Source organism: Mustelus asterias, chromosome 8 (genome assembly GCF_964213995.1).
Source record: "Mustelus asterias chromosome 8, sMusAst1.hap1.1, whole genome shotgun sequence".
NCBI lineage: Eukaryota > Metazoa > Chordata > Chondrichthyes > Carcharhiniformes > Triakidae > Mustelus > Mustelus asterias.
This window is the reverse complement of record NC_135808.1, coordinates 12,447,525-12,519,613: the sequence shown is the minus strand read 5'-3', so window position 1 is coordinate 12,519,613 and position 72,089 is coordinate 12,447,525. Positions and strand designations below refer to the sequence as shown.

Genomic DNA, 72,089 nt, shown 5'->3' with positions numbered 1-72,089 from the left:
AAATCCCCGAGTTGTCACACTCTGGCACCTGTTGGTACATGTATGAGGAACGGTTGAGGACTCTGGGCCTGTACTCGTTGGAGTTTAGAAGGATGAAGGGGGATCTTATTGAAACTTACAGGATACTGCAAGGCCTGGATAGAGTGGATGTGGAGAGGATGTTTCCACTAGGAGGAAAAACTAGAACCAGAGGGCACAACCTCAGGCTCAAGGGACGATCCTTTAAAACAGAGATGAGGAGGAATTTCTTCAGCCAGAGAGTGGTGAATCTGTGGAACTCTTTGCCGCAGAAGGCCGTGGAGGCCGGGTCATTGAGTGTCTTTAAGACAGAGATAGATAGGTTCTTGATTAATAAGGGGAAAAGGTAGGAGAATGGGGATGAGAAAAATATCATCCATGATTGAATGGCAGAGCAGACTCGATGGGCCGAGTGGCCTAATTCTGCTCCTAAGTCTTGTGGTCTTATGGGTACATAAAAGGAGAATTTAGCATGGCCAATGCACCGAACCAGCACATCTTTCGGACTGTGGGAGGAAATCGGAGCACCTGGAGGGAACCCACGCAGACATGGGGACAACGTGCAAACTCCACACAGAAGTGACCCAAGCCAGGAATCGAACCCGAGTCCCTGGCGCTGTGAGGCAGCAGTGCTAACCACTGTGATACCGGCTTTTTGGGCATGAACCTGATTACATCACCGGTGGGGGCGGGTGGGGGGAAGGGGAAGGTCATGTTCCGAAGTCTCGCCGGCGCTAATACTGTTTTGGGCAAGGTACTAACATGGATTGACGATTGGCTGTCAGACAGAAGGCAGAGAGTTGGGATAAAAGGTTCTTTCTCAGAATGGCAACCGGTGACAAGTGGTGTCCCGCAGGGTTCAGTGTTGGGGCCACAGCTGTTCTCTTTATATATTAACGATCTAGATGACGGGACTGGGAGCATTCTGGCCAAGTTTGCCGATGATACAAAGATAGGTGGAGGGGCAGGTAGTATTGAGGAGGTGGGGAGGCTGCAGAAAGATTTAGACAGTTTAGGAGAGTGGTCCAAGAAGTGGCTGATGAAATTCAACGTGGGCAAGTGCGAGGTTGTACACTTTGGAAAAAAGAATAGAGGCATGGACTATTTTCTAAACGGTGACAAAATTCATAATGCTAAAGTGCAAAGGGACTTGGGAGTCCTAGTCCAGGATTCTCTAAAGGTAAACTTGCAGGTTGAGTCCGTAATTAAGAAAGCAAATGTAATGTTGTCATTTATCTCAAGAGGCTTGGAATACAAAAGCAGGGATGTACTTCTGAGGCTTTATAAAGCACTGGTTAGGCCCCATTTGGAGTACTGTGAGCAATTTTGGGCCCCACACCTCAGGAAGGACATACTGGCACTGGAGCGGGTCCAGCGGAGATTCACACGGATGATCCCAGGAATGGTAGGCCTGACATACGATGAACGTCTGAGGATCGTGGGATTATATTCATTGGAGTTTAGGAGGTTGAGGGGAGATCTGATAGAAACTTACAAGATAATGAACGGCTTAGATAGGATGGACGTAGGGAAGTTGTTTCCATTAACAGGGGAGACTAGGACGCGGGGGCACAGCCTTAGAATAAAAGGGAGTCACTTTAGAACAGAGATGAGGAGAAATTTCTTCAGCCAGAGAGTGGTGGGTCTGTGGAATTCATTGCCACAGAGGGCTGTGGAGGCCGAGACGTTGAGCGTCTTCAAGACAGAAATTGATAAATTCTTGATTTCTCGAGGAATTAAGGGCTATGGGGAGAGAGCGGGTAAATGGAGTTGAAATCAACCATGATTGAATGGTGGAGTGGACTCGATGGGCCGAATGGCCTTACTTCCGCTCCTATGTCTTATGGTCTTATGGTCTTATGGGCTTCTCGCTAGATTTTGTGACCATAACAGGATTCGGGCCCACTGAAAGCGGACTAAACTCCCCCTGTTGGATGTGCAACTTTACCTCCACACTATTTCAACTTAAAAAATACACTTATTCGGATACGTGGCTATTGACCTAACCTGTATATTCTAAGAACAGCAATTCATTCATATTTTTCTCATATTCAAAGAAATATATTTTTTCGCTTAGGTTGCAAGCGAACTCAGAAACAGACAGAAAAGGAAAATGCGACTCGGGATGGTCGGGTAAGTGGAATATTTAGTGGAAAGATTTATCTACTTGATAAAAATTAATTGTCAGATGACAATTCCCAATCCGACAGCTTTTCCAGCTGATGGGAATTCTTCAGTGACTTGGAGGTGCCTTTGGTGGGTAACTCAAGTCTCACTGCCATTTAGAAGGTTGGCGACAAAAACATTTAGGACGGCACGGTGGCACAGTGGTTCGCACTGCTGCCTCACAGCGCCATGGACCCGGGTTCAATTCTGGCCTCGGGTGACTGTCTGTGTGGAGTCTGCACATTCTCCCCGTGTCTGCGTGGGTTTCCTCCGGATGCTCCGGTTTCCTCCCACAGTCTAAAGATGTGTGGGTTAGGTTGATTGGCCGTGCTAAATTGCCCCTTAGTGTCAGAGGGATTAGTAGGGTGAATTTGTGGGGTTACGGGAATAGAGCCTGTGTGGGATGGTGTGCAGACTCGATGGGCCGAATGGCCTCCTACGGCACTGTCGGGATTCTAGGATTCTATGATTCTTATGGAGGTCAGGGTGTTGAGGACCCACCTCCTATACGTCAGCAATGACGGGGGTGGGCGGGGGGTAGAGGGGGTCATTCTCCCAGCCCGTTGCACTGCTCTAGCAGCATAACTGGCCAGGAGACATCAGCAGAGGCTGTTTAGCGGGTTCCCCGCTGGGCACCATGGCCTCCACGCATTTTCAGGAACAGGATTTTTGGTGCCGGCAGCTCCCCTCTGGGGAGCCCATTTAAATATTAAAATTCACATTTAAATCCCATTAGGTCTGGGAGGCCATTGATCGGGGAGTGGCATGTTGGAGTGGCAGTGTTGTGGGATTGCGGGACTGGCCAGTGATTGAGCTGGTCAGCGATCGGGAGGCCGGCAGTATGGGGCTCCTACGCGTGCGCCGATCTCCGCTGTGACAGATCGACGCATGCGCAGTGACCCGCTCAGCGCTATGGTGCCGGCCTCTCCAGCGGGAATGGGCCCCGTGCCCAGATTTTCAGCGTGGATCTCTCTGAGGCACCCTGTGATGTACAGAGTGCGGGAGATTCATTTTTTAAAAAAGTAGCGGGAGTTACTCCAGTTTTTACACAAATTCGGCACTTAGAAATTGTTTGGGAGAATCGCCCCTGACATTCTTCCAGACTGTTTCTGACCATCCGGGGGACCACAGACATGGGGCGGAATTATTCCATTTTGTGTCTGTGCAGTGGTGGGCACCTGTCCTGCTAACTGGTGTGGATTCAGCATTTAGAACCCCATTCATTATGCACAGGGGAGTTCCCCTCCGTCTCTCCTGCAGGCCGGCAGCTGATTTGTCCGCCTGCACTCAGCTGATGGGTTCGAAGGTCATGGCACCATATTTAAACACCAGTCCAGCGCACTCATAGCTCGCTCTTCAGCCTCGCCTGTCTTCACCCAGCAGGATGTCAGCAGCCTGGGGGGAAACAGGGCTGACAACCTCAAGAAGGAGTTTATTCTTTGATTCAACCACCTGCCCAATGCCCCCCGCTCTCTCCTAACGAGCCCATCACCTACGAGACGCCCATGCCCCACTTGGACCTCTAACTGCTGCCTCTGAAATGTTCAGTGATCCGCTCCCGGTAAATGATGTGACGATATCCCCTTGACTCCCGTGCTTGCGAGCTTTTCATGCAGCCTTGCATCCAGCATCCCTCCCCTCAGTCTTCCCTCTGCCTTCCATCGTTTGTCTTCATCCATCTCCTTGCCCCTCTGCCTGCCACCGTCAGCCCTTGTCCTACCCCCTTCCTTGCATAGCCCTCCTTCCATATTGCCCCCCCCCCACATGGTATTTGTCAGGTTATTAAGCTCCCCCCACCCCACCACCCCTTCCCCCCTCACGGGTGGAACTTCAGACCATTGCTGTGGTGGCTATATGAGTCTTGCAGGTAGACACTGCTGTGTGACACCAGGGGCAAGGAGACCCCCTGAACTCCCAGCCCCACGTGCCGCACTGACCCAAGATGGCGTCACAGTAGGGTCATAGAATCCTACAGTGCAGAAGGAAGCCATTCGGCCCATCGAGTCTGCACCAACCACAATCCCATCCAGGCCCTATCCCCATAACCCCATGCATTTACCCTAGCTAGTCCCCCGGACACTAAGGGGCAATTTTAGCATGGCCAATCCAGGTAACCCGCACATCTTTGGAGTGTGAGAGGAAGCTGGAGCACCCGGAGGAAACTGATGCAGACACGGAGGGAATGTGCAAACTCCACACAGACAGTGACCCAAGCCAGGAATAGAACCCGGGTCCCTGACGCTGTGAGGCAGCAGTGCTAACCACTGTGCCACCGTGCTGCCCAAAGGTCCATGGGCCCAGCAGCAGGGTGCAGTCCATGAAGACCAGCCCATCACGGGGATCAAGGACAGGAACCGGTCTGCCCTGGCAGAGTGATGAACAGCGTGTCAGGAGAAGGCCAGCAGGGGAGCCCTCCCTCAGGGGAGGTGATGGCCTCATGATATTTTCGCTAGATTATTAATCCAGAAACTCAACTAATGTTCTGGGGACCTGGGTTTGAATCTCGCAACAGCAGGATGGTAGAATTTGAATTCAATAAAAAATGTCTGGAATCTACTGATGACCATGAAACCATTGTCGATTGTCAGAAAAACCCATCTGGTTTACTAACATCCTTTAGGGAAGGAAATCCGCCGTCCTTATCCGGTCTGGCCTACATGTGACTCCAGAACTACAGCAAAGTGGTTGATTCTCAACTGCCCTCTGAAATGCCACTCAGTTTCAAGGGTAACTAGGGATGGGCAATAAATGCTGGCCCAGCCAGCGACACTCATGCTCCACGAATGAATTTTCAATCGTATTGGGTGGCGCGATGGCACAGTGGTTAGCACTGCTGCCTCACAGGACCAGGGACCCGGGTTCAATTCCTGCCTTGGGTGACTCCGGTTTCCTCCCACACTCCAAGAATGCGCAGGTTGGGTGGATTGACCATGGTAAATTGTCTCTTAGTGTCCAGGGATGTGCAGGTTAGGGGATTAGCAGGGTAAATACGTGGAGTTACGGAGATAAGGCCTGGGTGCGATGCTGTGTTGGAGAGTCGGTGCAGACTGAATGGGCCAAATAGCCTCCTTCTGTACCTAGGAATTCTACAATTCTATGATATTAAAATACAATTGCCTTTTTACCTGCCTCATACATCTGAAAAATCCTTCTGACTGTGATGAACTGTCCAAAAACAGAACTTTTATTTCAAATGAACTTTGAATTTCTGATCAATGCCTGTGGACAAATAATTTCTTAGGCCTTCCTGCCAGAGTGTTAGAGATTTAATTCTTCAATGCTTATGTGACTCCAAATGTTCCATTTGCCACCTCGTTGAGGTGGCGTCAGATTTCAATCTCTATTTCTCTTTGATCTTGACTCAAAGTTTGTGCAATATGTCGATATCAACCGGCCTCAAAAGATAAAAATAACTGGGTGGAAACGCGGCTGACCACAATATGCACAGAATGTGAACATTAAGAAAAATGCATCCTGTTCAAAGCTGGTCTCCACCCTACAACACAATGGCTGACAATTATCAGATCTTAAATCTCTCTCTCTCTTTCTCATTCATTGAAATTTACAATTCAGGAACAAATCCTTATCATCTTCAGGACAGATTAAAGCTGGAAATAGAGTTAAAGTCCTTAACTCAATGGCAGCTGGAACATATATCTTTACTTAAACATTGAAGAAAGATGTACAGGTTAGGTGGATTGGCCATGCTGAATTGCCCCTTAGTGTCCCAAGATGTGTAGATTCGGGGGGATTAGCCATGCTAATTTGCCCCTTGGTGTCCCAAAATGTGTATGTTAGGGGGAATTAGTGGGGGTGAAATGTGGGGTTCATAGAATCCCCACAGTGCAGGAGGAGGCCATTCGGCCCATCGAGCCTGCACCGATCACAATCCCACCCAGGCCCTATCCCCATAAGCCAACGTATGTTCCCTACGAGCCCCCTAACACTAAGTGGTAATTTAGCACGGCCAATCAAACTAACCCGCACATCTTAGGACAGTGGGAGGAAACCAGAGCACCCGGAGGAAACCCACGCAGACACGAGGAGAATGTGCAAACTCCACGCAGACAAGCCAGGAATCGAACCTGGGTCCTTGGCGCTGTGAGGCAGCAAGTGCTAACCACTGTGCCACCGTGCCTCCTGTGTGGATAGGGTGGGGTGGGGGGCCTGAATAAGATGCTCTATCAGAGAGTCGGTGCAGACTCGATGGGCAGAATGGCCTCCTTCTGCACTGTAGGATTCTATGAACGATCATACATTCTGCACAGGAAAAGCTAAGAAATTAGGCTGATGACATTTATTCAGGCCATTGCATGAAATTGACATCTCCTATAATCCACTTCTCATTGTATCGAGTTTGAATGGTTGACGGAGTTTTGTCCACTTCTCTGAAACACATCTAACTTCCCCCTGACGTTGCCGACAGCCAGTTGCAGAATGAGAGGTAACCTGAGATTTGGGGCAGAGGTTTCAAAAACTTTCTCAAGTGGAATTGTCTCCTACGTCGTCACAGGCGAAGGTTCACACACGGAATTTCCAGAGTGGAATGTTCAAGTGAGCAATACAAGTTAAGTTGTTTTAAAATTTAAAATTTTATTTATTAGTGTCACGAGTAGGCTTACATTAACTCTGCAATGAAGTTACTGTGAAAATGCCCCAGTCGCCACACTCCGGCGACTGTTCGGGTACACTGAGGGAGAATTTAGGATATCCCATATCCCTTGATCCCTTAGCCCCAAGCACTATATCTACTTTCTTCTTGAAATCACACAACATTTTGGCCTCAACTACTTTCTGTGGCAGTGAATTCCACACATTCACCACCCTCTGGGTGAAGAAATTTCTCCTCACCTCAGTTCCAAAAGGTTTATCCCTTATCCTCAAACTATGACCCCTCGTTCTGGACTTGCCCACCAGCGGGAACATTCTTTCTGCATCTACCCAGTCTAATTCTGTTAGAATTTAATAAGTTTCTATGAGATCCCATTAGCATTAGCCAACGCATCTAAACCAGCACTTCATTCGGAGTGAGGGAGGAAACCGGAGCACCCGGAGGAAACCAACGCAGACATGGGGAGAAGTGTAGACTCTGCACAGACGGTGACCCAAGATGGGAATCGAACCCAGGTCCTGGCGCTGTGAGGCAGCAGTGCTAACCACTGTGCCACCGTGAAATAAAAGTGTGACCAAGCATTGTGCCAGTAGTAAGGGTGGGGTATAGAATAACATCAAGCTGACCCTCAGGATCAAGCTGATGGTTTTTAAGGTCCTTGCTACAGCCAACAAGAAAAGAAGGTTAACTATTTGATTCTTCACTGTCTGTAGTACTTTATGGCCATTTCCGAGCTGAACAAATTACAAATGTGGCAGCCCTCTCAAAGGCCGAGCTCCTATTCATCAAACAAAGATGGCTCCGGTGCTTCAGGCACACTCAGATGGAAGACGGTCACATACTCGAGGACTTTCAGTCTGGTGAGGTAGGTGGAGCCAGACAACCGAAAGGACGGCCAAATCTCTGCATCAAGACATCTGATAAACATGACGTGCAGTCCCAAAACATCAAGTATTGCACCTGGCAGTCACTAGCCAATGACAGGAAAATGGCGACACTTTCTGTGGGTTGACATACATCACATCGATGGCTAACGGCTACAGCGACTTGACAACAGTTTCCAATCTTAAAACCAACAAGTCCCAATGATATTTAGTTGCTTCCTATTTGGAACCTGCCACTCTAAGATTGGCCTCTTTAACCACCAGCAATGGTGCCTCAGATGAAGACTCTCCATCTGAAATGGATTGTTTCCTTAATCTTTCGTAGATGGAAGAACATGAACAAGAAAGGAAATACATAAATATATCTCAATGGTAATATCTGGAAGATAACTCGAAAGAATTGTTGTTTCTATTAATTGTGACATAGATTAATATTCTAATTTTTCAGTTTCTGTTCTAAAAAGAACAAAGAACAAAAAACAAAGAAAAGTACAGCACAGGAACAGGTCCTTCGGCCCTCCAAGCCTGCACCGACTATGATGCCCTAACTAAACTGAAAAAAACCCTCTCCCCTTACTCGGTCCATATCCCTCTATTCTCTCCCTATTCATGTACCCATCCAGATGTCTCTTAAATGTTGCTCATGTGCCTGCTTCCACCACCTCCTTTGGCAGCGCGTTCCAGGCACCCAGCACTCTCTGAGTGAAAAACTTCCCCCGCGCATCTCCCTTAAACTTTCCCCCTCTCACCTTGAACCTGTGCCCCGTTGTAATTGACACTTCCACCCTTGGAAAAAGCCTCTGACTATTCACCCTGTCTCTGCCTCTCATAATTTTGTAGACCTTTATCAGGTCGCCCCTCAGCCTCCCTCTTTCCAGTGAAAACAATCCTAGTTTATCCAACCTCTCCTCATAGCCAACACCCTTGAGACCAGGCAACATCTTGGTGAACATTCTTTGCATTCTCTCCAAAGCTTCCACATCCTTCTGGTAGTGTAGTGGCCAGAACTGCACGCAATATCCCAAATGCGGCCTTACCAAGGTTTAATATAGCTGCAACATGATTTCCCAACTCTTGAACTCAATGCCCCGGCTGATGAAGGCAAGCCTGCCATATGCCTTCTTAATCTTATACTTATTTTCTTATAATCATCTTGGCCACCTGTGTTGCCACTTTTAGGGAACTGTGGACCTGCACACCCAGATCCCTCTGTATGTTAATGTTCCTCAGGGTTCTGCCATTTACAGTATAATTCACACCTACCTCGCCTGTGGTCAAAGAGGATGTGAAGATATCTGTTAAGGCCTCAGCTATTTCTTCCCTTGCCTCCCACATTATGTTTGTTATCTATACAACTGGAACCTTGCACGTGGAGTGCAAAGTAGGCCATGGTGGAAGGAACCCTGATGGGAATCCACAAAGTCCACATTTAACTTAACTATTCTGAAAGAAAAACCTTCTGTCCTTACTCGGTCCGCATCCCTCTATTCCCTCCCTATTCAGGTACCCATCCAGATGCTTCTTAATTGTTCCTAATGTGCCTCAAGTCAGTTAGATTATATTCACTGGAGTTCAGAAGAGTGAGAGGGGATCTCATAGAAACTTATAAAATTCTAACAGGGTTAGACAGGGTAGATCCAGAAAGAATGTTCCCTATAGTAGGGGAGTCCAGAACTAGGGGTCATGGTTTGAGGATAAGGGGTAAACCTTTTAGGACTGAGGTGAGGAGAAATTTCTTCACCCAGAGTGCGGTGAATGTGTGGAATTCACTCCCACTTAATGCAGTTGAGGCCAAAACGTTGTGTGATCTCAAGAAGAAATTAGGTATAGCTGTTGAGGCTAAAGGGATCAAGGGATATGGGAGAAAGGGGGGATCAGGATATTGAATTCGATGATCAGCCATGATCAAGATGAATAGCGGAGAAGGCTCAAAGGGCCAAATGGCCTCCTCCTGCTTCCAGTTTCTATGTTTCTACCTCCGCTGATGTGCGTTCCAGGAACCCACCACTCTGTGCGTGGAAAATCTCCCCCGCACATCTCCCTGAAACTTTCCCCCTCTCACATTAAAATGCATTTAGTGTTCTGCGCTATAAATGTTGTGTCAGTGGGTATTGAGATGTTAACATGCTTCAGCAGGTAACACTCTCACCATTGAATCATCGATTATGGGTCCAAGAATCTTTGACTGGAAACGTTTAGTCTGTTTCTCTCCACAGATGATGCTGACCTGCTGAGTATTCCCAGCTCTTATTCGTATTTCCAGCATCTGTTTTTATTGAATTTGTTCAATTGTATTTTTATTTGGTAACAGAAGTCATCAACAAGTGATCCTGCTGTGTTACACAGTGAGGTGAAGTCACCTGAATCCACTGGAACTATTGATAGGAATGTGTATGTTACTGGTGAGGAGGCAGAACATGGTCGGATTCAGATGTGGAGGAACTGATTATAACATGATGATTACGCCGTCTATATTGGACCATTCTGTAATAGTGTCTTAATTCTTACACTTACTGTAAAAGAATGAAAATGACCATGTTGATTTGAAGCATTGAACTGATCTTCCAGTCTTAATGATAAAAGCCAATCCCTTCCGATTAGTGTTTAAGGGGACGACACAGCGGCACAGTGGTTAGCACTACTGCCTCACAGGACCTGAGTTCGATTCCCGCCTTGGGTCACTGTCTATGTGGAGTTTGCACGTTTTCCCTGTGTCTGCGTGGGTTTCCTCTGGAGGCTCTGGTTTTCTCCCCCAGTCCAAAGATGTGCGGGTTAGGTAGATTGGCCATGCTAAATTGTCCCTTAGTGTCAGGGGGACTAGGGGGATAGGGCCTGAGTGGGATCGTGGTCGGAGCAGACTCGATGGGCCAAATGGCCTCCTTCTGCACTGGAGGGATTCTATGTGATTCTATATTTTGTAGACCTATTTATTTCAAAGCATTCTTGATATTTCTTTGCCTCAGAGGGATTGTAACACAGCACAGCTCGATGGGAAAAGTCTGGATGGAGTTTGATAAGATTTCAAAAGTGTTGTGGGATTAATTTTCAATTTGCTGCCCAGTTGAATGGCCTCCTTCTGTTTTGTAGGGATTCTAGGATTCTATGATTCAACTAATATATGCACAGGTATAGCTAGGAAGGACTTGTTTACACTTGATTTCTGTGTCCACACCTATTTCATTACAAAAAAGTGTGCCAACATTACAAGACCATTGGGATTCCCTGATGCTCTTGGGAGGTCACTAGGGGATCCGTGGCCAGACCAGGTAAGGACAGCAGATTTCCTTCCAGAAAGGACATTAGCGAACCAGATGGGTTTTTCAAACAATCGGCAATGATTTCATTGCCATCAGTAGATTCTTAATTCCAGATTTTTAAAATTGAATTCAAGTCGGCACCAAGTCTCCAAAAGAGCATTTTACCCAGGCCCTATTCCCGTAACGCCATTTACCTCACTAACCCCCTCCTAACCTCCACATCTTGGGACACTAAGGAGCAACTTAGCATGGCCAATCCACTTAACCTGCACATCTTCGGAGTGTGGGAGGAGACTGAAGCACCCGGAGGAAACCCACGCAGACACAGGGAGAACACTCAGACTCCACACAGACAATCGCCCAAATCTGGAATTGAACCGGGTCCCTGGCGCTGTGAGGCAGCAGTGCTAACCACTGTGCCACCGTGCCGCCTTCGTTCTCATATAACTTCCACACTCCGGCCACATGATCTCTTCTCCAGCCATGTCGCGTGACCATGTCGGCGGCATGAGATGTAACATGTTGCGCAATAGGAATCTATGTACAGACCATTGTGTGACATACAATGAAACAAGCTGACAATGCATAACTATTTGCATACATTTTGCATTTATGGGGGACATTCTCCCCCTGTCTACGTGGGTTTCCTCACAGTAATAAACACCCTCACTTTAACTCAGGAAATCTTTAATACATTGTACATTAATACCTATTAAAGACAGGACAGGAGTGGTGTACTACAGCTCTTTATTTCCAGTTTAGCCTTGGGCACAGGTTGATACTTGATCTCTGTTCTCTCTCCTGGACAGCAGCCAATTGCTGCAAAACTTGCTCAGTGAATGCTTCTGCTTATTAACTCATTCCAAGCCACAGCCCACAGTGTGATCAATGATGTAATTACATTCTAATTGGCCTAAATAAGGTGTGGTTAATTCTTATTTGGCTTAATGGGTGTGTGATCAACCCTTAACTGGCCCTCTAAAGTTTCAATTACTTGCGGGGGCCATCCCTCTCATTAAAGTTTGTTTCTGTTGCTACTTACCAAGATAAAAGAATGTTTTGATATCTTCCTCACCCAGTAGTTCAGGATGGGGGAAATCTGCTGTCACACCCCCACGATTGACATCTCGAGCTCATTGTCACAAAACCCCATTTAACTGGGATTAAATCAGACCCCTATCAGTGGCTCCGTTTTGGACCTGTCATTTGTAGTTGTCTCTTTAAACAAAGAACAGAGTCACAAAATTGCTCAGAACCTTAAAACTTAGAAGAAGTTTACAATGTACTAATACAAAATATAAAGCGTTATGTGTAGAATATAAGAGAATAGTTTTCATGTCTGCTTTTGCTTGAGATAAGACTGCATGTGATGTCTGAGGATGTGCATTAGTTGGATGTCTAATTGATGTATGCGTAACTTCATTAAAATAGATGCTTAATAATACCACCTTCTCAAGGGCAACTAGGGATGGGCAATTATTGCTGAGACAACTGTTTTGCTATCGCGTGTTTTTTATTGTTTCTGTGTGAGTTTGGCATAAGTCAATTAAACTTCAAATAGCTTTCTGAAACTAATAAAGTTACAATAATTCCACAAAGTCTACATGAGATACGTATCAGTGGTGTTCTAGACATAAAACGATGGGCAGCATGTTTTGGGGGAGTGGCCCGCAGTAGGATCTTCTGGTCCTGCCGCTGTCAACAGGAGTTTCACATTGTATGCGCCCCCGCTGTTAAAGTTTTAAGTTTATTTATAAGTAGTTTCACAAGTAGGCTTATATTAACACTGCAATTATGTGAAAATCCACTAGTCGCTACACTCCGGCGCCTGTTTGGGTACATCGAGGGGAGAATTTAGTACGGCCAATACATCTAACCAGCACGTCTTTCGGTCTGTGGGAAGAAACCGGAGCACTCGGAGGAAACCCACGCAGACACAGGGAGAATGTGCAAACTCCACACAGGTAGTGACCCAAGTTAGGAATCGAACCTGTGAGGCAGCAGTGCTAAACACTATGCCACCATGCCGCCCCTTGGAACAGTTGGGGGGGGGGGCGGGGTGGGGCGGGGGAGGAGAGGAGGGGAGGGGGGGAGGGGGAGAGGGGGAGGGGGAGTGGGGGTGAAGGGGGGAGGGGGAGGGGGAAGGGGAGGGGAAGGGGGAGAGACAGGAGGGGGAGGGAGGAAGGGGGGTGGAGAGGGGGATGGAGGGGGGAGGGGGAGAGTAGAGGGGGGAGAGGAGGAGGGAGGGTGGAGAGGGTGGTGAAGATGGGGGGGAGGGGGAAGAGGGAGGGGGAGAGGGGCAGGGGGGAGGGGGAAGAGGGAGGGGAAGGGGAAAAAAAGGGGGTGGGGGGGGCAGGGGAGGGGGGAGGCGGAAGAGGGAGGGAGGGGGAGGGGGGTAAGAGGGAGGGAGGGGGAGGAGAAGGGGGAGGGGTAGAAAGGGGGGAGGGGTAGAAAGGGGGGAGGGGGAGAAAGGGGGAGGGGGAGGGGGGAGGCGGAAGAGGGAGGGAGGGGGAGGGGGGTAAGAGGGAGGGAGGGGGAGGGGGAGAAAGGGGGGAGGGGGAGAAAGGGGGAGGGGGAGAGGGGAGCGGGAGGGGGAGGGAGGGGGCAGTGGGAGTGGGGGGAGGAACTAATAGATATTAAATGTCAAAGAACTATTAAGTTATGGAAGCTAATTACAGAACTTAATTCTAAACTTACTGAAGTTGGAAAATATACCTCTATAGGCTGGTATGAGTCAAAATACAGTCATGCTTTATTCTCATAAGCTTATGGGAGAACTTGACCCCTTGAAAGCGGAAGCCAAAGTTCTCACTGAACACAAGAAGCATGGATATTTATACATCAGGGTTCCCAATACAAGTCATGAAGCAAAGTCCAGTTAACAGTCCTTGATCGTAAATTATAGTTCCTTTAACAGCTTCTGATAGTCTCTGGATCATGGTTAGAGACCATCTGGTATCCTTGGGTCATAAAGCACAATTCTTCTGGTCGTTGCAGTCAAGGTGTCACCTCTGGTCCGCTGCTCTTCCCGCAGCTTTTCCTTTGAGGTGACTGAGTGTGAGTGCAGTTGTCCCAGTGGGAGTCCTCCTTCAAACGGCCATTCTCGCACTCTACCATTTGCTTCCTTTGTTTAAATCATACACAAGCCTACGGGAAAGAAAGACTTACCCCCTAACATCTATATTTAACTGTCTGTTTTATCAGAATGATATAAACAAGCGAGGGAACCATGAACAAATGGCTTATACTACTAAAAGTTAAAGATGAAAGACATGAACAAATGGCTTGTATTACTACCAGGAGCAATATAAACAAAGGGGAGGCTAGCCATAAGGAAGAGTTATGTTTGTGATACATTCCAGGTACAAAGTTCAACCTTTTAGGCACAAAATACATTGAGTACAAAAAACATTAACCCTTTCCCTTCTTCATTACAAAGTCAAAGATGCTTACATAGTGTGAGATAAGGTGACTTCCTTTAAATGTCGCAAGTTAAACTGTGGGCGGCACCGTGGTTAGTACTGCTGCCTCACAGCGCCAGGGACCCGTGTTCGATTCCTGGCTTGGGTGACTGTGTGGAGTTCTCACCTTCTCCCCGTGTCTGTGTGGGTTTCCTCCGGGTGCTCCGGTTTCCTCCCACACTCCAAAGATGTGCAGGTTAGGTTGTTTGGCCATGCCGAATTGCCCCTTAGTGTCAGGGGACGAGCAGGGTAAATGCGTGGAGTTGTGAGGATAGGATTTGCGTGGGATTGTTGTCGATGAAGGCTCGATGGGCCGAACGGCCTCCTTCTGCACTGTACGAACTCTATGATTCTATCAACCTCACTAATTTAATTCACAAGGCTGAATGTTTTAATACTTGTTTTTCCTGTCACAACAGGACTTTGAATTTAGAGAATGAAACAGATAATTTTAATTGCTAGGGAGGTGGATGATTCTGTGCCAGAAACCAGTCAACCTCAATGTCATACCTAGCTTAAGGCCATATGTTCTTTGTCTCTTGTTAAGTTTTCAGTGTAATACCAAGACCAAGTCATGTGATGAGCTAGTGTTCCAGGTTTCAGTATAACACTATACTGGGTTGATATACTTTGATTGTGTGCAAAGCAAACTAAAACTAATCATTAAACATCAATTTTCCTACAACATCAGTTGTGTCTGGTGAACTGGTGCGGCAACAATAATCTCTCCCTCAATGTCAACAAAACGAAGGAGATTGTCATCGACTTCAGGAAGCGTAGAGGAAAACATGCCCCTGTCTACATCAATGGGGATGAAGTAGAAAGGGTCGAGAGCTTCATGTTTTTAGGTGTCCAGATCACCAACAACCTGTCCTGGTCCCCCCCATGCCGACACTATAGTTAAGAAAGCCCACCAACTTTCTCAGAGGACTAAGGAAGTTTGGCATGTCAGCTACGACTCTCACCAACTTTTACAGATGCACCATAGAAAGCATGCTTTCTGGTTGTATCACAGTTGTATGGCCCCTGCTCTGCCCAAGGCCGCAAGGAACTACAAAAGGTCGTGAATGTAGCCCAATCCATCATTCAAACCAGTCTCCCATCCATTGACTCTGTCTACACTTCCTGCTGCCTTGGCAAAGCAGCCAGTATAATTAAGGTCACCACGCACCCCGGATATAGGCTCTCCCACCTTCTTCTGTTAGGAAAAAGATACAAAAATCTGAGGTCACATACCAACCAACTCAAGGACAGCTTCTTCCCTGCTGCCATCAGACTTTTGAATGGACATATCCTGCATTAAGTTGATCTTTCTCTGCACCCTGGCTATAACTGTACATTCTGCACTCTCTTGTTTCCTTCTCTATGAATGCTATGTTTTGCCTGTATTGCGTGCAAGAAACAATACTTGTCACTGTATACTAGTACATGTGACAATAATAAATCAAATCAAATCAAAGCTATAACAGGTCGATCAGATACTTTGGAGTTTGGAGGTTCAGAAATATTTCTCGATAGCAGCCCTGACTGCTAGAGCCTCTCTCTCCTCCTCAAGTTGTCCACATATTTATGGACAATCCATGCCTTCATGACTGACAGGGGTCTGTTCTGAGAGATAATAATTCCAGCGATCCAACTTGATCCACTGCTAAAGTTTCTCATGCGGACTCATTTACCATAAATGTCCATGCTGTACTATTTGAACCGTGGCTTGCTTTCTGATTACTTTGGCTGGCCCCGGCCTTCTCTGGCAAACTTAGAAATATAGGGCTCAGTCTCGTTCTGAGATGGCCTTTCGTTAGCAGCTCTGGTGCTGGAATTTCTGTCGTGGAATTTTACCTCCTCGCCCGCTCGAGGTCATCGGAGAACGCCGTTCCGCGAACCTCGCCCACCCCAATTCCGGCCCGGTAAAATTCCAGCCCTATTCTTTTCAAAAAGGAAAGAGAGAGAAAACAGGGAATTATAGACCGGTTAGCCTGACATCGGTGGCGGGGGAAATGCTGGAGTCAATTATTAAAGATGTAACAACTGAGCATTTGGAAAGCGGTGACAGGATCGGTCCAAGTCAGCACGGATTCACTAAAGGGAAATCGGGCTTGACAAATCTTCTGGAATTTTTTGAGGATGTGACCAGTAGGGTGGACAGGGGTGAACCAGTTGATGTTGTGTATTTGGACTTTCAAAAGGCTTTTGACAAGGTCCCACACAAGAGATTAGTGAACAAAATTAAAGCTCATGTTATTGGGGGTAATGTATTGATGTGGATAGAGAACTGGTTCACAGACAGGAACAGAAAGTGAGAATAAATGGGTCCTTTACAGAGTGGCAGGCAGTGACTAGTGGGGTATCAGCTGTTTACAATATACATTAATGATTTAGATGAATGCAATATATCCAAATTTGCAGACGACACTAAGCTGGGTGGCAGTGTGTGCTGTGAGGAGGATGCTAAGAGGCTGCAGGATGACTTGGACAGGCTGACTGAGTGGGCAAGTACTTGACAAATGCAATATAATGTGGATAAATATGAGGTTATCCACTTTGGTGGCAAAAACAGGAAGGAAGATTATGATCATAATAGTTTAGGAAAAGGGGAAGTGCAACCTGACCTGGGTGTGATGATGGGACAGTTGCTGAAGGTTGGCATGCAGGTATAACAGGCGGTGAGGAAAGTTAATGGCATGCTGGCCTTCATAGCAAGAGGATTTGAGTATAGGAGTAGGGATGTCTTGCTGCAGTTATACAGGGCCTTGGTGAGGCCACACCTTGAGTACTGTGTGCATTTCTGGTCTTCTCGTTTGAGGAAGGACATTCTTGCTATTGTGGGAGTCCAGTGAAGGTCCTCCAGACTGATTCCCAGAATTACTGGACTGACATGTGAAGGAAGACTGGATCGACTGGGCTTGTACTCTCTGGAATTTAGAAGAATGAGAGGGGATCTCATAGAAACATATAAAATCCTGATGGGACTGGACAGGTTAGATGCGGGAAGAATCCATTGACTCTGTCTACACTTCCCGCTGCCTCGGCAAAGCAGCCAGCATAATTAAGGACCCCACGCACCCCGGACATTCTCTCTTCCACCTTCTTCCTTCGGGAAAAATATACAAATGTCTGAGGTCACATACCAACTGACTAAAGAACAGCTTCTTCCCCGCTGCTGTCAGACTTTTGAATGGACTTACCTTGCATTAAGTTGATCTTTCTCTCCACCCTAGCTATGACTATAACACTACATTCTGCATTCTCTCCTTTCCTTCTCTATGAACGGTATGCTTTGTCTGTATAGCGTGCAAGAAACAATACTTTTCACTGTATGTTAATACATGAGACAATAATAAATCAAATCAAATCAAGTCAAATCAAAAGAATGTTTCCGATGTTAGGGAAGTGCAGAACTAGGGGTCACTGTCTAAGAATAAGGGGTAAGCCATCCAGGACTGAGATGAGGAAGAACCTCTTCACTCAGAGAGTTGTGAACCTGCAGAATTCTCTACAATAGAAAGCTGTTGGGTCGAGTTCATTTGATATGTTCTGTTTGAGCCTCTAGGTTGCAGTTCAGTAAAGGAGACACGAGTCTGCTTCTTCATAAACTACCTTTATTTGTTTGATCCAACTCCGTGTACAATTCTCCACCAACACCCAGTGCCACCTATATCCCATTTATACATCAGTGACTTCTATTGAACAATTGACATCAAATTAGGACTTAATTAGAGGGTATGTTAATCCATTACTAACATGTTCAAGAGGGAGCTGGATGTGGTCCTTGTGGCTAAAGGGATCAAGGGATATGGAGAGAAAGTGAGAGTGGGATACTGAAAGTGCATGATCAACCATGATCATATTGAATGGTGGTGCAGGCTCGAAGGGCTGAATGGCCTCCCCTGCGCCTATTTTCTATGTTTCTATGTTGCATGTGGAGTGGGATGATAGCTTAGGGTGAATCATTAGACTCTGGTTTCCAAGGCTCCTCCTGACATTTCCTTCAGGGCAGACGTGAAAGTTTGGATGGCTCTCTCTGCTTGATATTGCGTGGTAAGGCACAGTTTTAATATCATAGAATCATAGAAATCATAGAATCCCTACAATGCAGAAGGAGGCCATTCGGCCCATCATGTCTGCACCGACCACAATCCCACCCAGGCAAGCCCTATCTTTGTAACCCCACATAATCCCCCTGACAGTAAGGAGCAATCCTACCCAGACCTGTTCCCTGTAACCCCAAGTATTTACCCCGCTAATACCCCTGAAGTAGGCAATTTTCCAAAAGCCATATTGGCACCATTCATAACGTGCCTACAATGCAGAGGGGAACACCGGATGGATATTCGTTCAAACCCCCTCTGCACAGCTGAGAGACCTTTAAATTTCAAAGCCAACGAAAGACCCTTATTCTGCCCAGCAACAGCGCAAAGCTGCATTTTAAACCGGCCTTTGGCCAAGGAAGATCGGGATATCTGCGAGTCAAGACCGAGAGTGGGCTATATGGCATAACCAGACTATCAATAAAATATTACAGGAATAAAATGGCCAAGGCAGGCAAAGAAACTTAACAAACTAGGGTAAAAGGAATAAAAGATTAGATTAAATCTCCCTACACACAGCAGGACAAAATGACATTAACACCTAATCTCGCAAGCAGGGAACACAGACACAAAACAATGAGGTCAATAGATATAAGGGGACACATAGAGGGGATAATGGGAAACACATTAAAACACCGGGGCAAGAACAGGTAGTCCCATTAACACAAACACACACCATACAAATGCAAATTGACAAGCCTCCCAGAGAACTTCCTGACCTGACAGACCACTTTATACATATTGTAAAAATGCATAATCAAATGTTCCCGCTCGAATTTGGATCCCTATAAAGATCCAGAGCTGATGTGAAAGGATTGAGATCAACGTGGCCAAGCCACTGTTTCGGAGCTGGTTACGTTGGTTCTCCCTGGGTTCCCAGTAATTGTACAATAAAGAAAAACGCTTTGAACTTTGCCTTGCGACTCGACCTCCTTGAATGCACTGGTACAAGGGATTTTTCCCTACAACACCCCTAACCTACACATCTTGGGACATGAAGAGGCAATTTAGCGTGGCCAATCCACCTAACCTACACATCTTTGGATTGTGGGAGGAAACCGGAGCACCCGGAGGAAACCCACGCAGATACCAGGGGAGAATGTGCAAACACCACACAGACAGTGACCCAAGGCTGGAATTGAACAGTGCTAACCACTGTGCCACCGTGCCACTCTGTGCCACAGCGCACACTGCCACCCAGCTTAATGTCATCTGCAAACTTGGAGATATGTTTAATACCATTGAGAGTGGTGGCGTTTTGAAATTCAGCACTTGCGAATACCGTTCCATTATTTGATACCATGACCATGGGTATCCCGTGAGTTGAAAAGCAGTGGCATAATCTTTCAATGGCAGCATGTGATTGTAGCGACTTCACCTGAGGTATCTCCATCCATTTATAGTGTCCACAAATCATGAGCAAAAATATTATGTCCAAGAATGAACCAACATAATTAATATGGATTCATGCCCATGGCTTGCCAGGCTATTGCCAAGCAAGCCGTTGGCACTATTGGCAGTGCTTGGCTAGCTTCTCGATTTCAACATCAATACCAGGCCACCACTTGTAACTCCTCGCAAGCAACTTCATGGTCGAGATGCCAGGATGAGGGCTGTGTAATTCAGTTTGGAGCAGCTCCCTGCCTGATAGAGCAATGATTACCCATTCTCCAGAGTATGTTGCCACCCTGACAACTCAATTCATTTTTGCAGATTTAATCTTCTCAGAAACTGGTTCATTTACCAGTCAAATGATTATTTTGTCTCTCACTTTGGAGAGGAGCGGATTTCAATTTGTCCAGTTCCTGATCTGCTTTGCACAGACTGGCAAAAAACTTTATGCCATGATGATTTCCTTGATACTGGAGTACAACGTGATACTTTCTTGCAAGGGTGTCTGCATTCATTATGTGTGTCCCAGGTGTCTGAAAGCGTGTGGTTGGTGCAGACTCGATGGGCCTTTTTTTGGCTTCAAAATGTTCTTGACACAAATCCTATCAGCCTTTCAGAGCTTTCATCCATCTCCTGGGACAGCACCAAATAAACGCCATGTGGAGAGGCATTCCATGTACATACACACAAACACACACATGACTCAGGCCACAGACACTTACACACACACACGTGCACACACACACACATGCATACACATACATAATTACACACAAACACACACACATTACTCAGGCCACAGACATTCACACACATGCACACATACACTCACACACGCACATACATATATGCACACAAACACACACCCTCAACATACACACATGACTCAGGCCACAGACACACACACACAGAAACACACACACACACGTATATACTTACACACAAACACACACATGACTCAGGCCACAGACACTTACACACACACACACATGCACACACACACATGCATACACATACATAATTACACACAAACACACACACATTACTCAGGCCACAGACATTCACACACATGCACACATACACTCACACACGCACATACATATATGCACACAAACACACACCTTCAACATACACACATGACTCAGGCCACAGACACACACACACATACACACATGCACACAGTTATTGGGGGTAAGGGGAGTTAAAGTCCAGATAAACAAATACACAGTTAAGTGACCTTTGATTGTCCTTGAAGCATCAATGTAAATGTTGTGGCTGATTCCGGTTAACTGGTTTCTTGGATGCAGCCAAAGGAGAAGACATTACAATAACTACGTCATCTCAATACGCTGGCAGGTTTCCAGCAGTTGACTTCTCAAACTGGGTGATGCATACTTGTTCCAAAGGAGAGAGAAAGTGAGACTCCTTGCTAGCACAAAAAGTTAGCAGGCAGGTTCAACAAGTAGTTAAGAAGGCAAAATGGCATTTTGGCCTTTATTGCAAAGGGATTGGAATGTAAAGATAGGGATGTCGCAATTGTGCTGGTGAAGGCTCACCTGCATGCAGTTTTGGTCCCCTTACCTTAATAAGGATATAGTAACATTGGAGGCAGTCCAAAGGAGATTCACCAGGCTAATTCCTGGGATGAGAGGGTTGTTCTATCAAGACAGACTAAATAGCCTGGATCTGTACTGCTTGGAAGAAGAGTGAGGGGTGACATTATTCAAACATCCTGAGGGGGCTTGACAGGGTAGATGGTGAGATGTTTTCACTTGTGGGAGAGTGTTGAACGAGGCGATATAACTACAAAATAAATGGCTGGTCATTTACAACTGAGGTGCGTAGAAATTTCTCCTTGCAGAGGGTGGTGAATCTCTGGAACTCTCTGCCCCAAAGGGTAGAGGAAGCTGGATCGTTAGAAGTATTTAAAGTGGAGGTGGATAAAGATTTGATAGATCGAGGGATAGAGGGCTATGGGGAAAAGGAGTTGATGTTTGTTTGCTTATTGATTAGTGTCACAAGTAGGCTTACATTAACACTGCAATGAAGTTACTGTGAAAATCCCCTAGTCGCCACACTCCGGCGACTAGGGGACTACTCAGTGTTCGGGTACACTGAGGGAGAATTTAGCATGGCCAATGCACCTAACCAGCGCATCTTTCAGACTGTGGGAGGAAACCGGAACACTCAGAGGAAACCCACACGGGAGAACGTACAGATTCCACACAGCGACTCAATCCGGGAATCGAACCTGTGTCCCTGGCATTGTGAGGCAGCAGTGCTAACCACTGTGCCACCTGTGAGGCCGGCATAGATCATAATGAATGGCGGGGCAGGCTGGAAGGGCTAGTGGCTTCCTCCTGCTTCTATTTCTTGTGTTCTTGTGAGAGAGTCCAGCTTTCAGCCTGTTTCCTCCGCTGAAAAATTTCTTGCAATCTCTCTCCAGTGCCTTGTTAAAATATTTCTTAAGAGGCCTTGCTGGTATTATTTTCCAGAGAAATTTGATCATCATTTCTACTGCAGACAATGTGTTGTGATGTCTCGTCCCGGAAGGCAGCCCAAAGGATACATTAGCATCGGAGGCAGGTATAGGCGGCACAGTGTTTAGCACTGCTCCCTCACAGTGCCAGGGTCCCGGGTTTGATTCACGGCTTGGGTCACTGTCTGTGTGGAGTTTGCATGTTCTCCACGTGTCTGCGTGGGTTTCCTCCGGGTGCTCTGGTTTCCTCCCACACTCCAAATGTGTGCGGGTTAGGTGGATTGGCCATGCTAAATTGCCCCTTTGTGTCAGGTGGACTCGCTGAGTAAAAGAATGAGTGGGATTGTGGTTGGTGCAGACTCGATGGGCCGAATGGCCTCCTTCTGCACTGTAGGATTCTATGATTCAAAGGAGATTTAGTAGACTAATTCCTGGGATGAGAGTGTTGTCCTATCAAGAGAGACTAAATAGTCTTTGTCTGTATTCCTGTAATAGGGCAATAGCGCAAAAGTCAACTGGAGATGGGGTCTTTCATACTCCACAAGGGATTTGTGAGTCTTTTCACCTCACTTGTGAGGAATGCGGGTTCTATTTTTGGTTAACTGACAATCTGAATTTATTTGGAATTACATTGGAACATTACAAAAGCTAGTTACTGAAATTGCTTGCTGTCAGGTGACTTGTGGCCGCCATCTTTAGTCAGTATCTTTTTTTGTCTTTAAAAAATCCTTTTTAAATAGTTCAGTATATTTGGTCAGCCAGTGAAATTATAGATTGATATCACTCCTATACATAAGAACTAGGAGCAGGAGTAGGCCATCTGGTCCCTCGAGCCTGCACCGCCATTCAATAAGATCATGGCTGATCTTTTTGTGGACTCAGCTCCACTTACCCGCCCGCTCACCATAACCCTTAGTTCCTTTACTGTTCAAAAATTTATCTATCCTTCCCTTAAAAACATTCAAGCCTCAAGTGCTTCACTGGGCAGAGAATTCCACAGATTCACAACCCTTTGGGTGAAGAAGTTTCTCCTCAACTCATTACAAGTCAGTTCATTGTGACAAACCCCATTATTCTACACCAAGGGCTGCTGAAGAAAAGTTGTTCCTGTTAAGAGTGATGGACTCAGAAATGAACACGGACACAAATGACAAAAATCAATATTTGTATATTTCTGTAGGGATCTGCCAAACCTCACCAGTAAAAAAGAAAGATGGTTACTGGAGAAGAAAGCAAGTGTCATTCAGCGCATATGAGTGGATATTCCCTGTGCTGACTGGGAACTATTTCCTAAAGGAAATCACACTTACAAACAGTTTACAGAGAGACATTGATAGGTTAAGTAAGTGGGCAAAAAGTTGGCAAATGGAATATAATGTAGGAAAAAATGTGACGTTGTTCATTTTGGAAGGGAGAACAAAAGGACAGAGTATTATTTAAATAGGGAAAAACTGCAGAAAGCAGTAACATAAAGGGACTTATTTGCGCACAAAACACAGAAAGCTAGCACACTAAAAGTGGCAACACAGGTGGCTCAGGTGATTAAGGAAGCAGATGGCATGGCTGCCTTCATCAGCTGGGGCATTAAGTCCAAGAGTTGGCAAATCATGTTGCAGCTATATAAAACCTTGGTTAGGCCGCATTTGGGGTAGTGTGTGCAGTTCTAGTCACCACACAACTAGAGGATGTGGAAGCTTTGGAGAGAATGCAAAGAAGGTTCACCAGGATGTTGCCTGGTCTGGAGAGCATTGGCTATGAGAAGAGGTGGGGAGGTGATGGCCTAGTAGTATTATCGGTAGACTATTAATCCACTAAGAAGTCTCACAACACCAGGTTAAAGTCCAACAGGTTTATTTGGAACCACGAGCTTTCGGAGCGCAGCTCCTTCCTCAGGTGAGTGGTGTTGTCACTTTCTGAATCCAACCGCCATGTCACCTCTGCCATCTTCACAATGCCAGTTCCACGAAAGAAACTTTTATCCTCGGGCAGCACAGTGGTTAGGACTGTTGCTTCACAGCGCCAGGGATCTGGGTTCAATTCTGGCCTTGGGTGACTGTCTGGAGTTTGCACATTCTCCCCATGTCTGCGTGGGTTTCCTCTGGGTGCTCCGGTTTCCTCCCACACTCCAAAGATGTGCGGGTTAGGTGGATTGGCTATGATAAATTGCCCCTTAGTGTCAGGGGGATTAGCAGGGTAAATACGTGGGGTTACGGGGATGGGGCCTGGGTGAGATTGTTGTTGGAGCAGGCTCGATGGGCTTCCTTCTGCACTGTAGGGATTCTATGGTTCTATGATATTCTAACAAAGCTGCCCCTTTAAGTAAAAATGGGAAACGCACGTGTGAATCACAATCCCATTCCCACAACTCCATGTATTTACCCTAGCTAGTCCCCATAACACAAAGGGGCAATTTAGCATGGCCAATCCACCTAACCCACACATCTTCAGACTGTGGCAGGAAACCGGAGCACCCGGAGGAAACCCATGCAGACATGGGGAGAACGTGCAAACTCCACACAGACAGTGACCCAGGCCGGGAATCGAACCCGGGTCCCTGACGCTGTGAGGCGCGAACCACTGTGCCACCTGAGGGTGCTGTAAAGTTCTCAATTTTGCAGTTCTCAAATCATCAACTTGTTATCATTTATTAGTGTCACAAGTAGACTTACATTAACACTGCAATGAAGTCACTGTGAAAATCCCCTAGCCACCACACTCCGGCGCCTGTTCGGTACACTGAGGGAGAATTTTAGCGTGCCCAAACTTGGGCAGGGCCGTAAAATCCTACCCAAGGTCAACAGAGATTTCCGTTGTTGAACTCTCACCCACGTCGATTCCGTGGCGGGCAAGGTGGTCGAGTTCTGGCCAACTGAAATCATAGAAACCCTACAGTGCAGGAAGAGGCCATTCGGCCCATCGAGTTTGCACCGACCACAATCCCACCCAGGCCCTACCCCCATATCCCTTCATATTTTTACCCACTAATCCCTCTAACCTACACATCTCAGGACACTAAGGGGCAATTTTAGCACGGCCAATCAACCTAACCCGCACATCTTTGGACTGTGGGAGGAAACCGGAGCACCCGGAGGAAACCCACGCAGACACGGGGAGAATGTGCAAACTCTACACAGACAGTGACCCAAGCCGGGAATCGAACCCAGGTCCCTGGAGCTGTGAAGCAGCAGTGCTAACCACTGTGCTACCGTGCCGCCCTTGTTGGGGGAGAAAAGAGCAGCCCCTCAAAAGGGATAATGCAGAAGAGAAACAGAATTTCAAAACTTCAATCCTAATGTTATCAAAGGGCTCACTAAACCACACCAGGGACCGCCCATTCGGGGCTTCATACCCACATTCACTTCGTCATCAACTTGACTGGAGCGAGAAATTTGTTTCTCCTCAACACCAGTTTGGTTTCTTTCTTATGTAGAAATTTCACAATAAGGTTACTCCAGGAACTGTTGAGTTTCTACTTGCAGGCTGGCTTCAGGAACAAATGGCAGTTTGAGCAGCGTTCACACTGAAGATTGCTCTGCTATTTCCGGGCTTTGAGTAAAGACTCTGGCAACAAACCGATGAAAAATTCGGCGACATGGAGAACAGATTCACTCTCTCGTTTCTCCCCTTCGTCTTTCTCGGCCTCTATCTCCCGGCTCTAGATACTGAAGGTGAGGAATTGACTGGGAGAAGGGCTAAAAGGCGGACGGCGCACGTCAGGAATTCCTGCAGAGTCTGGGGAATCGGGAATGGGAGCCGGCGTCGGGCAAATCAGAGCAACTCAACAATGTGGAGTTCTTGCACTGACAACTGCAGCAGTGGAAATTGTTACTGTGGGGGGTTTCAGGGAGTGGAAATTGTTACTGTGGGGGGTTTCAGGGAGTGGAAATTGTTACTGTGGGGGGTTTCAGGGAGTGGAAATTGTTACTGTGGGGGGTTTCAGGGAGTGGAAATTGTTACTGTGGGGGGTTTCAGGGAGTAGGAATTGTTACTGTGGGGGGTTTCAGGGAGTAGGAATTGTTACTGTGGGCAATTTCAGCAGTGGGAATTGTTACTCTGGAAATTTCAGGAGTAGAAATTGTTACTGTGGGGGATTTCACTCATCACCATTACAGACTTGTATATATTTCAGCTCACCTTTGCCTGCCACAGGACAACTTTACCATCTACTGTGTTGGGATTTGAAGCAAGGGCCCCAAAGCATTGCTGTCGGTTTATGGTTTACCAGTAGGCACCTGGCTCGGTGTCCTGGTTAACTTTATTTCTGCTTGTAGTGGATTAAGTTGGACTGCAGATGGCATTCCAGTTTCATGTTGGAAGCAACACCCTCATCAGTGAAATAACCTTAGTACATCATCATGCCGTGAAGGGCGAGGTGGAGGAGAGAGAAACAGACTATCGCATAGGAGCACACATACCATAAAGGGCAGTGATGGGCAAACTAGGCTAGTGAGTGGGCCACATAAGTGGGCCTCCTTCATCTCCAGTGGGCTGCAAAATTGAAATTGTCATAGAATCCCTGCAGTGCAGAAGAAGGCCATTCTGCCCATAAAGTCTGCACCAACTACAATCCCACCCAGGCCCCATTCCCGCAAGCCCACACACTTACCCTGCTAATCCCCCTGACACTAGGGTCAAATTAGCATGGCCAATCAACCTAACCCGCACATCTTCGGACTGTGGGAGAAAACCAGAGCACCCCCACGCAGACACGGGGGGAATGTGCAAACTTCACACAGACAGTGACCCAAGGCGGGAATTGAACCCAGGTCCCTGGCGCTGTGAGGCAGCAGTGCTAACCACTGTACCACCCCACAGCAAGAGACAAACTGGGCTTCTTCACTAACCATGATCCCATGAATAAGATTGAATACATTTAATAAATGCCAAATATTTCATAATGAGTAAGAACATAGAACAGAAAAGCTACAGCACAAACAGGCCCTTCGGCCCACAAGTTGCGCCGAACATGTCCCTACCTACTAGGCTCACCTATAACCCTCTATCTGACTAACTTCCATGAACTTATCCAAAAGTCTCTTAAAAGACCGTATCGAATCCGCCTCCACCACCAGTACCGGCAGCCGATTCCATGCACCCACCACCCTCTGAGTGAAAAACTTACCCCTAACATCTCCTCTGTACCTACTCCCCAGCACCCTAAACCTGTGACCTCTTGTGGCAACCATTACAGCCCTGGGTAAAAGCCTCTGAAAATCCACTCTATCAATAACCCTCAACATTTTATACACCTCTATCAGATCACCCCTCATCCTTCGCCTCTCCAAGGAGAAAAGACCTAGCTCTCTCAACCTATCCTCATAAGGCATGCCACCTAATCCAGGCAACATCTATGTAAATCTCCTCTGCACCCTTTCTATGGCTTCCACATCCTTTCTGTAATGAGGCGACCAGAACTGGGCACAGTACTCCAGGTGGGGTCTGACCAGGGTCCTATATAGCTGCAGCATTATCTCCCGATTTCTAAACTCAATTCCTCTATTGATGAAGGCCAGTATTCCATACGCCTTCTTAACCACAGCCTCCACCTGCGACGCTGCTTTGAGCGTCCTATGAACCCAGAATCCAAGATCCTTCTGATCTTCCACACTGCCAAGCGTCTTACCCCTAATATTATATTCTTTCATCCTATTCAACCTGCCAAAATGAACCACCACATACTTATCTGGGTTGAAGTCCATCTGCCACTTCTCCGTCCAGTCTTGCATCTTATCTATGTCTCATTGCAACTGCTGACATCCCTCTACACTGTCCACAACCCCACCAACCTTTGTGTCATCAGCAAACTTGCCAACTCATCCTTCCACTTCCTCATCCAGGTCATTTATAAAAATCACAAAGAGCAAGGGTCCCAGAAAGATCCCTGGGGCACTAGTTATTGAAAATACTTAATCATTAATACATGAATAGAACTATCAACAATAAAGGTAAAGTCACCAAAGTGCCAGATGGCCATAAACTGCCCTTTGATGTGAAAACTGAAAATAAAAACAAAAATCATTGGAAAAACTCAGCAGGTTTGGCAGCAACTGGACGGGTCAGAGTTAATAGAACTAATATTTCAAGTTTTCAGATGACTCTTCAGGCTGTTGCTTGTCTAGTTTGTGGGATAGCTCTCCTAATTTTGACACAAGCTATCAGATGTTAGGAAGGAGGCCTTTACAGGATCGACAGGCCTGGGTTTACCATTGCCCTTTCCTGTTTTTTAGTTTATTTATTAGTGTCACAAGTAAGCTTACATTAACACTGCAATGAAGTTACTGTGAAAATCCCCCAGTCGCCACACTCCGGCGCCTGTTGGGATACACTGAGAGAGAATTTAGCATGGACAATGGTTAGTTTATTTACTGGTGTCACAAGTAAGCTTACATTAACACTGCAATGAAGTGACTGTGAAATTCTCTGAGTCGCCACATTCCAGTGTCTGTTGGGGTACACTGAGGGAGAATTTAGCATGGCCAATCTACCTAACCAGCACGTCTTTCGAACTGTGGGGGAGAAACTGGAGCACCCAGAGGAAACCCACGCACATACACAGGGAGAACGTGCAAACTCCGCATCGACCTTGACCCAAGCTAGGAATCGAACCTGGGTCCCTGGCACTGTGAGGCAGCAGTGCTAACCACTGTGCCACTTGTCGAGATCGATGCCAGATTGTCAAGTTTAATTCCTTACAGACTATCTAATGGTTTGATACAACTGGGTGGCTTGCTAGACCATTCAGAGGGTATTTAAGATTCAACCACATCACTGTGGGTCTGGAGTCATATGTAGGCCGGATCAGGTAAGGACAGCAGATTTTCTTCATTTATTGATGACTGAACCAGATTTTTTTTATTCATTCGTGGGACATGAGAGTCACTGGCTGGCCAGCATTTACTGCCCATCCCTACTTGCCCTTGTTAAGGGGATAATTGAGAGTCAACCACATTGCTGGCTCTGGAGTCAGATGTAGGCCTGACCGGGGTAAGGATGGCAGATTTCCTTCCCTGAAGGATATTAGTGAACCAGATGGGTTTTTCTGACAATCAATAATGGTTTCATGGCCATCAATAGATTCCTAATCCCAGATTTTTTATGGAATTCAAATTCCACCATCTGCAATGGCGGGATTCGAAACCAGGTCTCCAGAACAATAGCTGAGTTTTTGGATTAATAGTCTAGCAATAATACCACAAGGCCATCACCTCCCCAACAATCGACAATGGTTTCATGGTCCAGAATTTCATTGAATTAAAATTCCACTGTCTGAACTCAAGCCCAGGTCCCCAGAGCGTTACCCTGGTTCTCTGGATTATTAGTCCAGTGGTAATACCACTACAGCACCATGTCTCCATGTGGGGCTCTTGCCAAAGGTAAGCTGTTCCACGGACTAGTTAGCAACAGCCTGATACTGTCTGTAAGGTATGATTCCATGAGTAGGCTATGTCCCAGACAGCACCATCACCATCCCTAGGTATGTCCTGTCCCACTGATAGGACAGTTGCACGTGAAGGTAATAGCATAGTGATATTTTTAAAAATGTATTATTGTGGGACATGGATGTCGCTGGTTGGCCAGCATTTATTGCCCATCCGTAGTTGCCCGAGGGTAGTTGAGAGTCAACCACATTGCTGTGCCTCTGGAGTCACATGTAGGCCAGACCAGGTAAGGATGGCAGATTTCCTTCCCTAAAGGACATTAGTGAACCAGATAGGTTTTTCCAACAATTGATAATGGTTTCATGGTCATCAGTAGAATCAACATAGAAATCATAGAAACCCTACAGAGCATTTGGCCCATTGAGAACAATCCCACCCAGATCCATTCCCATAACCCCACGTATTTACCCTGCTAATCCCCCGACACTGAGGCGCAATTTATCATGGCCAATCCACCTAACTCGCACATCTCTGGACTCTGAATTCCAGATATTTTTCCAGCAGATTTTTATTGAATTCAAATTCCACTATCTACCGTGGCGGGATTCGAACCCGGGTCCCCAGAACATTAGCTGAGTTTCTGGATTAATAGTCAAGTGATAATACCACTAGACCATCACCTCCCCCATGAATGTACATAATCAAGATCTCTAGCCCCAGATATCGAAGGCCTGAACTCCTAATGTTAGCTGCTCGTACCATCTATATTTTCATTTGCTAGAAATATTCTTGATGATTGCTGGCATTTGTCCTTCACTGGCACAGTTGGAATGACTGAATTTGTTCTTTTGTGTCAATCAGCTGAAAATAAAGTGCTTGGCGTTGTTGGTTCATCAGTCTTACTGGATCCTGGTGTTGAAGCTGACCTTGACAACAGGAATGTTTTGTGGGAATTCACCGCCAACAATAAGGACCCCGTGACTATTTTGGATCACACCCCAAATCGGCACATCTGGAAATCAAATGACCAGTTCAAATCGCGTTTATCTTTTAACAGTGCTAATGGTTCTCTGACACTAAACAGTGTAAAACCTACAGACCAAGGTGTCTATATCATCTCAGTAAACGCTGAAGTGATGAGAAGAATAAAATTGGTTGTTTTTGGTGAGTACTTTCATTAATTTTACATATTGAAGCTAATGTGGCTCATTTTTTCACTACTTTAAAGGCAGCCAACTTAGCACAGCTTAGCACTTCAATGCAACTTGGATGAGAGTGCTGGGAGCTGGGTAATTAAGGGCGTTGGGGAAAGACAGGAAAGAGGTACTCGTGCTATTTAGACTTTTATTGTTTTCAGGAAGTGGTCTTACTATACTCCAGGAGTCAGCTGTAAAGGAACGGTACTTTATTGCACAAAATAATGTAAAACAAGACCACAAGCCTGTGGTGAACACAAACGGGTCCCAACCGGGACAAGGCAACAATTGACTCACTCAGGGGCCTGCTTTATACAAGGCTTGGTATACAAGCTCCAACTGTGGCACAGTGGTCAGCACTGGCTGGCACAGTGGTTCGCACTGCTGCCTTACAGCGCCAGGAGCCCCGGTTCAGTTCCTGGTTTGGGACACTGTCTGTGTGGAGTTTGCACATTCTCCCCGTGTCTGCGTGGGTTTCCCCGGATACTCCAGTTTCCTCCCACAGTCCAAAGATATGCGGGTTAGGTTGATTGGCTATGCTAAATTGACCCTAGTGTCAGGAGGATTAGCAGGGTAAATATGAGGGATTATGGGAATAGGGTCTGGGTGGGATTGTGGTCGGTGAAGACTCGATGGGTCGAATGGCCTCCTTCTGCACTGTAAGGATTCTATGATTCTATGAACTGGTGAGTTAATTACCGATCCCCATTCTTTTTATTTGAACAAAGAACAAAGAAACTTACAGCACAGGAACAGGCCCTTTGGCCCTCCAAGCCTGCACTGACCTGCTGCCCGTCAGAGTGAAAACCCCCTATCCTTCCAGGAATCATATCCCTCTATCCTCATCCTATTCAAGTATTTGTCAAGATGTCCCTCAAAAGTCACAATCGTATCTGCTTCCACTACCTCCTGAACTCACTACACTACTGAATTGGTGAGTTAATTACCGATCCCCACTCTTTTTATTTTAACAGTTCAATTAAACAATACAAAATACATTATACTTTCAAATTACAAACCAGAATACAATCTCACAAGAATAAATTATGGATATAACACAATATCACCAATAAATGTGCCATCTTTAATACAACAGCACAAACAATAACAAACAGCTAGTGTGCATTGCGAGTTATCCACAACCTGCCTTCCAAGGTTGCTAACAATTCACAACGACCGTAAAGCAGCAAGTTATAATATAAACACAGTACTAACAGCTAACACGGCGTCCTTTAACCGATAAAACAACTCCCTTTCTATAAGAATGGGATTCATTGTTAATTATCTACAACTTTCCAGGGCTTTTTCCTCTGTATTTTCCTCTTCCGAGGATTTCACCTCCCAGGGTTCTGCTCTCGGGACTACACTTTCCGAGGCTGCACCTCCCAGGGGTCACACCATGAAATAATAAATCAACAAACTAATATAAACACGATGCAACAAATATACCCTTCTTGATACAATAACAAACATCTGTTACAAAATTCCCCGATCCCCAGAGAGCTGATATTCGATCAGTTGTACAAGGAGTTCAATCAGTGATTCCCCATGCAAGTCCTCGGGGTTATCACATTTATGCTGCTACAGAAGAAAAAGCTAATTATTTGGTGAGCAATTTGATTTGATTTATTATTGCCACATGTACATGTGCAGTGAAAAGTATTGTTTCTTGTGCACCATACTGACAAAGCATACCGTTCATAGAGGAGGAAATGAGCGAGTGCAGAATGTAGTGTTACAGTCATAGCTAGGGTGTAGAGAAAGATCAACTTAATGCGAGGTAGGTCCATTCAGAAGTCTGACAGCAGCAGGGAAGAAGCTGTTCTTGACTCGGTTGGTACGTGACCTCAGACTTTTGTATTCTTTTCCCCGAAGGAAGAAGGTGGAAGAGAGTATGTCCGGGGATGCGTGGGGTCCTTAATTATGATGCCTGCTTTGCCGAGGCAGCAGGAAGTGTAGACAGAGTCAATGGATGGGAGGCTAGTTTGCATGATGGATTGGGCTACATTCACGACCTTTTGTACTTCCTTGCGGTCTTGGGCAGAGCAGGAGCCATACCAAGCTGTGATACAACCAGAAAGAATTTGATAAGTGACTAAAGTTTATTCGATTCCAAAGGTTCAAAACAGTCTAGCTACTGGTCACAAGGTTAATAAAATGTACATTAAAAAATTAAACCATCCAATTGAATAAAATAATCAAATAGTTAATTCAAACATTTCAAGGATATCGGGATTGGTGACGTGTCACAGCTGCAGCATGTGGGCACTCCCGGGTACCAGTTTGATTGAGAGCAAACGCGTCCAAAGTAATTTTGAGTAGCTTCGGCTGAGAGTGTATGAGCTGGACACTGAGCTACAGAAACTGTGATGCATCAGGGAGGGAGAATCCTACTGAGATTCTTTGTACCAGGAGCCATTTACACCTCCTAGGACAGGTCTTCTGATTCAGCCAGTGGTCAGGGACAGCAGACTGCCAGGGAGGCAGGTATGGGGACTCAGAGTGCATGAGAACAGGAGCCTGAGCCCTTACAATGGTCCAACAGGTTTATCATAGATACTATCATGGAATCATACAGTGCAGAAGGAGGCCATTTGGCCCATTGAGTCTGCACCGACCTCATTCCTATCCCCTTAACCCATGCATTTACCCTAGCTAGTCCCCCTGACACTAAGGGGCAATTTAGCATGGCCAAACCCACACCTAACCCGCATATCTTTGTACTGTGGGAGGAAACCGGAGCATCCGGAGGAAACCCATGCAGACACGGGGAGAACGTGCAAACTCCACACAGACAGTGACCCAAGCCGGGAATCGAACCCAGGCCCCTGGCGCTCTGAGGCAGCCATGCTAACTACTGTGCCACCGTGCTGCCCTAAGGTTTTTTTTAAAGTTTTAAGGTCTTTTTGTCAGCTTGTTTGGATGAGAATGGGGGCTACATGGTGGGCTTTGGAGAGGGTGCAGAGGAGGTTTACCAGGATGTTGCCTGGTATGGAGGGGAGATCCTATGAGGAGAGGCTGAGGGATTTGGGATTGTTTTCGCTGGAAAGGCGGCGGCTAAGAGGGGATCTTATTGAAACATATAAGATGATTAGAGGTTTAGATAGGGTGGATAGTGATAGCCTTTTTCCTCTGATGGAGAAATCCAGCACGAGGGGGCATGGCTTTAAATTGAGGGGGGGTAGTTATAGAACCGATGTCAGGGGTAGGTTCTTTACCCAGAGGGTGGTGAGGGATTGGAATGCCCTGCCAGCATCAGTTGTAAATGCGCCTAGTTTGGGGGCGTTTAAGAGATCCGTAGATAGGTTCATGGACGAAAAGAAATTGGTTTAGGTTGGAGGGTCACAGTTTTTTTTTTAACTGGTCGGTGCAACATCGTGGGCCGAAGGGCCTGTTCTGTGCTGTAATGTTCTATGTTCTATGTTCTATGTTCTAAACTAACTGGCCATCCCACTGTGTTACAGAAAACCAGGGGAAGCATAAAGGAATGTCATGATATTAGGGAATAATATAGTCAGAGGAATTGATACTGTTCTCTGCCGCGAAGAGTGTGCATCCAGGTGTCTGTCTTGCCTGCCCAGATGGACAGTAACTTGCAGTGGGAGGGACCCTGTTCCCCTTTCCAGCTGTTAGTTTAAATCTGGTGTGAATCCATGTTTAGCTGAGATTGTGCAACTCCAGAAGATGCTGTCAGTTTCAGTGGAGCAATAATGGTGACCACTGACAATTTCATTGCCATTAATATTTCAAGATCCAGTGGCGACATGGTGGCACAGTGGTTGGCACTGCTGTCTCACATCTCCAGGGACCCGGGTTCCATTCCCGGCTTGTCTGTGCGGAGTCTGCACGTTCTCCCCAGTTCAATTCCAGCCTTGGGTGATTGTCTGTGTGGAGTTTGCAAGTTCTCCCCAAGTGTGTGTCAGTTTCCTCTGGTTTGCTTCCACAGTCTAAAGATGTGCAGGTTAGTTGGATTGGCCATGCTAAATTGCCCCTTAGTGTCCAAAGATGTGTTGGTTAGGGGGATTTATTAGTCACAAGTAAGGCTTACATTAACACTGCAATGAAGTTACTGTGAAATTGCCCTAGTCATCACATTCCATAAACCACAGTCTGAAAGACATGCTGGTTAGGTGCACTGACGCGAACAGGCACTGGAATGTGGCTACTAGGGAAACTTCAAAGTAACTTCATTGCAGTGTTAATGTAAGCCTTACTTGTGACTAATAAATAAACTTTACTTTTTGATTAGCCATGCTAAATTGCCCCTTAGTGCCCAAAGATGTGTAGGTGAGGTGGATTGGCCATGCTAAATTGCCTCCAAGATGTGTAGGTTAGGGGGATTAAAGGGGTAAATACATGGGGTTGGGTCTGGGTGGAATGCTCTGCCAGAGAGTCAGTGCAGAGTCGATGGGCCAACTGGCCCCCTTCTGCCCTGGGACCTTGCAATGCACAAATTGCCTACTGTTCTTCTCCACGTTACAGAGTGGGGGGACCATGTAAATATTGTTGACCTTGGGTGGGATTTTCCCGTTTTGGGGCATGCGCGCCAAGAAAACTCTGCCCGACAACAGTGACCACCCTTCGAAAGATGGTTCAGTATCTAGAGTGTGCTTTCAAATATCCCGAGCTCATGAAATGTGTTGAATAAATGTAAGTTATTTCTTTCTTTCGAGCTGAGATAATTTGGCACCAAAACATAACATACATGGCTGGAAATCTACCGGCACGCCCGCCCCGATTCTGGGGGCGGGCGAGGCTCAGAGAACGCACTCTCCGTTGGCCTTGGGAGGGATAGTACGAACCTTGGGCAGACATGCCGGTAAAATTCCGCCCATAGGAAACTCTGAGGAAGGTTCAAGCGTGAAGATAGAATAATCTTTTTGGATTGAAATTCCTAAGGCCCTCGAGGATCCTTCATATGGAGGAGAGATTGTCAGAAAACCACCAGTGTTCTACCTGCTGTTTTGTGTACATTGCCAGTAGCTGGTGGGAAATGTGGGCTTTGCTCTTGGGATTTTCAAATGCACTGCCTGCTGCTTGCGAACCCCAGCCCAGTGATTCAATACCTGGGAAAGAAGTGGTGGCAATGTGAACTGGTGGCTTGTTACGCCCCCGTCAATGATACTTTACTGCCAGCGATATAGCGAGAGGGCCTAAACCACCTTAGCCTCTCTCGCTGTACACACGTCGGCTGTATAGCTGGCAGTTAAGTGTTGGTGATCAAGATCTCTCTCTTGTTACTCATTCGGGGAACATGGGTGTCGCTGGCTGGCCAGCATTTATTGCCCAGAGTTGCCCAGAGAGTCAACCACATTGCTGTGGCTCTGGAGTCACGTGTAGGCCAGACCAGGTAAGGGCGGCAGATTTCCATCCCTAAAGGGACATGAGTGAAGAAGATGGGTTTTTCTGGCAATCAACAATGGTTTTATGGTCATCAGTAGATTCTTAATTCCAGATTTATTAATCCATAGATGATTTGGAGTTGGGGACCAAGTGTAGTGTGTCAAAATTCGCAGATGACACTAAGACGAGGGGCAGAGCAAAGTGTGCAGAGGATGCTGAAAGTCTGCAAAGGGATATAGGTGGTCTAAGTGAGTGGGTGAGGGTCTGGCAGATGGAGCATAATGTTGGTAAATGTGAGGTCATCCATTTTGGTAGGAATAACAGCAAAATGGACTATTATTTAAATGGTAAAAAATTGCAGCATACTGCTGTGCAGAGGGACCTGGGTGTCATTCTGCAAGAATCACAAGGAGTTGGTTTCCAGGTTCAGCAGGTAATTAAGGCGGCAAGTGGAATTTTGTCCTTCATTGCCAGAGGGATGGAGATAAAAAACAGCACGGTTATGTTGCAGCTGTATAAGGTTCTGGTGAGGCCAGACCTGGAGTACTGTGTACAGTTTTGGTCTCCTTACTTGAGAAAGGCTATACTGGCACTGGAGGGGATACAGAGGAGATTCACTAGGTTGATTCCGGAGTTGAGAGGGTTGGCATATGAGGAGAGACTGAGTAGACTGGTGCTATACTCAATGGAATTCAGAAGAATGAGGGGCGATCTTATAGAAACATATAAGATGGTGAAGGGAATAGATAAGATAGAAGCAGGGAAGTTGTTTCCACTGGCCGGCGAAACTAGAACTAGGGGGCATGGCCTCAAAATAAGGGAAGCAGATTTAGGACTGAGTTGAGGAGGAACTTCTTCACACAAAGAGTTGTGAATCTGTGGAATTCCCTGCCCAGTGAAGCAGTTGAAGCTACCTCATTAAGGCAAGGATAGATAAATTTTTGAGCAGCAAAGGAATTAAGGGTTATGGTGAGCGGGTGGGTTAGTGGAGCTGAGTCCACAAAAAGATTAGCCATGATCTTATTGAATGGCGGAGCAGGCTCGAGGGGCCAGATGGCCTACTCCTGCTCCTAGTTCTTATGTTTATGTTCTTATTTATTTTGTTGAATTCAAGTTCCACCATCTGCCGTGGCAGGATTTGAACCTGGGTGCACCAGAACATTTAGCTGAATTGCTGGATGAATAGTTTAGCGATAATACCACGAGGCCATCACCTCCCCAATTAAAGTGAGAATGAGAAGGCAGTGGTGAGCTGCCTTCTTGAACCGCTGCAGTCCATGAGGTGAAAGGATTCTGATAGCACTGGCAGGCAGGAAGTTCCAGTGATGGTGAATGGAATTTTAAAAAATTTATTCATTCTTGGGACATGGGTGTCACTGGTGGGCCAGCATTTATTGCCTATTGCTAGTTGCCTGAGGGCAGTTGAGAGTCAACCACATTGCTGCGGGTCTGGAGTCACAATGTAGGCCAGACCAGATCAGGACGGCAGATTTCCTTCCCTAAAGGGACATTAGTAAACCTGATGGGTTTTTCCGACAGTGGTTTCATTGTCATCAGTAGATTCTTAATTCCAGATATTTTTTACTTAAAAAATATCTGGAACTAAGCAGATGATGAACTAAACGCTCATTCGACACTGCATCGAGGCTGGGCTAATCATTGTTTCTGTTATTTTTTATAGGAAAAATGGAAGCTTACTTTGCTCCTGGGAGCTCCATGTTCTTCCCTGGAGTGTTTGAGAATCAAAGGGATGCGCCAGAGCTTTTCCAATGGCATGTTGACAACGGAAACAAAATGGGAGTGCTCCACTATCATGCACAGGCTAAGAAACCTTCCATCATGAAACAGTTCAAAGGTCGTCTTGACTTCTTCCCATCTAACGGATCCTTTGTCCTTCACAGTTTAACTTCTACAGACGAGGGTCTTTATACACTTTTTGTCGATCTGCGAGATATTGTTCAAATTGTCCAGCTAAGGAGAATGGGTACGTCTGTCTCGCAAATTTAAGCATCAGTGGCATATGTTATGGCATCAGATATCTCACCCTGAGCATTCCAACCAGTCATCCCAGCCTGAACAGGAAAATTAACCTCTTTGTGTGATTAAATTATTCTGGGCGGCACAGTGGTTAGCACTGCTGCCTCATAGCGCTAGGGATCCGGGTTTGATTCCCAACTTGAGTCACTGTCTGTGCGGAGTCTGCACATTCTCCCCGTGTCTGTGTGGGTTTCCTCTTGGTGCTCCGGTTTCCTCCCACAGTCCGAAAAGGCGTGCTGGTTAGGTGCATTGGCCATGCTAAATTCTCCCGAACAGGCACCTGAGTGTGGCGACTAGGGGATTTTTACATCATTGCAGTGTTAATGTAAACCTACTTGTGACACTCATAAATAAAGTTTAAAACTTTAATCCTTTACAATGCAACAAATTAACCCCTCTGTTAGCTGGTGAAAGAATTTTATGCAAACAGATTAATGCAATGTATAGTGACATTGCAGTTCATTTACTGAGAGAGAGCTTTATTGTTGAAGGTGTCATTTTTTTTCAGATGTCTCCTCAAACTGATTGTCTGCTCTGATTTGATTTATTATTGTCACATGTATTAGTATACAGCGAAAAGTATTGTTTATTGCGCGCCATACAGACAAAGCATACCGTTCATAGAGAAGGAAAGGAGAGAGTGCAGAATGTAATGTTACAGTCATAGTGTAGAGAAAGATCAACTTAGTGCGTGGTAGGTCCATTCAATGGCAGCAGGGAAGAAGTTGTGCTTGAGTCGGTTGGTGCGTGAGCTCAGACTTTTGTATCTTAATGCAGGTGGCATAGTGGTTAGCACTGCTGCCTCACAGCGCTATGGACCCAGGTTCAATTCCGGCTTTTGGTCACTGTCTGTGTGGAGTTTGCACATTCTCCCCGTGTCTGCGTAGGTTTCCTCCGATTGCTCTGGTTTCCTCCCACTCTCCAAAGATGTGCAAGTTGGATTGATTGGCTGTACTAAGTTACCCCTTAGCGTCAGGGGAACTAGCAGGGTAAATACATGGGGTTACGGGGATAGTAGTGGGTGCAGGCTCGATGTGCTAAAATGCCCTCATTCTGCACTGGAGGGATTCTATGAGTAGTTCAGGTAGAAACTGAAGATTCTGTTTCACTTTTCCAAGAGTAGAAAATGTACCTTTTGCACTTTGTTCCGCTCCCAAATCCCAGAAAAACACATTAACTGACCATTCATCATATTCCTGTGGCAGAACTATGGATAAATTCACTATCACATTTGTCACACAATAACTGCACTTTAAAACTAGCTGGGACGTGCTGTGTATGTAATAAGATGCTGTGTAACTTCAGGTCCTTTCATTGACACATCTTTTTACAAATGGACAACCATACCCATCACGTAACAACTGCCCTTTATAAATGGTTGCAAAACACTTTGGTGTTAAATATATCACTGAGAATACCTTAAAGAAGATGTAATGAGGTGCCACACTGAGGGTTTAAACTTTAACATGATGCATGTTTATTAATACAATGTTGCTTGGTCGAGGTTCATAGAATCCCTACAGCAGAGCTGCACTTATTAACATAAATTTGTAATCAGGTGCTGTATAGATGGAAAATTCTTCTCCAAGCATTTTCCACTGTGTTAAGATGCGGTGAGAATTCATTGCAAATGACGATTTTAATATCGCAGTTCTTTAATCAGCATTTTTCCTGTTCAGATGAGTTGTTCAGTGCTTCGATACAGAGTAACTCCAGCTCCCTGGATTCTACCATCGCGCTGACCTGTGATGTTTCTGGAAAGCCTCACGCGTATCAGTGGCAGAAAGACGGAGGGGAAATCTCTCAGCATCACCAGCTCATAACCGAGAACAGAAGCCTCATCATCCCGAACGCTCGGAAAGATGACAGTGGGACCTATACCTGCATCGCACGCAATCCCGTCAGCTCCATCCAGGCACATTACACATTAACAATTTGTGGTAAGCTGGATTTATGGATGACACTTTGAAGGGGACATTTGTAACATCTTCTGCTTTTAGTGAAGTTTCTAAATCAGCCGGTGCAAATCAGCACTGCAGCAGAGAATGCTCAGAGCCAAATTAATTTTAATATTAAAATAAATTATTTTTGATAATAGAGAAGAGAAATTCCTTTACTCAGAGTTGTTGAATTGTTTCGTTACGAGGAGTTTTTTTTCATTCATTCGTGGGATTTGGGTGTCGCTGACAGGGTCAGCATTTATTGCCCATCCCTAATTGCCCTTGGAGGACAGTTGAGAGTCCATCACATTGCACTGGCTCTGGATTCACATGTAGGCCAGGCCAGGTAAGGACGGCAGATTTCCTTCCCTAAAGGACATTAGTGAATCAGATGGGTTTTTTCCGACAATCGACAATGGTTTTGTGGTCATCAGTCGGTTCTCAATTCCAGATTTTTTTTATTGATTTCAAATTCCACCATCAGCCGTGGCGGGATTTGAACCCGGGCCCCCAGAACCTTAGCTGAGATTTTGGATTAATAGTCAAGCGAAAATACCACTAGTCCATTGCCTAGTGCGCTGACCCATTGAATCTTTTCAGGGAGGGATAGCTCATTTTGCAAACTAAAAGATACCCAAAATTGACATAGAACAATTTATAAACATTCCAAATTATTTTCAGAGCTGCCTCCAGCCAGCGCTCTTTGTAGAGATGTTTACGGGGCCTTCCAGCAGTTGGGGAATCTGTAAACAAATTTGCCTCCCCTCCACAGGCTGAGAGGAGGAGTCTGTAAAATTTGCCAAGTGTCCTTACAATCATAGAATCAGAATCCCTATAGTGCTGAAGGAGGCTATTTGGCCCATCGAGTCTGCACCAGCAGCAATCTCACCCAGGCCCTATACCCATAACCCCCACATATGTGCCCTGTTATTCCACCTGACACTAAGGGGCAATTTAGCATGGCCAATCCACCTAACCGCACTGTGGGAGGAAACTGGAGCATGCGGAGGAAACCCAAGCAGACGCGGGGAGAGGGTGTAAACTCCACACAGACAGTGACCCAAGGCTGGAATTCATCCCTGGTGCTGTGAGGCAGCAGTGCTAACCACTGCATCTTTTTGCCACCCTTCTGCCTTCCCCTGCCAGTTGAGGCTCTTAACAGGCCAATTTATAGCCACATAAAAGCTGCTTCCTGCCCTGAGGCTGGCTGGAGGAGGTCAGGGACAAGGGGAGGCCCGGCAGGTGACCCTACTCAGGCCTCAGGCAGGGGAACATAGAACATAGAACATTACAGCGCAGTACAGGCTCTTCGGCCCTCGATGTTGCGCCGACCAGTGGTACCAATCTAAAGCCCCTCTAACCTACACTATTCTAATATCATCCATATGTTTATCCAATAACCATTTGAAAGCTCTTAATGTTGACGAGTCCACTACTGCTGCAGGCAGGGCATTCCACGCCCTTACTACTCTCTGAGTAAAGAACCTACCTCTAACATCTGTCCTATATCTCTCACTCCTCAATTTAAAGCTATGTCCCCTCGTGCTAGCCAACACCATCCGAGGAAAAAGGCTCTCACTATCCACCCTATCTAATCCTCTGATCATCTTGTATGCCTCTATTAAGTCACCTCTTAACCTTCTTCTCTCTAACGAAAACAACCTCAAGCCCCTCAGCCTTTCCTCATACGATTTTCCCACCATACCAGGCAACATCCTGGTAAATCTCCTCTGCACCCTTTCCAACACTTCCACATCTTCCCTATAATATGGCAACCAGAACTGTACGCAATACTCCAAATGCGGCCGCACCAGAGTTTTGTACAGTTGCAGCATGACCTCCTGGCTCCGAAACTCAATCCCTCTACCAATAAAAGCTAACACACCGTACGCCTTCTTAACAACCCTACCAACCTGGGTGCCAACTTTCAGGGATCTATGCACATGGACACCCAGATCCCTCTGTTCATCCATACTACCAAGTATCTTACCATTCGCCCAGTACTCTGTACTCTGAATCACCTCACACTTTTCCACATTAAACTCCATTTGCCACCTCTCAGCCCAGCTCTGCAGCTTATCTATGTCCCTCTGTAACCTGCCACTTCCCTCTGCACTGTCTACAACTCCACCGACTTTAGTGTCATCCGCAAATTTACTAATCCATCCTTCCACGCCCTCATCCAGATCATTAATAAAAATGACAAACAGCAGTGGCCCCAAAACAGATCCTTGCGGTACACCACTAGTAACTGAACTCCAGGATGAACATTTCCCATCAACCACCACCCTTTGTTTTCTTACAGCTAGCCAATTCCTGATCCAAACCACTAAATCACCCTCAATCCCATGTGTCCGTATTTTCTGCAAAAGCTTACCATGGGGAACCTTATCAAACGCTTTGCTGAACTGATGGAACATCCATTCTCTCTCTCCAATCTGAATCCACAGCCTCACCCCAAGGCCTCCCCTCCCCTCCACAGGCACCTTTTTCTTTTATTTTTGGGACAAGATTACTGGGTACTTCTCGTGCTCACACGAATGGATCGATTCAAAAAGGATTTATCCAGACTATTTTGAAATTCATCAACCGATCTGAGTTACCATGACAACTCAGCAGCTTGTGAAGTCGCGTGAAGATTTGATGACATGGTACAGTTGGGCTTGAAGCCACAAGTAGGCCAAACTGGTTTGGGATGGCAAATTCCCTTCCCTGAAACCGTCAGTGTAGCGTTTAGGTTGTTGCAACAGTTGATGGTTTTCATGTTCAGTTTGTCTGGTGCCATGTTCTTGCTTCTGTTAATTGCGTTTCTTTTTCAAATTACAGACGGTTCACTTGAGCAGACTGTAATCATTACGGCATCGATCGCAGGACTGATACTTTCTTCAGTGCATTTTATTTTATTAATTCTTCAGTTCTGTTTGAGTAGAAGGTTCTGTCAAGGTATTTGTCAATAAATCCAATATACACTTGGATATTATTAATTCATAGGTTTCTCTTTAAATTAGTTTTGACCAGTTTGAACTTTAACATAAATGTGAACTTTATATAAGGAGTTTTTTTAATAAGTTTATTTATTAGTGTGACAAGTAAGCTTACACTAACACTGCTTGGGTCACTGTCTGCAGAGTCTGCATGTTCTTCCCGAGTCTGCATGTTCTTCCCGAGACTGCGTGGGTTTCCTCCCACAGTCCAAAAAACGTGCTGGTTAGGTGCATTGGCCATGCTAAATTCTCCCTCAGTGTACCCAAACAGATGTCGGAGTGTGGCGACTAGGGGATTTTCACAGTAACTTCATTGTATTGCTAATGTAAGCCCACTAATAAATAAGCTTAAAAAATAAACTCTAACAACCACTTGGAATATGAATACATTGGGTAAACACAGTTGTAATATTGTTTAAAAAAAGGTTGGGTAAAGACTTGAGGGAGGTGTAGTATAAAGGTTGCTGGCATAGAAATGATTAATGTGGCACTGGGTACAGTATCATTTATAGTGTCACATGAACTGGTGGCTGGGCCCATGACTGTAATACCCATTATGACCGGCAACCTATTCAGCCCAGAGGTTGTTAGCTGTTACACTGTACATTGCTGTATGTAAAATTCACCTCCTCAGGTTCTAAAGCAGATTACCGTGGATTTCTAACATCTTTAACATTCTTCTTTCTTTCTCTGTAGCACCTCAGAAATATGCCACACTTCTGTTTCAGATTCTGCGGAGTATTGAAATTCTGACTCTTATTGCCATCGCCATAGCCCTCAGTTTCCATATTTTGATTAAAGGTACATTACATAAAATAATCTTTATTTATGTTAAAATAATCAGCTAATATGAGGCGAGTAGGTATTCTACAGAGCAATTGTTCACTGCTACTCATTTTGTTAATTGTATAATTCTAAGTTGAATTGATGTATACTTTTAAGAAAAGTAAAAATGCCGCAAAGAAAATTCTGTTACATTTAGGTTTAGTGTGTGGACCTGGGTGCCTGGGAGTCTGGGTAAATTTGTGACTAAAAAATCTTGGAGTCTTTTGGTTTTATTTGTACCTACACATTTTTAATGATGTTTTACAGCCCCTGGATTGAAAAAGATGGGTTAAAAGTTCAGTAAGAACAAGGTAGAAACAAAACCTTATTGTTGCCTAGCGACAGTGATCCAGTGACGTAAAAGACAGAGGCTGGAATTTTCCAGCCATTCCCACTGGCGGATCTTCCAGTTCTGCCAATGGTGAACTGCACCCCTCCCCCACCCCTACTGCAGGTTTCCCAGAGTTGGGGCGGTGGAGGGGAGGAACGGGTGGTGCCTACAATTGGGACCCACATTGACAATGGCAGGATCAGATGATCCCTCCACCTGCCAATGGTGGGCCACCTTCGCTCACCAAGAAAGATGCCACGGGAATCCGTGGAAGGTTTTTCCACAAATTGAGAGGGAAAGTATTCAGTACCAATGATATGATTTATGAGATTTGAATCATCGAATCCCTACAGTGCGGAAGGCCATTCAGCCCAGCGAGTCTGCACTGACCACAATCCCACCCAAGGACTATCCCCTTAACCACGTGCATCTACCCTACTAGTCCCTCTGATACTAAAGGGCAATTTAGCATGGCCAATCAACCTAACCCGCACATCTTTGAATTGTGGGAGGAAACCGGAGCACCCGGAGGAAACCCACGCAGACATGGGGAGAATGAGCAGACTCCACACACACAGTCACCCAAGTTGGGAATCAAACCCGGGTCCCTGGCGCTGTGGGGCAGCAGTGCTAACCACTGTGCCACCGTGCTGCCCCATTGTGTGACAGTGGGAGAAGGCATGGATGTTGAGCTTTCTAATTAGAAAAAGTACATGGCTATTGGGAAACCAGTTATCGGACTCAGTAAAGTGATCACTTCAGCAGAAGTGCTGAGTTTAGGGAACATATTGGTTGGCTCAGCAGTTGAAGAAACAACGAGTTTTAGAGTGTTTGTGGGTGTCTCGGGAAATGTATGAGTTGAGTGAAATATAGCAAGTGAATGCTCAGGAATTCACCAGAAAAAAACACATTTGTAACTCCCAAGCAAGGAGCATTTATGTCAAGCTTGTTGTAACTATTAACTGGATTTATGTGTTTGTAAGGATATTGCTGGGGTAAAGGATGAGTATGAATTTGAATTGTCTTGGTTATGTATTGATATCTTTCCAACCTTTTATTTGTCTGGCATAGTATAGTTCACTATAGGGGCGGCACGGTGACACAGTGCCTCACAGCACCAGGGACCCGGGTTCGATTCCCAGCTTGGGTCACTGTCTGTGTGGAGTTTGCATGTTCTTCCCGTGTCTGCGTGGATTTCCTCCGGGTGCTCCAGTTTTCTCCCACAGTACAAAGATGTGCGGGTTAGGTGGATCGGCTATGCTAAATTGCCCCTTAGTGTCCCGGGATGCGTAGGCTAGAGGGATTAGTGGGGTAAATATGTGGGATTACGGGGATATGGCCTGGCTGGGATTGTTGTCGATGCAGACTCACTGAGCCAAATTACCTTCTTCCGCACTGTAGGGTTTCTATGACTTCTCTTGTTTTAATAAAAATTAAGGGCAGCACAGTGGTTAGCGCTGCTGCCTCACAGCGCCAGGGACCTGGGTTCGATTCCAGCCTTGGGTGACTGTTTGTGTGGAGTTCGCACATTCTCCCCGCGTCTGCGCTGGTTTCCTCCAGTTGCTCTGGTTTCCTCCTACACTCCAAAGACGTACAGGTTAGGTTGATTGGCCATGATGAATTGCCCCTTGGTATCAGGGGACCAACAGGGGAAATACGTAGGACTGCGGGACTGGACTGTGGTTGGTTCATGCTTGATGGGCCAAATGACCACCTTCTGTACTGTTGGGATTCTGTGATTCAATGATTTCATTGTATTCAAAGTTCATCAGCAGATTCCTGTGAATTTGTTCAGTAACTTTCCTCCACAAAACCTAGGAAAATGTTCGGATCTATCAAGCTGGTATTCACCCTGGCTTCTGATTTGTCCAATGTTAACTTTAACTGGGAGTTTAGAATAGCAGAGACAATGCTGCTTTATATGGACCACCCAGTCAGCATGTGGGGTCCTGGGCCACATAATCATCTTCCAGGTGCAAACAAACGTGCAAGTAGGAACAGGGACTAAATGCAGCCTCGTGGACGTAACTCAGAACACAGGTGTGAAATATGTGAGCCAATGTTGCACAAGAACATTAGTTCATTTAGTTTAATCTCTCATTAAATTATGCGCAGATGGATAATGACTCTTTTTGTACCATTGGTACAGGTTTTACCTCCATGATTGTGCTGTTTATTTTATTCATGATGTTCATCCTGTTGGTTTTGGCTGTGATTCCCACCTCCTGGTGCGTTAAGACACTTCCGGAATGTACAGGTGAAGAGCAGTTTCCTTATCGTAAAAAAAAAAATCCAATCCTAAAAGTTAAATGTACATCTTCTAACTCATCACATTGTCTGCGCTCGACAGGTTTTCAAGCTCCACTTGACATAAGCAACATCGCAAGGTCCTTGCTCATGATTGCCATCTCAATTGCCATCATGGCGGAAGAGATTCAACAAGACAGTAAGTTTACTGACAGTCCTTCATTCCTGTTCTTAACGTTTCATCCAACTAAATTCGCTCCTGTGCAGCCTGAATGTTCTCAGTAAGCGTCCTCCATGAGTATCTGAACTATATAAAATCAAGGGAGGCTGTAATTAGTTTCAGCCACCCCTCCACCTCTCCCCCGAGAAAGAAGTCTCACAACACCAGATTAAGAAACATAGAAACAGAAAAACTACAGCACAAAACAGGCCCTTTGGCCCCACAAGTTGTGCCGAACATATCCCTACCTTTTAGGCCTACCTATAACCCTCCATCCTATTAAGTCCCATGTACTCATCCAGGAGTCTCTTAAAAGACCCTATTGAGTTTGCCTCCACCACCACTGACAGCAGCCGATTCCACTCGCCCACCACCCCCTGTGTGAAAAATTTCCCCTGTGCCTACCCCCAGCACCTTAAACCTGTGTCCTCTTGTAGCAGCCATTTCCACCCTGGGAAAAAGCCTCTGAGAGTCCACCCGATCTATGCCTCTCAACATCTTATATACCTCAATTAGGTCTCCTCTCATCCTACGTCTCTCCAAGGAATGTTAAAGTCCAATAGGTTTATTTGGAATCATGAGTTTTCAGAGCGCTGCCCCTTCATCAGGTGAGTGGAGAGTTAGTTTCACAAACACGGCATATATAGATAAAGATACAATTGTAAGATAATGGTTGGAATGCGAGTCTTTACAGGTACAGACAGTATGAGTGGAGAGAGGGATAATCACAGGATAAAGAGGTGTGTATTGTCTCAAACCAGGACAGTTAGTAGGATTTTGCAAGCCGAGGCCAAATGGTGGAGGTTACATGTAGTGTGACATGAACTCAAGATCCCAGTTGAGGCCTTCCTCATGCGTGCAGAACTTGGCTATCCCTCAAGAAAGATTGAGAAGGGTAAGATTGGCTGGGTTCAGTCCTGATGGACATTCGAAGGAAATTATTTTAATCTATCCCGATTTGAAATCAGCCTCACAGCGCCAGGGACCAGTGCTCAAATCCCAGCTTGGATCACTGTCTGTGCAGAGTGCATGTCCTCCCCGTGTCTGCGTGGATTTCATTCAGGTGCTCCTGTTTCCTCCCACAGAAATGGACAATTTTGTGAGGCCCTCTCCCAGCATGCACTGCAATAAACCAGGTAGATGCACATCCAATCATTGAATCCCTACAGTGCAGAAGGGGACCATTCAGCCCATCAAGCCTGCAAGGACAACAATCCCACTCAGGCCCTATCCCTGAAACCCAATGTATTTACCCTAGCTAGTCCCTCTGACAATAATGGACAGTTTAGCATGGCCAGTCCACCTAACTGACACATCTTTGGCGTGTGGGAGGAAACCAGAGCACCCGGAGGAAAACCATGCAGATATGGGGGAGAAAGTGCAAACCCGACACGGTCACCCGAGGCCAGAATCGAACCCGGGTCCCTGGCGCAGTGAGGCAGCAGTGCCACCGTGCTGCCCTAATGCAAAATACAATGGGGAGAATAATACAAGCTGGAAAAGTTCAAAGCCAAGGATTTCTAATGGTCTGTCATAACTGAGAGACCTCTAATGAGGGGTCGGTCAATGAGCTCTGTTGTAAACTTACCAAAAAGTTATGTTGCTAGCTAAAAGATACCTTTATGATTTACAATGAGCCTTTCAAATGTTTTTGAAAGACACATTTATTGTTTATGTTGTGTTATCTATTGCAGATAGAAGATGTGAGCCAGCAGCCAATCTACAAACAAATATAATTCACACGATAGTGGTATCATTCATTTTCTTTTCAATAATCCTTCCAATTTTCATCAAATGTAAGTATTGTTGATGCAGTTACAGTGTACATTTAAACTGTTGTAATGGCTGGAATTGATATTCCAGGGGCCGTCTAACTGGCGCAGAGCAAGACTTCCATATCTTTACTATAAATTACTACGAATGCTGGAATCTGAAACAAAAGGGAAAATGCTGGAAAATCTCAGCAGGTCTGGCAGCATCTGTAAGGAGAGAAAAGAGCTGACGTTTCGAGTCCAGATGATCCTTTGTCAAAGCTAAAAAGCGTAGAAAGTGGGAGATATTTATACTGCAGGGGGAGGGAATAAAAGATTGTGCGTGCGTGCGTATTTTCGATTTCCGGCTTGGGTGGGGCTTGGGTCGTGTCTGTATGGAGTTTGCACGTTCTCCCTGTGTCTGCGTGGGTTTCTTCCGGGTGCTCTGGTTTCCTCCCACAGTCCAAAGGTGTGCAGGTTAGGTTGATTGGTCATGCTAAATTCCCCTAAGTGTCCCGGAATGTGTAGGTTAGATGGATTAGCGGGGTAAATATGTGGGGTTTTGTGGATAAGGCATGGGTGGGATCATTATTGGTGCAGACTCAATTGGCCAAATGGCCTCCTTCTGTTTTGTAGGGATTATATGATTCTATTAATATATGCACAGATATAGCTCGGAAGACTTGTTTACACTTCTGTGTCCATACCTATTTCATTGCAAAAAAGTTGCCAACATTACGAGACCATTGGGATTCCACGATGCTCTTGGGAGTCACTGGGGGATCCACGGCTCAATAAATTTGGGAAACCCTGGCTTAACCAGTCAATATCTCTTGTCAGCCCTCACACAGCTTACCTTGCCACTTAGTTTGGTATCATCAGCAAATGGGTCGTGACAGGAGACTCCCAGGATGACAGCAGAAACTGTTTGGGGATGTTATTAAAGCATTCCTGAACAAGCATCCCTTTTGACTCATGGGAGTCCCTGGTTTGTAACCGATCAGATTGGGAAAGGTTCATTCTTGGCAGACTACCTGGTAAAAAATACAATGGGCAAACTGAAGATAACTTACAGCCCAATATTCTGATTATTGCAAAAACGTGCTCAGTACGTTATTTCATCAATACAACTCATTCTATCTTCACAGCCGTAGGTAGGAAAAAGGATAAAGGTAAAAATGAGAATGCGGATCGCTCTGAATGTGAAGTAAGTAATGTTATTAAGCACGAGTGTTGAATTAGAAGTACAGCTCTTTCTCTGAACTCTTCTGTGAATGAACCTTTTCACACAGTATTGTAGTCAGAAATGGGAGATAGGTTTCATTTTGCAGTGAAGGAGTAACTTCTATGGAGATTGAGCAGGTCCTAGAAATAAAAAAATTTAAAAGTTTATTTATTAATGTCACAAGTAGGCTTACATTAACACTGCAATCAAGGTACTCTGAAAATCCCCTAATCGCCACATTCCAGCACCTAAAAATCTAAGATCAGCCATGATCAATGGTGCAGCAAACTTGAGGAACCAAAGGCCTACTCCAGCTCCTAATTCATATACTTGTAAACTTCAATCTAGTTTAGTTTATTAGTGTCACAACTAGGCTTACATTAACACTGCAATGCAGTAACTGTGAAAATCCCTGAGTCACCACACTCCGGCGCCTGTTCGGTTACACCGAGGGAGAATTTAGCATGGCCAATGCACCCTAACCAGCACATCTTGATGCACAGATAACGGAGATTATTCATCCAAAGCTAAGCTCTGTTTAATATCTAAAAGGGGAATAAAACAAACCCAAGGGAGAGATCAGCGACCACCCCCCCCCCTCCCCATCTCCGTGGCTACAAAGTCTCGCGAGAGGACCAAAACAGGATTTGCGTCAGTGAGATCTCAGTTTGAGATTCTCCCCACCCCCATGCCTGTGACATGATCAGCTTCACGCCCTTTCTGGGCAGGAATTATGATTTAAGACCATAAGGTATAGGAGCATTCGGACCATCGCGTCTGCTCTGCCGTTCAATCGTGGCTGATATGATTCTCAACCGCATTCTTCCACTTTGTCCTCGGGGGCGGCACGGTGGCACAGTGGTTAGCACTGCTGCCTCACTGCGCCAGGGACCCGGGTTCGATTCCCGGCTTGGGTCACTGTCTGTGTGAAGTTTGCACATTCTCCCCGTGTCTGTGTTGGTTTCCTCCGGGTGCTCTGGTTTCCTCCCACAGTCCAAAGATGTGCAGGTTGGGTGCATTGGCCATGCTAAATTGCCTCTTAGTGTCACAGGATGCGTAGGTTAGAGGGATGAGTGGGGAAAATCTGTGGGGTTATGGGGATAGGGCTTGGGTAGGATTGTTGTGGTAGGATGGGCTGAATGGCCTCTTTTTGCACTGTTGGCATTCTATGATTCTATGATCATCGTGACATAGATAAGCTATTAAAATAAAACAAGGAGGTGAGGACCTAGTGGTATTATCGCTGGACTATTAATCCAGAAACTCAACTAATGTTCTGGGGATGCGGGTTCGAATCCCACCATGGCAGATGGTGGGATTTGACTTCAATAAAAAAAAATCTGAGATTAATAATCTACTGATGACCATGAAACCATTGCCAATAGTTGGAGAAACCAAAGTGGTTCATTAAAGTCAGTCAGGGAAGGAAATCTGTCATCCTTACCCGGTCTGGCCCACATGTGTTTCCAGAGTCAAAGCATATGGTTGACCCTCAGCTGCCCTCGGCTACTAGGGATGGGCAATAAATGCTGGTCAGCCAGCGACACCTATGTTCCATGACTAAATTTAAAAATGGGCAGGCGAGTGGAATTTAATACAGAGAAGCGTGAAGTAATGCATTTTGGCAGAAAGGATAGGGAAAGGGAATGACTGACACAATTCGAAAGAGCGTGCAGGAGTAGAGAGACTTGGGTGCATGTGTATCGATCTTTGAAGGTGGCAGGACTCGCTGAGAGAGTGGTTAGCACAGCATTTGAGATCTTAGCCTTCATAAATAGAAGCATTGAATACAAAAGTAGAGGAGCTGTGCTGAATCGTGGAGCAAAGGAAATTGAAGGGAGAGTTGATAGAGGTGTGCAAGATTACGACAGATCTGGATATGGTAGACAAAGAAAATTCTTCCCATTAGCTAATGGTACATGAAGTGGAGATGCCGGCGTTGGACTGGGGTGGGCACAGTAAGAAGTCTCACAACACCAGGTTAAAGTCCAACAGGTTTATTTGGAATCACGAGCTTTCGGAGCGCTGCTCCTTCATCAGGTGAGCACTTACCTGATGAAGGAGCAGTGCTCCGAAAGCTCGTGATTCCAAATAAACCTGTTGGACTTTAATCTGGTGTTGTGAGACTTCTTGCTAATGGTACATAATTAAGGACGCAGATTTGAGATTTCAGGCAAGTGATACAGGGAAGATGTGAGGAAGAACTTACTTGCGCAGTGAACAATAATGACTTGGAACTTGCTGCCCGCAAGGGTCGTAGAAGCCAAAACAATCAGTGATTTTGAAAGGAAATTGGGTGTGCGCTTGAAGGAAATAAACCTGCATGAATGTGGGTATCATGCGAGGAGTGGGACTGAATGGAACACTCCAGTGGAAGCCAGCATTGACCCAATAGACAGAATGGCCATCTTCTGTGTCGTGGGCTGATTTTGTGATCCTCTGCAGAGGGGCACATAAAATATGGTGAACCCATACCCTCCCCACCCATCTCCAAACCTGCTCCCCATAACATGGAGCCTGGTGGGTGCAGTAATCAGGATTCTGCCTGCCAGTTTAAAACAAATATAAACAGACAATTGAGATTGTTAACAAGACAATTGGCCCGAATATTACATTCCCTAAGCCCAAATATGGTTAATGTTGGAAATCGGGTTAGATTCAGAGACCATTTTTAAAATGACTCTATTGAAATTCCCAGAGTTGAAATGTCTAACACTAGGGGGCACGCACTTGAGGTGAGAGGGAGAAAGTTCAAAGGAGATGTGAGGGGCATGTTATTTGTACAGAGAGAGTGGTAGGTGTCTGGACCACACTGCCAGGGGTGGTGGAGGCAGACTTGATAGGGGCGTTTAAGGGGTTTTTAGATAAGCACATGAATATGCGAGGAATAGAGGGATAAGGACCAAGGGCAGGCAGAAGGGATTAGTTTAATTTGGCGTCATGTTTGGCACAACATCAGGCGTTGGAATTTGGCAACGAGGGGAATTTCACAGTAACTTCATTGCAGTGTTAATGTAAGCCTTAATTGTGACTAATAAATAAACTTCTTAAAACTTTGCCATGGGCCGAAGGGCCTGTTCCTGTGCTGTACTCTTCTAAGTTCAATGAAAAGTCGGGAAGGAATAAAGGGCACATTTTTCAGGTGGTGCCCTTTATGTATCTGGTGGCAGACACCACTCCCCACCATGATGGCACCTGCTTTTCACACCCTTCCTCTTGGCCTCCGAAAAGCGTCTCTCCCCCTTGCCCTCCTTCCTTGGGTGCCCAACCCCTCCCTGTGCTAAAATCCCAGGATGAATTGCTTCCCTTCCTGGGGCCCTCTTGCAGTTCCTGCACTGACCATTTCAGACTTCTAGCGAGAGCTGCTAGCCAGTCAGAATGACCAATAGCGAGATGGGGCCACAGAGAGTGGGGGATTGCTGGGGCAGCCATTTTTCACATTGGTCACTTTGGAATGACTTTTGTAAGGTGGGCGCGGCGAGCAGTATACCTCCCTATAAAATGCAGCTCTATATTTAAAAGCAAAAGAGAAAACAGACTTTAAGGAGGCAAATCAAGTATATATTGACAAGTTTTACTAAATGTTGTTTTACTGTTTTGCCTAATTCGTTCAAAAAGTCAACTGTTTTCAGACATTTTAATTCACCGTTTTGTCTTTATTTTCTCTAGAAGTTGAAGATGCCATCCTTTAACACCGAAAGCACTATTTCCATTAAAGAGAAGCCTGGTGAGCGTGATGACTGATCACAGTGAAGAGAAACCTGAATCCAGGCATACTGACACCATTGACAAACTGCCTTAAATGCGGGAGCACTGCTCCCAGAGTAAACTGCCTCAGATATTGCCCCACTGTTGCCATTCATGGAGCCATCTTAAATTTGGTGTTCAAACACTTGTAAAAGAGCACTTTCCCTTTGTGAGGCAGGATATTCTGAGAATTTATGCGAGGCTCTCACCCCTCTTCCTCTCTCTGTGCCTCCCTCTCCTCTTCAGCTACTTCCATTTCTCTCTCTCTCCCTCTCTCTCTCTTTGTTGTGGGAAAAATCCACTAGTAGTCAGACTTCGAGATTCAGAAAATACGATTTATTAAATGGAGCTCCATGGAGACAAAGTACTTGGTCTGTAGTAAACCTTCTCTCAATTGTATGCCGGGAGCAGTTCAGTTTTATACCCTTTACACAATGGGTTGACATGTGATTCGAAGATTATCACATTGTTTAAGTGAGTACAAGTATTTAACATTTCATGAATGGGTACATTTCCTCATGTTTACAAGAATACAAACAGGTATAGACATTTAACATTTTATGAATGGGTCTATCAATGGCTAGTTTCGTCTCGTTCAGGTGCTAATCGGTTCCCTCGCATTCATATTTCCCGCCTTCCTTTAACATTAATCTACGCTCTTTGTTTTGGGGTTTCCTTATCTTAAAAGATGTCTTGACCCTTGGCTTTGGCTTCCTGAGGTGTTTGTTTGCTATGAGTCACTGTCTGTGATTTGGAAATGGCTTGTCTGTTAGGTTTTTCTGAACAGCAGGAGCCTGTGTCTGCTCTTTTGGCTTTCCCAGTTAACCCTTTATGTGCCAGGCAGCCATTTTAGAGTGTGCTTTGTTGTATTGCCATTTTAGAGTGTGCCCCCCTTGTATTTTCCCCCTTACACTCTTGCTGTCATCTTTTTCTCTCTGTGTCTCCCTCTCCTCCCCAGCTATTCCCCTCTCTCCCTCTTCAGTCTCAGGCACAGAGCAGTGTTAACTCTTCTGGCTGTTGTAGTGTTGAACCTGGATGCTAGAGAGCAGTGGTTCCCAAAGGGTGCGGCGCGCCACACTGGTGCGGCGAGAGAGGATGGCAAGTGTGGCGGGAAGATTCAAGGACAATCAAAGAAACATTTAAACATGGTTTAAACAAGCATTGTTTTATACTTTCTGGATGTCCCATGATCAGATTATAAAGTAGTTGTGTTCTATGTTATGAATCAAGCACTGCTAGGAGTTGTTTTTTTTAAATTTTGAATGTATTTCTTATCAATAAAAAATTCGGTGTGGCCCGAGCAAATTTTTATTCTGAAAGTGCGGCCCAGTGAAAAAAGTTTGGGAACCACTGCTATAGAGAGTGAATGGTGAATCTGATTGGCTGACCGCTCTCCAAGGTCTCTAAAAGCCCCTGAGAAGGTGGTGGTGAGCTGCCTTCTCGAACCCTGCAGTCCATGTTGTGTGGGTACACCCACAGTGCTGTGAGGAAGAGAGTTTGAACCTTGTTATCAGGATGTCAGCTCTTTAACCAACTCTTTTTCTGCATTCCACACTACCCTTTCCTCCGCTGTCTTCTGTGACTGTGTATATATGGGTGGCACAGTGGTTAGCACTGCTGCCTCACAACGACAGGGACCCAGGTTCGATTCCTGGATTGGGTCACTGTCTGTGCGGAGTCTGCACGTTCTCCCTGTGTCTGTGTTGGTTTCCTCCGGGTGCTCCGGTATCCTCCCACAGTCCAAAAGACCTGTGGGTTAGGGTGCATTGGCCATGCTAAATTCTCCCTCAGTGTACCCGAACAGGTGCCGGAGTGTGGCGACCAGTGGATTTTCACACTAACTTTGTTGCAGCATTAATGTAAGCCTACTTCTGACTAATAAGTAAACTTTACTTGATTTTTATTTTATTTGTGAGTGTGCTTGAATGTATGTTGTGTGTATGCGCATTTGTACATTGCTGATGTGGATTTCTGCCTCTATGTGTATATTTATATATACAATTCTGTGTGTGTGCATTATTTGAATCATACAAATGTAAGTATCTGTTTGTGTACGTGGCTCATTGTGACGAGTAAATGTTCATTTAGGTGGAGGTATTTGAATTATTTCATTAAACATAAAACTGTGTTAATTTGGGTGCGGTCTGTTATTTATCCCTCCAATCCATGTTTTTAAAAAAATTTTCAGCGTTTTTGTTCTTCTTTTGCTCTTTGGGCCGGCACGGTGGTTCGCACTGCTGCCTCACAGGGCCAGAGACCCGGGTTCAATTCCTGCCTCGGGTCACCGTCTGTGTGGAATTTGCACGTTTTCCCCGTGTCTGCATGGGTTTCCTCCGGGTGCTCCGGTTTCCTCCCACACTCCAAAGACGTGCGGGTTCGGTTGATTGTGCTAAATTGAGCCTAGTTTCAGGGGGATTATCAGGGTAAATATGTGGGGATACAGGAATAAGGCTCGGTGGGGTTGTGATCGGTGCAGACTCGATGGGCCGAATGGCCTCCTTCTGCACTGTCGGGATTTTATGATTCTTCTCTCTGACACATACCTTCAGAGAATGGGTAGAGCAAGTTATTCTGGATTGTTAGTCATTGTGAAATGATTAACCATGGGAACCACAAAGTCCTACCTAGCTTTGATGCGGGCGGATGGAATCACCACAGACATTGTGAGATTTAAGCATAATAAAAGCAAAATACTGCTCGGAAATAAAAACAGAAAATGCTGGAAAAGCTCAGCAGGACTGGTAGCATCTGTGGAGAGTGAAACAGTTAACATTTTAAACCCGTGTGACCCTTCTTCAGGGCAAAAGAGAGGGAGAAATGTGATTGATTATATACAGTATAAGAGGGGGTGGAAATGCTGGAACGGAGTACAAGGTGGGAGCTGGAAGAAATTGCAACAAAGATGTGTTGGGTGGTACAGTGGTTAACACAGCTGCCTCACAGCGCCAGGAATCCAGGTTCGATTCCCGCCTCGGGTTGCTGTTTGTGTGGAGTCTGCACATTCTCCCCGTGTCTGCGTGGGTTTCCTCTGGATGCAGTGGTTTCCTCCCACAGTCCAAAAGACATGCTGGTTAGGGTGCATTGGCCATGCTAAATTCTTCCTCAGTGTACCCGAACAGGCGCCGGAGTGTGGCAACCAGGGGATTTTCACAGTAACTTCATTGTAGTGTTGATGTAAGCCTATTTGTGACAATAATAAATAAACTTAAACGAGTGCACAAGACAGCGGAAGTGTTAATGACAGTGTGAAGGACTCGGAAAGGTGCTAATAGTGGCATAAAGGTAAGATAGCAGAACGTGCTAATAGGAGGACAAAAATCGGGGCCCAGTGAAAGCAAAAGAACAAGTGACACGTGACCCTGTGGGGAAAGGGGGGGTGGTGATCTGCGATTGGACAAAACATTGAAACAAAAAAATTTGGAATTAACAAATGGGTCTAGATGGAGGCGAGAGGTCACAGTGTTGAGTCCTGAAGGCAGTAACATGCCTACTCTGAAGATGCGATGCTGCTCTCCCAGTGTGCATTGGGCTTCACTGGAGCATTGCAGCATCAGGGACTGACATGTGGGCATGAGAGCAAGGCGCTGAGTTAAAATGGCAAGTGACAGAATGGTTGGTGTCTTGCGTGAGGAGTGAGCGAAGGTGATCCCCACAAAGCGGTTACCCAGTCTGTTTTCAGTCTCCTCTTTGTCAAGGAGAACGCATTGGGAGCTGCGAATGCAGTACACTATGTTGAAGGAGGTGCCAGTGAGATACTGCTTCATCTGAAAGGAGTGTTTGAGGCCTGAGTTGACCACTGTGCCACCGTGCCACCCCCATATTGGTCTCCTTATTAGTGCTTTGGAAGCTGTAGAGAATATTCACTCGACTAATTTCAGGGATGAAGGGGTTGTCTTATGAAGAAAGGTTGGGCCTAAGGGCGGCACGGTGGCACAGTGGTTAGCACTGCTGCCTCACAGTGCCAGGGACCGGGGTTCGATTCCCGGCTTGAGTCACTGTCTGTCCGGAGTCTGCACATTCAGGGTTTCCTCCGGGTGCTCCGGTTTCCTCCCACAGTCCAAAGATGTGCACATTAGGTGGATTGGCCATCCTAAATTCTTCCTCAGTGTATCCAAGCAGGTGCCGGAGTGTGGCGATTAGGGGATTTTCACAGTAACTTCATTGCAGTGTGAATGTATTAAATACTTTACTGTTTCCAGTGGACTTCAGAAAGATGCAAAGTGATCTTATTAAGGCATATAAGATCTTGAGGGGGCACAACAAGGTGACTGGAGAAAGGATGTTTCTCTTCTGGGGAGAGAGTTTAAAAATAAAATTTAAAGTGGAGATGAGGAGAATTATTGTTTGGCTCAGAGGGGTGTTATTCTCTGGAATTCTCTTCCTAAGAGGGGTTTGGAGGGTGGGTCATTAAATATTTTAATAGCTGCGTTTGACATAGATTATTGGGTGATAAGGCATTTAAAGGGTGTAGGGGGCTGGCAGAAAAGTGGGGTCCACAATCAGATCAGCCATGATCTTATCAATGGCGGAGCAAACTCAAGGGGCCAAATGGCCTACTCGTGCTCCTAATTCATTTATTTGTAAACCAAAATCTATTTTAGTTTATTTATTAGTGTCACAGGTAGGCTTACATTAAGTTCCTGTGAAAATCCCCCAGTTGCCACACTCCAGCGCCCTGTTTGGGTACACTGAGGGAGAATTTAGCACCTAACCCGCACATCTTTGGACTGTGGGAGGAAACCGGAGCACCCAGAGGAAACCCACGCAGACACGAGGAGAATGTGCAGACTCCGCACAGACAGTGACCCAAGCCGGGAATCGAGCCCAGGTTCCTGGTGCTGTGAGGCACAGTGCTAACCACTGTGCCACCGTGTTGCCCCAACCGACATAGGAAGGTTAATGTTCATTCTCTCCTCTTCCCTCTTTTTCTCTCTTCACTTTTTTTGAACCAGTAACAGCCATGGCTCAGTGAGACCTCAGCTCTGTGTTAGAAATTATACAGAAACATAGAAAATAGGAGCAGGAGTCGCCCCTTCGAGTCTGCGCCTCCATTGAATACAATCATGGTTGATCCTCTATCTCAACACCAAACTCCCATGCTCTTCCCATGCTCCTTAATAACTTAGTGCCTAGAAATCTATTTTCTTCTGAAATACATTCAATAATTTGGCCTCCGCAGCCTTCTGTGGTAGAGAACTTCACATGTTCACCAGTCTAGTTTCTCCCCTTCTCAGTCCTAAGTGCCCTGTGACTGTGACCCCTTGTTCTAGACCCCCAGCCAGAGGAGACACCATCCCTGCATCCAGAACGTCCAGCCCTGTCAGAATTTCATGCATTTCTATGAGATCCCCTCTCATTCTTCTAAATTCCAGTGAATACAGGCCCGGTTGACCCATTCTCTCCTCATATGGAAATCCTGCCATTCCAGGGATAAGTCTAGAGAACCTTGGTTGGATTTAGGTAGTTGGATTCTGTGGCAAATATACCTTTCCTAATGTAAGGAGACTTTTGAGTGGCAGGCAGTGACTAATGAGGTCCCACAGGGATCAGTTCTTGGGCTCCAGCTACTCACAATATATACACGTAATAATTTGGATGAGGGAGTTTTCAAGTTTGCTGACGACACAAATCTTAGTTGGAATGTGAATAGTGAGGAGGATATTGAGAGGCTTCAAGGTGATTTTGACAAGTTGAGTAAGTGCGCAAATATGTGACAGATGCAGCATAACGTGGATAAATGTGAATTTAGGCGAGAACCCTCACAACATTTAAGACGTATTTAGATGAGCACTTGAAAGGCCAAAAGCTCACAAGGCTGTGAGTAAAGTGCTGGAAAATAGGATGAGAATAGATAGGTTCTTGATGGCCAGCGCAGACACGATGGGCCGAAGAGCCACTTTCTGTGCTGTAAAACTCTATGGTTGGAACCTTACAGCCGTTTGCGCTGGTGGGATTTTCCCAGCATGCTGCAGTGAACAGAGATTTGGCTGGGCGCCAAATTCTCTGTGTTCTTTGCAGCGGTAGGCGGGGTGTGAACAGCCAATAAGATCGCATCCATTTGGACTATTGCACGCAGTTCCAGTCGCCACACGACCAGGAGGATGTGGAATCTTTGGAGAGAATGTAAAGAAGGTTCACCAGGGTGTTGCCTGGTCTGGAGGGCGTTGACTATGAGGAGAGGTTGAATAAACTAGGGTTGTTTTCACTGGAAAGATGGAGGCTGGAGGGAGGCCTGATAGAGGTCTACAAAATTATGAGAGGCATAGACAGTGTCAATTATGAGGGGGCACAGGTTCAAAGTGAGAGGGGGAAAGTTCAAGGGAGATGTGCAGGGGAAGTTTTTCATGCAGAGAGTGGTGGGTGCCTGGAACGCACTGCCAGAGGAGGTGGTGGAAGCAGGCACATTACCATCATTCAAGAGGCATCTGGATGGGTACATGAATAGGGAAAGAATAGAGGGATACAGACCGAATAAGGACAGAATTCTTTTTTAGTTTAGTTCGGGTATCAGCATGGGCTTGGAGGGCTGAAGGGCTTGTTCCCGTGCTGTAATTTTCTTTGTTCTTTCTTCTAAGACTATGATGACAGGGCTGAGTTTGCTGTTGTCGTTTTCTGTGCTATTCCTCGAAGTCTTCCTTTGAGACCTTTTAAGTGGCTTGACACGACCAATTGTGGCCAACCATGGGGTCTGGAGACCCGAAGGAAGGACATTAATGAACCTGAATGTTTTTTTATAAGTGGTGGATTCGAAGGCCAATTCTCCAGAGCATCACCCTGGCTTTGCCACTGACGGTGCCACTACGCCACCTACCTGGCATCTAATTCTCATTTCATTTTGAGTCTGGCAGAGAATAATGATTGTGTGGGTCCCATGACTATAAAGAGACAAAGGTATTTATCGATGCAGATTGAATGGAGTCACCACACTCCAGCGCCTGTTCGGGTACACTGAGGGAGAATTTAGCATGGCCAATGCACCTGAACCCACGCGTCTTTCAGACTGTGGGGAGGAAACTGGAGGACCCGGAAGAAACCCACGCAGGTGTAAGGAGAATGTGCAGACTCCAAGCAGTCACCCAAGCTGGGAATCGAACCAGGGTCCCTGGCGCTGTGAGGCAGCAGTGCTAACCACTGTGCCACCATACTGCATGTGTCACATGAATAAATGCATAAATTGCAGAGTGAGGTAATGCATTTTGGAAGGTCTAATACAGATAGGAAATATACAGTAAATGGCAGAACCCTTAAGAGTATTGATAGGCAAAGGGATCTGAGTGTACAGGTACACAGGTCACTGAAAGTGGCAACACAGGTGGAGAAGATAGTCAAGAAGGCATACGGCATGCTTGCCTTCATCAGCCGGGGCATTGAGTTTAAAAATTGACAAGTCATGTTGCAGCTTTATAGAGCCTTAGTTAGGCCGCACTTGGAATATAGTGTTCAGTTCTGGTCGCCACACTACCAGAAAGATGTGGAGGCTTTGGAGCGGGTACAGAAAAGATTTACCAGGAAGTTGCCTGGTATGGAGGGCATTAGCTATGAGGAGAGGTTGGAGAAACTTGGTGTGTTCTCACGAGAACAATGGAGGTTGAGGGGAGACCTGATAGAAGAATACAAGATTATGATGGGCATGGACAGAGTGGATGGTCAGAAGCTTTTTCCCAGGGTGGAAGAGTCAATTACTAGGAGGCACAGGTTTAAGGTGCGAGGGGCAAGGTTTGAAGGAGATGTACGAGGCAAGTTTTTTACAAGGAGGGTGGTGGATTCCTGATCTCACTGCTAGGGAACGTAGCGGACGCAGAATGATAGTGACTTTTAAGGGGCATCTTGACAAATACATGAATAGGATGGGAATGGAGGGAGATGGTCCCCGGAAGGGTAGGGGGTTTTAGTTCAGTCGGGCAGCATGGTCGGTGCAGGCTTGGAGGGGCAAAGGGCCTGTTCCTGTGCTGTAATTTTCTTTGTTCCGTCTTCTTTGTCTGCGTGGGCTTCCTCCGGGTGCTCCGGTTTCCTCCCACAGTCAAAAGATGCGCTGGTTAGTAGATAGGCCATGGTAAATTTCAGCTTAGCGTCCCGGGATGCGTAAATTAGAGGGATTAGCGGGGTAAATATGTGTGGTTACACGGATAGTGCCTGGGTGGGAAAGTTGTCGGTGCGCATTGATGGGCCAAATGGCCTCCTTCTGCTCTGTAGGGTTTCTATGATTTCTGTGATCTATCAGAAATGCTAAGCACACTCTCTCTCGCATATGCACTGGCAGGTGTGGGATTGAGGGGCCGAATGGCCTGCTCTTGTTACTCTGTTCAATGTGGATATACAGTGGGAACCGAAAATACAAACAGTGCTGGGTGATTCACTCTCGTGGGATTAGTTAATTTACAATTTCCACATCCTTTGACCAGGGCCAATTGAGGCATGCACAGTGTAAATGTTATCCCCAGAGTTTGCTCCAGTGTGCACACTGCGGGGCCAGGTCAGCAGCTACTCGCTTCCAGGATTCACCCCTGCTGCTGGGGTGAGTTAGTCACTTGACTTTCATTAACACTGATCTGTGAACTAGCAGATGTTCTATCAAAGGCTGCCTCAGCATTGAGCTCCCTGCAATCCCTTCCAGCTATGGTTTTGTAATGTAACAGAGTGAAGAAGGGTCAGTGCTTCAGTCATGTCAGGAGCTGGGCTGCACGCTGAAAATCATTGAATGTAGTTTTAAAGTTTATTTATTCGTGTCACAAGCAGGCTTACATTAACACTGCAATGAAGTTACTGTGAAAATCCCCGAGTCACCACATTCCAACACCTGTTTGGGTACACTGAGGGAGAATTTAGCATGGCCAATGCACCCGAACCCACACATCTTTCGGACTGTGGGGAGGAAACTGGAGCACCCGGAAGAAACCCACGCAGATGTAAGGAAAATGTGCAGACTCCACGCAGTCACCCAAGCTGGGAATTGAACCAGGGTCCCTGGCGCTGTGAGGCAGCAGTGCTAACCACTGTGCCACCATACTGCATGTGTCACATGAATAAATGCATAAATTGTAGAGTGAGGTAATGCATTTTGGAAGGTCTAATACAGTTAGGAAATATACAGCAAATGGCAGAACCCTTAAGAGTATTGATAGGCAAAGGGATCTGGGTGTACAGGTACACAGGTCACTGAAAGTGGCAACACAGGTGGAGAAGATAGTCAAGAAGGCATACGGCATGCTTACCTTCATCAGCCGGGGCACTGAGTTTAAAAATTGACAAGTCATGTTGCAACTTTATAGAGCCTTAGTTAGGCCGCACTTGGAATATAGTGTTCAGTTCTGGTCGCCACACTACCAGAAGGATGTGGAGGCTTTGGAGAGGGTACAGAAAAGATTTACCAGGAAGTTGCCTGGTATGGAGGGCATTAGCTATGAGGAGAGGTTGGAGAAACTTGGTGTGTTCTCACGAGAACAATGGAGGTTGAGGGGGCGACCTGATAGAAGAATACAAGATTATGATGGGCATGGACAGAGTGGATGGTCAGAAGCTTTTTCCCAGGGTGGAAGAGTCAATTACTAGGAGGCACAGGTTTAAGGTGCGAGGGGCAAGGTTTGAAGGAGATGTACGAGGCAAGTTTTTTACAAGGAGGGTGGTGGAGTCCAGAACTCACTGCTAGGGAAGGTAGCGGGAGCAGATATGATAGTGACTTTTAAGGGGCATCTTGACAAATACATGAATAGGATGGGAATGGAGGGAGATGGTCCCCGGAAGGGTAGGGGGTTTTAGTTCAGTCGGGCAGCATGGTCGGTGCAGGCTTGGAGGGGCAAAGGGCCTGTTCCTGTGCTGTAATTTTCTTTGTTCTGTCTTCTTTGTCTGCGTGGGCTTCCTCCGGGTGCTCCGGTTTCCTCCCACAGTCAAAAGATGCGCTGGTTAGTAGATTGGCCATGGTAAATTTCAGCTTAGCGTCCCGGGATGCGTAAATTAGAGGGATTAGCAGGGTAAATATGTGGGGTTACGCGGATAGTGCCTGGGTGGGAAAGTTGTCGGTGCGGATTGATGGGCCAAATGGCCTCCTTCTGCTCTGTAGGGTTTCTATGATTTCTGTGATCTATCAGAAATGCTAAGCACACTCTCTCTCGCATTTGCACTGGCAGGTGTGGGATTGAGGGGCCGAATGGCCTGCTCTTGTTACTCTGTTCAATGTGGATATACAGTGGGAACCGAAAATACAAACAGTGCTGGGTGACTCACTCTCGTGGGATTAGTTAATTTACAATTTCCACATCCTTTGACCAGGGCCAATTGAGGCATGCACAGTGTAAATGTTATCCCCAGAGTTTGCTCCAGTGTGCACACTGCGGGGCCAGGTCAGCAGCTACTCGCTTCCAGGATTCACCCCTGCTGCTGGGGTGAGTTAGTCACTTGACTTTCATTAACACTGATCTGTGAACTAGCAGATGTTCTATCAAAGGCTGCCTCAGCATTGAGCTCCCTGCAATCCCTTCCAGCCGTGGTTTTGTAATGTAACAGAGTGAAGAAGGATCAGTGCTTCAGTCATGTCAGGAGCTGGGCTGTACGCTGAAAATCATTGAATGTAGTTTTAAAGTTTATTTATTCGTGTCACAAGCATGCTTACATTAACACTGCAATGAAGTTAATGTGAAAATCCCCGAGTCAACACATTCCAACACCTGTTTGGGTCCACTGAGGGAGAATTTAGCATGGCCAATGCACCCGAACCCACACATCTTTCGGACTGTGGGGAGGAAACTGGAGCACCTGGAAGAAACCCACGCAGATGTAAGGAGAATGTGCAGACTCCAAGCAGTCACCCAAGCTGGGAATCGAACCAGGGTCCCTGGCGCTGTGAGGCAGCAGTGCTAACCACTGTGCCACCATACTGCATGTGTCACATGAATAAATGCATAAATTGTAGAGTGAGGTAATGCATTTTGGAAGGTCTAATACAGTTAGGAAATATACAGCAAATGGCAGAACCCTGAAGAGTATTGATAGGCAAAGGGATCTGGGTGTACAGGTACACAGGTCACTGAAAGTGGCAACACAGGTGGAGAAGATAGTCAAGAAGGCATACGGCATGCTTACCTTCATCAGCCGGGGCACTGAGTTTAAAAATTGACAAGTCATGTTGCAACTTTATAGAGCCTTAGTTAGGCCGCACTTGGAATATAGTGTTCAGTTCTGGTCGCCACACTACCAGAAAGATGTGGAGGCTTTGGAGAGGGTACAGAAAAGATTTACCAGGAAGTTGCCTGGTATGGAGGGCATTAGCTATGAGGAGAGGTTGGAGAAACTTGGTGTGTTCTCACGAGAACAATGGAGGTTGAGGGGGCGACCTGATAGAAGAATACAAGATTATGATGGGCATGGACAGAGTGGATGGTCAGAAGCTTTTTCCCAGGGTGGAAGAGTCAATTACTAGGAGGCACAGGTTTAAGGTGCGAGGGGCAAGGTTTGAAGGAGATGTACGAGGCAAGTTTTTTACAAGGAGGGTGGTGGATTCCAGAACTCACTGCTAGGGAAGGTAGCGGAAGCAGATATGATAGTGACTTTTAAGGGGCATCTTGACAAATACATGAATAGGATGGGAATGGAGGGAGATGGTCCCCGGAAGGGTAGGGGTTTTAGTTCAGTCGGGCAGCATGGTCTGTGCAGGCTTGGAGGGGCAAAGGGCCTGTTCCTGTGCTGTAATTTTCTTTGTTCTGTCTTCTTTGTCTGCGTGAGCTTCCTCCGGGTGCTCCGGTTTCCTCCCACAGTCAAAAGATGCGCTGGTTAGTAGATTGGCCATGGTAAATTTCAGCTTAGCATCCCGGGATGCGTAAATTAGAGGGATTAGCGGGGTAAATATGTGGGGTTACACGGATAGTGCCTGGGTGGGAAAGTTGTCGGTGCGCATTGATGGGCCAAATGGCCTCCTTCTGCTCTGTAGGGTTTCTATGATTTCTGTGATCTATCAGAAATGCTAAGCACACTCTCTCTCGCATTTGCACTGGCAGGTGTGGGATTGAGGGGCCGAATGGCCTGCTCTTGTTACTCTGTTCAATGTGGATATACAGTGGGAACCGAAAATACAAACAGTGCTGGGTGACTCACTCTCGTGGGATTAGTTAATTTACAATTTCCACATCCTTTGACCAGGGCCAATTGAGGCATGCACAGTGTAAATGTTATCCCCAGAGTTTGCTCCAGTGTGCACACTGCGGGGCCAGGTCAGCAGCTACTCGCTTCCAGGATTCACCCCTGCTGCTGGGGTGAGTTAGTCACTTGACTTTCATTAACACTGATCTGTGAACTAGCAGATGTTCTATCAAAGGCTGCCTCAGCATTGAGCTCCCTGCAATCCCTTCCAGCCGTGGTTTTGTAATGTAACAGAGTGAAGAAGGGTCAGTGCTTCAGTCATGTCAGGAGCTGGGCTGCACGCTGAAAATCATTGAATGTAGTTTTAAAGTTTATTTATTCGTGTCACAAGCAGGCTTACATTAACACTGCAATGAAGTTACTGTGAAAATCCCCGAGTCACCACACTCCAGCGCCTGTTCGGGTACACTGAGGGAGAATTTAGCATGGCCAATGCACTTGAACCCACGCGTCTTTCAGACTGTGGGGAGGAAACTGGAGCACCCGGAAGAAACCCACGCAGGTGTAAGGAGAATGTGCAGACTCCAAGCAGTCACCCAAGCTGGGAATCGAACCAGGGTCCCTGGCGCTGTGAGGCAGCAGTGCTAACCACTGTGCCACCATACTGCATGTGTCACATGAATAAATGCATAAATTGTAGAGTGAGATAATGCATTTTGGAAGGTCTAATACAGATAGGAAATATACAGCAAATGGCAGAACCCTTAAGAGTATTGATAGGCAAAGGGATCTGGGTGTACAGGTACACAGGTCACTGAAAGTGGCAACACAGGTGGAGAAGATAGTCAAGAAGGCATACGGCATGCTTGCCTTCATCAGCCGGGGGACTGAGTTTAAAAATTGACAAGTCATGTTGCAACTTTATAGAGCCTTAGTTAGGCCGCACTTGGAATATAGTGTTCAGTTCTGGTCGCCACACTACCAGAAGGATGTGGAGGCTTTGGAGAGGGTACAGAAAAGATTTACCAGGAAGTTGCCTGGTATGGAGGGTATTAGCTATGAGGAGAGGTTGGAGAAACTTGGTGTGTTCTCACGAGAACAATGGAGGTTGAGGGGAGACCTGATAGAAGAATACAAGATTATGATGGGCATGGACAGAGTGGATGGTCAGAAGCTTTTTCCCAGGGTGGAAGAGTCAATTACTAGGAGGCACAGGTTTAAGGTGCGAGGGGCAAGGTTTGAAGGAGATGTACGAGGCAAGTTTTTTACAAGGAGGGTGGTGGAGTCCAGAACTCACTGCTAGGGAAGGTAGCGGAAGCAGATATGATAGTGACTTTTTATAGAAATTTTTATAGAAACCCGACAGTGCGGAAGGAGGCCATTTGGCCCATCGAGTCTGCACCGACCACAATCCCACCGAGGCCCTACCCCCACATATTTACTTGCCAATCCCTCTAACCTATGCATCTCAGGACTCTAAGGGGCAATTTTTAACCTGGCCAATCAACCTAACCCGCACATCTTTGGACTGTGGGAGGAAACCGGAGCACCCGGAGGAAACCCACGCAGACACGAGGAGAATGTGCAAACTCCACACAGACAGTGAAAGTGGCTTTTAAGGGGCATCTTGACAAATACATGAATAGGATGGGATTGGAGGGAGATGGTCCCTGGAAGGGTAGGGGTTTTAGTTCAGTCGGGCAGCATGGTCGGTGCAGGCTTGGAGGGGCAAAGGGCCTGTTCCTGTGCTGTAATTTTCTTTGTTCTGTCTTCTTTGTCTGCGTGGGCTTCCTCCGGGTGCTCCGCTTTCCTCCCACAGTCAAAAGATGCGCTGGTTAGTAGATTGGCCATGGTAAATTTCAGCTTAGCGTCCCGGGATGCGTAAGTTAGAGGGATTAGCGGGGTAAATATGTGGGGTTACGCGGATAGTGCCTGGATGGGAAAGTTATCGGTGCGGATTGATGGGCCAAATGGCCTCCTTCTGCACTGTAGGGTTTCTATGATTTCTGTAATCATTTTGGTAGAACTAATGTAGGGAGGAGCTATACGATAAATGGCAGAACCATAAAGGATGTCGATACGCAGAGGGACCTGGGTGTGCAAGTCCACAGATCCTTGAAGGTTACGTCACAGGTGGAGAAGGTGGTGAAGAAGGCATATGGCATGCTTGCCTTTATAGGACGGGGCATAGAATATAAAAGTTGGGGTCTGATGTTGCAGATGTATAGAACGTTGGTTCGGCCGCATTTGGAATACTGCGTCCAGTTCTGGTCGCCACACTACCAGAAGGACGTGGAGGCTTTGGAGAGAGTACAGAGGATGTTGCCTGGTATGGAGGGGCTTAGTTATGAGGAGAGATTGGGTAAACTGGGGTTGTCCTCCCTGGAAAGACAGAGGATGAGGGGAGACTTAATAGAGGTGAATAAAATTATGAAAGGCATAGATAGGGTGAATGGTGGGAAGCTTTTCCCCAGGTCGGTGGTGACGTTCACGAGGGGTCATAGGTTCAAGGTGAGGGGAGGGAGGTTTAACACAGATATCAGACGGACATATTTTACACAGAGGGTGGTGGGGGCCTGGAATGCGCTGCCAGGCAAGGTGGTGGAGGCGGCCACACTGGGAACGTTTAAGACTTATCTAGATAGCCACATGAACGGAGTGGGAATGGAGGGATACAAAAGAATGGTCGAGTTTGGACCAGGGAGCGGCACGGGCTTGGAGGGCCGAAGGGTCTGTTTCTGTGCTGTATTGTTCTTTGTTCTTTGTTCTTTGAGATGTTCGAGGCAGATTTTTTACACAAAGAGTAGTGGGTGCCTGGAACTCATTGCCGGGGGAGGTGGTGGAAGCGGATACGGTAGTGACTTTTAAGGGGCGTCTTGACAAGTACATGAATAGGATGGGAATAGAGGGATATGGTCCCCGGAAGGGTACGGGGTTTTAGTTCAGTCGGGCAGCATGGTCGGTGCAGGCTCGGAGGGCCGAAGGGCCTGTTCCTGTGCTGTAATTTTCTTTGTTCTTTGAGTAGAATTGAGAGACAAATTGTTGGACATGGGGCCCGAATTTACCATTTTGATTCTAAGTGCTGAATCTGGGTGTGATTCAGATCCAACTTGTAAACCCCATTCTCCGGCATTCCCATACGCACTTAGCCTGAAAAAAAAAGTTGCGATTCTGAATGGGCGGGGCTTATCGCGCCCGAAATGCTGCAGCTCCGATTGGAGCCTTCAACTGTCCATCCGCAGTAAAATAAAATAGAAAAACGCTCTCCTGCCACATCGCTGTTGGGGCGCATAAAGCAACTTGGAGCGATGGCCCCCACGGACACTGCCCCACACCCACAACATAACTGTCCCCCTTATCCACCCAACCCCCCCCCCCTGCTAGCCAGACTGATCGCGACCCCCTGCCCCACTTCCCCGCCACAGATTGCCCGCAGAGTAGCAGCGGACTCCCCTGCCCCTGCCCCCCCCCGCCCTCCCCCCACCAGAGATCCATCTGGCCCTCCTCCTCCAAACCCCCCCCCCCCACCCCCCACCAGAGAACAATCTGGCCTCCCTCCTTCCCTCCTCTCCCACCCCTCCCCACTCCCCCCCCCCCCACCCCAACCCCAAGCAGAGAACGATCTGGCCTCCACCTCCCCCCTCCCTAACCAGAAAACGATCTGACCCTTCTCCCTCCCTCCCACCACCACACCCCCCCCTACACCAGAGATACATCTGGCCTCACACCCCCAACCCCCCCCCTCAGTCCCCCCACCACCACCAGAGAACGATCGCCCCCCCCCCCCCACCTGTGAACGATCGGGCCTCCCTCCTCCCCCGCCCCTCCCCACCAGAGAATGATCTGACTCTTCTCCCTCCCTCCCACCACCACACCCCCCCCTACACCAGAGATACATCTGGCCTCACACCCCCACCCCCCCACCCCCCCCCCCCCCAGTCCCCCCACCACCACCAGAGAACGATCGCCCCCCCCCCACCTGTGAACGATCGGGCGTCCCTCCTCCCCCGCCCCTCCCCACCAGAGAATGATCTGATCCGCCTCCCCCCCCGCCCCCCACTCCCCCCGACCCCCACCACCACCGATCTGAGTTAGACAGCTGTTGGAAGCTCTGAACTTACCTCTTCAGCAGCTGGAGCGTCTGAAACAGACCTTGGCCGAGCAGGTCTGCTTTGCGCCGAATCTGGACGGGCGAACGCGATGGTAAAGGGGAAAATGCCAGTAAGTTTGGGCCTCCAGCTCATTAAGTCAATTTAAATGTATGCAAATACATTAAAATTGACATTGCGCCCATTTCGGGCGCGGTCCCGATCGCATCCATTTTTGGGCCTTGGTAAAGGGGGATTTGGCGTGGACGCGGGCGCGAATGGCGCTATTCACCTCACGCCCGACTTTACCAAGTTTTCACGCCCGAAAACAGGTGTGACGCAATGGTAAAATCGGGCCCTTATTGTGCGATCCTCAAAAACCAAACAGTAAATCAAGTAATGTATGTATAATCTCTGGTCACCGTTCTTTAACAGCACACCCCCAGTATTAACTCCCACCTGCAGTGTTTGATTTAATTTATTATTGTCACATGTATTGGTATACAGTGAAAAGTATTGTTTCTTGCGCGCTATACAGACAAAGCATACCGTTCATAGAGTACATAGGGGAGAAGGAAACGAGAGCGTGCAGAATGTAGTGTTACAGTCATAGCCAGGGTGTCGAGAAAGATCAACTTTACATATGGTACGTCCATTCAAAAGTCTGATTGCAGCAGGGAAGAAGCTGTTCTTGAGTCGGTTGGTACGTGATCTCAGAGTTTTGTTTCTTTTTCCTGACATTTGAAAGTGGGAGAGAGAATGTGTGGGGTCCTTGATTATGTTGGCTGCTTACCCGAGGCAGCGGGAAATGTGGACAGTGTCAATGGATGGGATGCTGGTTTGAATGATGGACTGGGCTACGTTCACATAGTTTCTTCTGGTCTTGGTCCAAGCGGGAGCCAGACCAAGCTGTGATACATCCGGAAACGATGCTTTCTATGGCGCATCTATAAAAATTGGTGAGAGTTGACATGGACATGTCAAATTTCCTTAGCCTTCTGAGAAGGTAGAGGCTTTGGTGGGCCTTCTGGATCCCATTGTTCAGTCCTTATCCCTGGTAGGGACCCTCTCTCCCCTAGCCCTCAGCCCAAGCAGCAATCCTCACCGCCGGCAGTGATCCTCTTCCCACAGTGATGACCCTCAACCCCAGCAGCGAATCTGTCCACCAATGGGGGAACGCCACCTTCTCGAGGGAAATTAGGGATGGGCAAAATGTTCGCCTCGCTCGCGACACCCACATATCCTGTGAATGAATTTAAAAGGAAGTAACCCTGCCCCTATCCGTCACTTCCTCCCACCCCCAGCCAGGACAGTTACTGATCCCCATCTCCTTTGGAGATATTCCATTGAATCCCGACAGTGCGGAACAGCCTCCAGTCTCCAATAATCCCCCAACCCCACACAGCCCACTCCTACCTTATTCCCAAAATCCACAAACAGGACTGTCCTGGTAGACTCATAATTTCAGCCCGTTCTTGCCCTACTCAACTTATTTCTCATTCCAGACTTTTCTAATCCACATTTGTGAATTCTCTGACGTTCCACCTTATTTCAACAATTCCAGCCACCTGGTCCCAATTTCTCCTGTTCACTGTAGAAGTCTAACCCCTCTACACCTCCGTCCCCCACCAGAATCATAGAATCATAGAAACCCTACAGTGCAGAAAGAGGCAATTTGGCCTATCGAGTCTGCACAGACCACAATCCCACCCAGGCCCTACCCCCATAACCCTACATATTTACCCGCTAATCCCTCTAACCTATGCATCTCAGGACACTAAGGGGTAATTTTAGCATGGTCAATCAACCGAACCCGCACATCTTTGGACTGAGGGAGGAAACCGGAGCACCCGGAGGAAACCCACACAGATATTGGGCGAATGCGCAAACTCCACACAGACAGCGACCAGAGCCGGGAATTGAACCCGGATCCCTGGAGCTGTGAAGCAGCAGTGCTAACCACTGTGCTGCCGTGCCGCCCAGGATGGTCTCAGGGCTCTCTGCTTCCTCCTGGAGCAGAGGTCTGAACAATCCTCATCCTCCACCATCCACCCCCACTTCTGCCTGGCTGAATTTGTTGTCTCGTTAAGCAATTTAGGGCCGCATGGTGGCACAGTGGTTAGCACTGCTGCCTCACAGTGTCAGGGACCCGGGTTCAATTCCGGCCTCGGGTAACTGTCTGTGTGGAGTTTGCATATTCTCTTAGCACAGTAGGCAGCGAGTCAGTCTCATAATCCGAAGGTCCTGAGTTCAATCCTCAGAGAGGGCAGGATTATTTGGTGGGCAGCATGGTGGCACAGTGGTTTCCACTGCTGCCTATATGTGGGATTACGGGGATAGGGCCTGGCTG

The 72,089-nt window shown here is 46.6% G+C and overlaps 1 protein-coding gene across 1 annotated transcript; it reads left to right on the top strand.

The window, feature by feature from the left end:
• The first annotated feature begins 25,704 nt into the window (after positions 1 to 25,704).
• On the top strand, positions 25,705 to 55,712 carry LOC144497830 (contactin-6-like). Its single transcript, XM_078219270.1, has 11 exons — positions 25,705 to 26,025; positions 30,598 to 30,900; positions 37,957 to 38,259; positions 39,992 to 40,252; positions 43,079 to 43,195; positions 43,933 to 44,037; positions 46,542 to 46,649; positions 46,743 to 46,838; positions 48,554 to 48,655; positions 49,759 to 49,817; positions 53,505 to 55,712. Exons 1-11 carry the CDS (start codon positions 25,950 to 25,952, stop codon positions 53,577 to 53,579), a joined length of 1,605 nt encoding a protein of 534 aa, XP_078075396.1. The 5' UTR covers positions 25,705 to 25,949; the 3' UTR covers positions 53,580 to 55,712.
• The last annotated feature ends 16,377 nt before the right edge of the window (positions 55,713 to 72,089 follow it).

What these genes read in the sequence shown, in the direction of transcription:
- LOC144497830 (XM_078219270.1), top strand. Translation starts at nt 25,950, where the DNA reads ATGGAGAACAGATTCACTCTCTCGTTTCTCCCCTTCGTCTTTCTCGGC. An exon ending in TGTCCAGCTAAGGAGAATGG is followed by an intron (nt 38,260 to 39,991) that starts GTACGTCTGTCT and finishes TTTCCTGTTCAG; the next exon opens with ATGAGTTGTTCAGTGCTTCG. An exon ending in GACACTTCCGGAATGTACAG is followed by an intron (nt 46,650 to 46,742) that starts GTGAAGAGCAGT and finishes TGCGCTCGACAG; the next exon opens with GTTTTCAAGCTCCACTTGAC.